Raw genomic sequence first — 69,513 nt, forward strand, 5'->3', positions numbered from 1 at the left:
GACATCAAACTTTATGGTTCATTAGTGAGGGGAGAAAAGGGAAAAGATGGAACAGAACAGCACTAACAGCATCTGGAAGGGTGGAGTGCACATAACCGCCATCATCACGGGTTTTTTTAGAAGGCATCTTTTGATTATGTGACTATTACAAACACAAATAGCTAAAGTGCAACAATTAAGTACCTAACATGAATTCTTCTTTCGTACATCTATGGCATCTTGGTGTCAGATATCAGATATGTTAGAATCATGACAAAAAAATACAAAGGCAGCAAAGACTGTATGTTCAACTAATGTTTCGATCAGACGCAATTATATTTCAGGTTAATCATAGAATGTATAAAACTCAAGACATAGATGCTTCATAGGAAAAAAAAAAACAGCATCTTGTGATCGGAAAAAGTACTTTTCAAGATTATGGATGACCAAAGAAGAATGATGGGTTCTTGCATCACAACCCTGTAATCCCGACTCATTAGTGGGCTCTGCGCATGCAAGATTCCTCACATTTCAAGCTTTCATACTTAGTAGCAAAATAAAGTGGACAACTAGTTGATCATTAGGTCTACAATATAGCGATTATCTAAGTTAACACTTGCCATTAAGCAAACGGTAAGCACAGAGGCATCAAATAAAGGGGCCCATAAAGCAAAAGACAAAAGAGTTCTGACGACAATTTGTGAACCACCGATCCAATGAATTTATTGAAGAATTGAGGGATGTTTTGAGTAGACGAATCACAAGAGGAATACATAAGGATTTTTAGATAGGTACAGAGCTCCCTGAGGATAATAACCTTACGTCATATTGTCTTATTGATCTAAGCATATTAGAGGGGGTGTAGTTAGCCTACATGTATCTAAAACTAGTCGGCGACTTCCTCCTTGGCTTTTGTTGGCTTCTCTCGACTTGTTTGGGCTTGTGTCTCTTTGGTTTCACCTCCTTCGTAGGCAGTGACGAATCTAGTGCCAGAGCGTTGGGTAGACCGATTAGCCTTTTCCTTTTTTTCGTTTTTCTTTGAACAAACCGTGGGCTAGGCCACATACTGAATCAAACTTGGGCCATGTCAGGACTCCGACCTCAGGTTCTCCTATGCCTCATGTATTAGTCCCTGGATCAAGTAGCTGATACGCATAGAATTCTCCAGAATGATATCAAATATATATTTCAAATAAAATAAAGTAAAATAATTACTTGAAAAGGATAAAAGATAGTCTTGTGGATAAGGATCCACAGTAGACCAGCCAGACAGAAGAGCCTACAGCAGAGCGGAGCGAAACAACGACACAACCCAATGCCACAGGCAACTTAGGTGCGGACGCGACCTTAGACTTTTTCTCTTTAACTTAATCTAGGTTAAGGTTAATCTCCATCTCAACGATCTGAAAATGGCTAGACTAAGTACGGAAGGTACTTAACAAGTCCTAATACTACTTCAAAGGGGTTGAATAGATGTATAAGGGAGGTAACCAAGGATAAAAGCTATAGGGCTATAGTTTAGATGCAAAGTCAGTTTTATATGCAATGTGAATTAAAATGTAACACTTAGTTTAAACCAGTTAAACAAAAACCAGGTTTGATTGATAAATATTGTTGGCCCTGGGGGAAAGCTATCCGTCCCCGCAGTTTCCATCTTTTAGCTGCTTGACAACTAGTCCAACCAGATTCAACGGCATACAACCGGCTTTTTCCAAAACACGGGCACAATGCTCATTCACACGAAGGGGTACGCACACCACAAAACTAACCATTGTGAGTTTGTAACTTCCGCATGTCAAAGACCGTGGACACGGCTATTCGAATAGGTTTACACTCTACAGAGGTTGTACAACTTTACCCATACGATATGCTCAGCCTCCAACTGTTGCAAACAGATGAACGAATCATAACGAGTTCTCGTACCCATCGAGTATGTTGCTACATGGTCACCACCCACGGGAATACACCGGCCAAGGGCCTAAAGCTCCAACACTCCTTGAAAATGGCTTGAATCCGACCATTACAATATCACCAGCCGACTTCGATTTCCGCAAGTCTTTTCTGTCTCCCGTTGCACTACAACATCCAAGGTGAATACTGAGCTCAGCTAATGGGGTGTGAGATCAAGTCCTGCCCATTCAGGACGTGTGGTTGCATATGGTGGCTAGGCACGATCACAATTGATTCGGTCCTTACATGGTCGGGGCAAGCATCTTCAACATTGGCACTGAGTATCACCTGAAGCCTCCAAGAGCATCCTTCCCAAAGGAATACCCGCATAAGATAGCCTCCAACTTTCAGAGGACTACCCCGCTCACCCCCGTCAAAGCGGTTTTCATGGTTTTCTTCTTAACACCAACGCCACTTTCCATTACTCACACCATCAAACACCTCAACACATTTCACTCATTTGCAAAGCACATGATCATAATAAAAAGTGATTAAGTACTTTCCGAAGAGAGATGAAACGTCTCCGAAGAGAGATGAAATGTCTCCAAAGAGAGCAGGGTATCCAGCCCTAAGCATACTAGTTAGCAAGGGTTCATCCAATATCATTATATCAGGTATTAGGAGCAATCTAGGGTTATCATTTGAGTATTGCGGGTAGTGGTTGTAGTATGACTCAGTAAATGGGTTATAGAGAAGACAGGTGGTAGGGATCTTTGAGACCAACAACAACTCAGTTTGCTACCACATTTCTCACCTTGCAAAGTTTGCACAAGCACAGAGATGCACTGAGATATCTGTTTACCTCTGATGATTGGACTAGTTGCAAACTAGCAAAGACAGAGGTCAGAAAAACAGTGTATGATATTGTGCTTTCTAGGGAGTTTTGGAACTCTGTTGAGGATTGCCTTAGAGCTTCTCTATCACTTATCATTGTGTTGAGGGTGGTTGACGGTGATAAGAGGTCTGCCATGCCAGAGGTTGCTTCTCTCATAAATTATGCAAAAGAGAGGATAAATGCTACCTTCAGTACTGAAAATAAGAGAAACTTGCTCAATAAGATCTTACAAATTATTGAGGGCTGTTGGGATAGGCAAATGGACACCCCACTCTATGGTGCTGCCCTCTTTTTTAACCCAGGAAAATTATATGCCATCCAAAAAGAGAATGATGAATATGTTAGGCACCTAAGGGGTTGTTTTAATGATATACTTGCACGAATGGTGGAAGATGAGACCCTTCGAAACAAAATTGAAGAACAATCCATGGTCTACGAAGATCAACATGGAGGCATCTTCAAGAATTGCATGGCCCTCCAAACTATAAAGTCAAAGAACCCCCGTAAGTGATTTAAAATTTTAATTGCAGCATGTTATTTAAGGCTTAACCCGTAATACATGCATGATTATTGTCAATTTAGTTGATTAGTGGCATGCGTATGGTGGCCGATCCATTGACTTACAAAGATTTGCTAAGCGTATTGTTAGTCTTTGTGCTTCATCATCTGGTTGTGAGCGTAATTGGAGCACTTTTGAATTTGTAAGTAAAGTACTCAAGTTTCACATTTCAATTAGCAAAATTAATAATATATTTTTGTTAACTTTGCTTGCTTTTATGGTTGCTTGTAGATTCATACAAAGAAGAGAAACCGGCTAGAGCATAAAAGATTGAATGATTTGGTTTATGTTGCCTACAATCGGAAAATGACTAATAGGTTCCGAAAACGCCGTGAGGAAGCGGGTAAAAGCTATGATCCTTTGGTTATGGAAGACTTTGATTGGGAAAATGAATGGGTTGACCTAACGCCCCAATCTCAAGGTTCTAATGCTTCGGACATCACATGGGACCAAGTTGATGAAGCAATTGGTGCATCACGTGAGCTTCGAGGTCGTAACCTTCCTAGGACCTATGCTCGTCGTGCAAGACATATATCAAGAGTGGTTGAAGAAGCAAGAGGGGTTGAAGATGATGAGGAGGGGGAGGAAGAAGACATCATTGTGGATGATGTTGATGATTTTGGTGACAAACCAATGGATGCTACTGAAGATGATGCGGAGAACGTAAATACTTCTAACGATTTCGATGAGTTTGCATTGGATGACTTTTGAGAGATGAGAGATTTGAAACTTTGAATGATGATGAGAGTTCTATGTCTTTTGTACTACATTAGCATTGCTTTTTTTTTTTGCTACATTTACATTTCTTAATATCCTAGACTATAACTGTTGAGCTACATTTACATTGCCATTTACTAATATCCTAGATTATAATGTGTGTATTCGCCACGTGTGTATGGCGTCGCCACGCCACGCGCCATGTCGCTGTAAAGTTGTGAAGGTGGTAGGTCGCCACGCCTCGTCATGCCGCTGTAACAACCATGGGCTCAACTCATGGGCCGATGGACCGGGGCGACTTGGGAGTGCGATCCACTGTGGACCGAAGCAGTGGACATGGGCCAGCATGAGAAAAGGGATAAGGCTGGCTGGTCTTTTGCGTGCTCGTGAGGCTCAGAGAGAGGGAGTGGGGGAGGCACCGAAGATGCGAGGCCGGCGGGGACAGCGCACGCGCGACGCAGCGCGCGCGGCCGAGCAGCTGCGGCGCAGGCCGGTCGGCTCTCTCTTCAGGTTAGGCTCACGGAGACAGAGAGGTAGAGGGAGGAGAAAGGAGTGGGTGAAGAGGGATGGCTGACTGGGGATAGGGCTCACCAGCGGCATGGCATAGCTCACTGACAACAGCGCACAGTGCAGAGGAGGTGGAGGCGGCGAGAAAAGCTGGGGTGGCGTGCGGCAAGGAAGGTTGGGCCGGTGAAGGAGGGATGGCTGGGAGCTCATTGGCAACAGCTCGAAGCCAGGCGGCACAAGAGGAGTGGCGCCGAGGGTATGATGTGTGGCTCGATGGTGCGTTACCGGGCGGTGACATGCGCGAGATGACGGCGTGAGCTGGCGGCGAATGGAAGGGCGCTCGATGCGACGACGCATGGGCACAACCAGAACGATGCGTTCGCAGGCGGCGGAGGGCGTGGTGGCGCGTGGGCAAGAGCGCAGCGAGGTTGCTGGTGTCTGAACGCGGCGGCGGCGGCCGTGTGCGGCAACAGCGCGGAAGAGCGCGCGGCTGAGCGCGTGGGCCGGCGCAGCGTAGGGAAGGCGGCTTGGCGCGACCTCGACTGGGTGGAGCTCAGGACGGTGCGCGCAAGTGGAGCAGCATGGTGCGATGGTGCAAACCGGCGGCAAGGCTGTAGTGTGGTGTGCTTGTACAGGGGAAGAAGGGAGATGAGCAGAACGACCAGTGATGTTGCCGTGGGAGGGTGCCTGCTCGTGTGTATGTATGGTGTATGCTGCTGTGTCCGTGAGGTTGCTTGCATGTGAAGGAAGAGAGGAGGAGAAGGAGAAGTTGCCTTTGGCTGCTCGATGAAAGATCAGAGGAGAGGTATGGCAGTGTGAACAGGAGAGGAAATGGCGGCGGTGAGATCTTTTGCTGCTACGGCTGGTGTGAACGCAATCAGCAGCTTGCGATTGTGTGGGTGAGAGTGAGAGATATTGAGATTTGAATAACAAATTCAAAAGAATGTAATTGAATTGAATTGAAATGAATTTGTAATAATTCAAATTGAATAATTTGAATTTGAATTGAGTTGGAAAAATTCAATAAACGTATTTGAATTAGAAATGAGATGTATGATGATTCAAATAAATAACTTGTATTTGAATTGGTTTGGTGGCAATTCAATTGGATTTGAATTGGAAATTGAAATGACTTTGGAATGAGAATTCGAATCATGAGATTCGAATTGAATTGAAATTACAAAACGATTAAATTGGATGTATTCGAATGTAACTCAAATGATTTGAATTGCATTCAGACACGAATTTGACGATGATTTGAATGAGATTGACTTTAAGATATTTGGGATTAAATTCAAAAAGAATATTTGAGTTGAATTGGAAGATCGATTCAAAAAGAATATTTGAGTTGGATTGGAAGATCGATTTTCACGGATTGATTTGGATTAGAAAATTACCGAAAGGAATTAAAACAGATTCGAATTTGAGAGACGGTCAAATTCAAATCGCCACACAAGAACCATAAAAGCAATAAATCAAAATGCATATGCTCAATTTATTGCAACGATTAATTTAGAAATTAATTTAGTGATCTTTAGAATACTTAGCCAAAATAATATATTTAAATATATACATACGAGTATATATATATCAAATATATATATTCTTGATTTTATACTAGTTTAATAATTAGAAAAATATTTAAATTTGGAGTGAATTTTGCTATTTTTCGAAAATGCTAAAATTCGAGGTGTTACAGGCCAGATCTCAGGGTAGCCCTAGGCCCACCTGGACTACCATCTGAGTCCACCACAGTTCGTAGGGCCACTCGACTTCGTATATATATGAGGGTGTCATACATCCTCTGAACTCCTCTTTTCTATTCGTGGAGATAAACCTTTCTAGTTACAAGACGTCTTGGGTATCTACGGGTGGTTTCCTTTCTTTTAGGGATCCCTTTCCTAAGATAAAGATATGCCTCAAAAATTACGGAGAACCCTGAGGTACCCGGATATGATAACTATCCATTATTCATCGTCAAATTACAAGTCTTAGCACAATGGTTATTAAAGTAAAAGGCCTATGTGAAATTCCAAAGCATATTGCAGATAGATCAGAGGATCAGGATTCGATGCGAACTGCACAATTAGGGGGCACTTAAACAAAGCAGGTAGTAAATAATCATGCCATGTTTCTAATTACCAAACTCATTGCCTCCTTTTGTATTACTTACATTTAATACAGTAAAAGATTCAGCAAGATAACTGCTAATCTAACATTAGCAGATTCCAATATTCCATAGATATTACTTTGCGCTGTCCCCAGTCATCTATCTACCTTCTGTTTGGTTGACGATGTACGGCCACTACTTTCATTCTTTATCCTGACCGACTTCAACACAACCAAACCAATCACTTTAAGATAGAAGATGTGCTTCATCCTCCTAGAAAGTTCATTGATAAAGAGAAGTTATCAAAATAATGTACCTTTCAAAGATGGAGTGCTATTAGACTTCTCAATAAACCCATTAACCCAGTGACAAAATTTGTCTGAGTATAACACATCTGCTTACACGTCCTACAGATGGAATGCATCACTGCAGCTTTTTATAAATAGACTTTCAGGAGAAAATATGATGTGCGAGTAGAAACAAAAATACATGGAAATGCACAAACAGATATCTACTGAGAGCTAATAATTATTCAACATGATTTCAGCACTGATGTTTCCATCCACAACTGCTGACAATTTTCTATGAATACCATGCCTTTCTGTTACATGTTTTACATCAGTACAATGAAATATCAATATTCAGAACAATGACATTATGCCCAGAAGGAATCTTACATACAAGGTTTTATCAGCATGCAGTCATACAGGAACTGCGGAATCGGAAAAATAAATAGCATCCTTCCATAAAGAAAATGATTTGCTGCTTTAATGTAAACAACAACATCAAGTTATCATTTGACTTAGTCAAGGACCTATAACTAAGGGCCAGGAACAAATAATGGCCACCTATTTACATGTATCATCACATGATTGTTTTACTCCTCCCATAGCATCTCATGGTAATCTAACCAACTGTATTTCAAATTGAGCACCATTTTCAGATAAATGTCAAAATCTACTGTTTGTCAGGTATAACAATCAGAAACTTCAGTTTTTTCCTAAAAGAGAAAGGAAAATAACTGAAGAAATTACAAACTCATTTCTAGCTGGTGAGGCGACATTGTTCATCAATTGTGAAGAAGCCGACAAATTAGAGAATTACCAACACATGGACATCAAATAAATCAAATATACCATGAAGCAATAAACACATAAAGTCTGTAGGACCTTCTGTGTTCAGTCAGAAGTAAACGTTTTTCATGTGTGATATTTCAATCATGCAGGGAATCCCTAATTTGCTGCAGGATTTCAATGTGTAGACACAAGAGAACTCGAAGAAACCTAGCTCAATTCAGATCAACTAGTTGATGGAAATCCTAGAAATAATTCTGGGTGACAATGATACAAAATATTCGATCACAAGTAGGACCAAAAGTATGCAATACAGTGTTGGTTATCTGATGTAGAGTTGTAGACAAATAGAGGAGAAACTGAAATACATTTGGGACAGAATTGAGGCACTCCTACCTTCTCTAAACTCTGAAATGCACAGAGCAAGGGATGGAAGTATGCAAATCTTATTTGCCAGTAGCATGCACCACACAAAAGCTAATACAAAATATAATCTAATCACTAAGATTTAGCTGAAGAGAAGCACGACTGCACGGCAAATATCACCACGCAGATCTTTAGAAGGACCCCAGCACAACAACAAGAAGCATGTAAATCGTGTGAAACAGACACACACTCACATAAATCAACATTTGTTTCTACAAAGATTGTGCACAAAAACTATGCTGCCGCAGTTGCAAGCGGTAACCATTAGGCACACTTGGTACATTATTGCAACGATTCTGTGAAGAAAAAGAAGCAGAACAGCAAATAGGCGTTTCATGATCTATCAAAAAGAGGCCATCTCCACGGTAGCGTTCACCTCGAAGCAGCGACTCACACGTCCTCCCCGGCGCCGCCGCCGCCGTCGAGGGCCTTGAGGCCCTCCGCGACCGCCCGCGCGCGGTTCTGCGCCTGCCTCTCCACCGCCACGAAGTAGAGGCCTGCACGGAGACACCAGCGAAACCAAGCCGCAGCAACAGATAAGCAATCAGTTGGAGAACGTGACAGAAATGAATTGGAAATGGAAGGAGCAGAGCAGTAGTGCCTAGGGTTCTAGGTACGGGCACTTACTCACGGCGCTGCCGAGGGCGCACATCCAGAGGATGCGCTGCGACCACCTCTCGCCCACAACGCCCCGGCCCCCGAGCCCCATCCTCCCGCCGCCGCCGACGACGACGAAGCTGCCGCGCCCGCTAGCTTCGACTTGGGCTGTGCCGTCTCCGTCGCCGACCGGCTCGCGTCGTGTGTGCACGCGTGACGGAATCTGAAGTGGACGGTGTGTTGGGCTGGGCTTCAGAGTTGATCTGACAAAGGAGGCCGGTGGGCTGTGGGCATGATTCCATTGGAGGGTAAGGTTTGTCCAGAGTCGATGGCCTATCACCAAGGATTTACTTGCATAAACAGAGGTTAAAACCAATCTTCTCTTATATTATATATCTCTACTATCTACTATATAAAACAGACAATTATGTTTGTACTCCTGTTTTAAAGTGCAACTGTAATTTTAATTTTATTTTTTACACTTTGTGATTTTGCTTCTCCTTTTTTAAATGAATAAGCCGTTTGCCCTGGTTTTAACTTCCGTTAGAGATAGCCTGACTAAAGCAATTAAAATAAAAAATATAATGATTGGAAAATGTTCAAATAGCTGCATTACCCTTTCACTCCTTTCTCTGTCCTATGACCCATCCATATCGAGGGTGGGTAGCACGGTGCGCAAGCAGGCGAGCTCGACACGTGGGCGACGCTCAAACGAGTGAGCTCGGCGCACGGGCCAACAGCACGAGAGGACATGCAAGAGTATACCTGTCTTTTTATAACTGAATCACAGTGTTAAGTGTTCCTAATGGAATAGGAGCAAGTGCACGTTTCAATCTTTTTTTAAAAATGGCAAAATCACAAAGTAAAAAAAAAAAGATGATAAAATCATAATTGCACTTCAAAACAAGGATACGAACACGATTATCCATATATAAAATACAAGTCGGTTTCTACATCATCTCTTTCCGTACTCTCATCTCATCTAATAAAACCTCATAAAATTTGAATACTTTACATATATTTGTCATTCATCCTCCTCCTCTAACCTCCCCGGCTCGTTACCGACTACATATATGTGATATGTTTTACTAATAAAACTAAATAAATAAATTAGGAGAAAAATTAGCAAATAATATCCTACTCTTTTTTAATCTCATCTAAAATCAAACTACGATATCGCTTCCTACGTATTCGTTCAACTGCGCTCCTATGATACATCCACATTTGTATACCTTGAGTTTTATACTTAATGTAACATTCAATATTTATATTTTCATTGTAACACACTATCACTTAGCTAGTCTCGGGTTAACAAAGAAGCATATGCAATGCAATTGGAGCTTTGCTAAAAAAAACAAAATGCATAATTCAGAACATATTCGTCTGGACATTCAGGAGTTTGATTTTTTTTCATTACTTTCAAAACCGAGAGAAGTCAGGAACAAGTTACATCTTTGCACATAACAACGGTAATAATATACTACTATTAGATATAATAGCTAATAAGAATGCTCCGAAAATAGGTAGAGGCCAAAAAAAAATCTACATAGCCGTATCAGAGGAGGTCTGGAAATGTTAAACGGTAGTGGACATACTTCAAGAAAGATAAAAGAGTGATCCTCAAGAAAGATAAAAGAGTGGTCCTATTTATCAGATGCCAGTTTTTTTCTTTTTCTTCAAGCGATCAATCTCAATCATCCGATGAAGATTCAACTGTTATTACGAGGAAGCATCCAAACAATATTCTAATTAATTATCAGAATGATCATTATCCATAATCACAACCTCAATGATTAACCAGAATATCACCCTAGTAGTTCCGACACGTGTTTTGTGTCTAAGGATCGGAACACATGCCTTTCAACATGTACATCACAACATAGCTTAATAAAGAGCGAGTAATAAACATTTATATTTCAAGTATTAAGCATGCAACTGATTTCAACAATTTACAACAAAAACGAGCTAAAAGGAGACAAAACCACTCAACTTCTAACCACAAAAGAACTACGCAGCGAAAAGTTAAACTTATGAACAACAAAAGAAAACGGCGCCACATGCCCTTAGACACCGTCTCAAGAAGTCACCTTCAGAGTAGGATGCACTACTCTTATCCGCCATCTTGATCGGCAGGCACGAAATAGCTAAAAATAGCCTCTTCTCCAGCAACAGTAGTACCTGAAAGCGCAGGCATGAGTACGAAGGTACTCGCAAGACTTAAACCATATAGAACATATATACATAGCTCGACTCCAAGGATTATGCATTGATCATTAGCAAGAATGAGCCACAGGTTAGGTAAAACATAAGCACTAAGTATTCTAAACATATGTGTGAGCGACTGAAATTTAACCAAAATATATGAAAATTACCCTGCAACTAACAACTGAACAAGTGTATCAACGAGTAACAAGAACTAACATCACCATCTCTCACATACTAAACCACAAACCATACTCGAAAACTCTAAGACCGATGCAGATGCACAAAAGCATGCTCATGATCGAGAGCGTAGCAGTTCGAACTAATTATACATCCTGCAGGGGATACTACTGGACCCACATGACACGAGGACCATACGGCTTGTGCCACCAGCCAAAGTGCACACAAGGGGGTACTCGTGATAACATTTTCCAATCAGCCCTAACCGTTTGGATCATGCATCGCTTGGTGCGACGGTACTAAAACTACTCCCGGAGCAAACTAGTACTGCTACAAGCTCGCTCGCTCACACCGTCGATGTCCAAGCCCAAAAAGCCACAACTGCGAAGGTATTCGGCTCGCCTTACCATTAGATCGGCATGTGTTGAGTAAGGTAAGTGCTAAAGCCAATAACACTGACGATCGGTGCTTAACCAGCGCAAAGCGGTCTACGGTGTCCGATTTTCCTCTATCGACCTACCCAGGGGAACTCCACATCCGGACAGGATAAAACACCATCCTAGCACCGCTCACACTTCGTCTCATACTCATCACTCATGCAACCATCTCAACCTCAACAAGTGTATATAATCATAAAAAGATCATATGCTCACGAACAACGGGATGCGCCGTCGTTCGACTTCTACTGAAAGACCTAAGCATGGCTAAGCATATAAGTCGAACTTGTACCTAAACATAACATCATCTCAAAGCTACAATGAACGTTGATGAACAAGTCATCAAGGTATAAGAATGCAATTGGCGTAGTGTCGGTGTATCAAGAACCGGGGGTCCCTGAGTCCCGAGGCCAGGCCAGCCGTCCGCCACATGGCGCCATCCCGCGAGGTCCCTCCCGCGGGGTAAGGAGAGTTCGAGTCCCGGGAGAAGGTGCTCGGGGCCACAGTCATTGGTCCCCGAGCACCCCAGTTCCCCGATGATCCGCGGAGTCTAAGTACCGGGAAGAAAAGTGCTCGGGCCGGTGCCAGGTCACCCCCGAGTATCCTAGTCCCCCGATGACCAGAAGAGCTAAAGTTCCGGAGAGAGTGCTCGGGGCTGCGAGCAGCAGCCCCCGAGCGCTCGGTTCCCTGAGGTTCCACGTAAAGAGTGATCGGGGCTGCACGTGGCGGCCCCCGAGCATTCGGGTCCCCGAAGGATCACACAAAGAGTGCTCGGGGCTGCACGTGGCGGCCCCCGAGCATTCGGGTCCCCGAAGGATCACACAAAGAGTGCTCGGGAGAGAGTGCTCGGGGCTGCACATGGCGGCCCTCGAGCATTCGGTTCCCCGAAGGATCATGCAAGAGTGCTCGGGAGAGAGTGCTCGGGGAGGTGAACAGTACCCCCGAGCACTCGGTTCCCCGACGACCCAGAAAGGCCCCCGAGGGGCCCACCGATGAGGTGTCCGCCAGTCAGAGGTCCGATGCCGCATTTAATTAGCGTGTGTGGCCTGACATATCCAACTGCTCCCGCCGCAGCGTCAGTTCCTGCCATGCTTTAGCAGAGGGGCGTGGGCCTATTAATTGCACGGGTCCCGTCCCGTGTCACCCGTATCATCGCAAGGATCGTGTTCCGTCTGCCGCCCTGCTGTGGCAGAGGAATAAGACAGGGCGGGCACGCCGGGTTGCTCTGCGGCTGCCCGGTGGGCCCTCTCCATGGTGCCCGTTGCCAGGGCGTTTACAGTGATAGGTGATCGGGCGGCGTTTTTCCTCCCTCCGGTCACTTCGCCCAGAAGAAATGATGACGCATTTCCCAGTGATGGCGTCTTGGAACTTGTGCACCCCTCCTTCCCGTTCGGGGCATGTCGCAGCCGGCGAGTGCTTAAAAGAGCCGGTGGCACAGAGGAACAGGAGAGAGAGACGAAGACACAGAAGGAAAAACAGAACAAGAACCCGAACAAAAGCATACAAGCATACAAGCATCAAGAACCGAACCATAGACGAACACAAAGCAGAAGACCAGAACGTAGTTCTAGAAAAGGAAGAGAGAGCCTCAAGCTCTTAGTTAGATCGTATTTCTTGTAACCAGCTACATCCTTGAGGGATTTTCCTCAGGACAGTTATTGCATCCATACATGAGTAGGGTATTACGCCCCCGTGCGGCCTGAACCTGTCTAAACTCCAGTGCATTTACTTCCTTTTGCACTAGGTCATCATCCCCCACCACCGGCCGTCGCGTTTACTCTCATTCATTTCTCCGACGAACTTATTCAGGATCATCCCCCGGCCGAATCTCTAAAAAGGGGTCTCTCGGGATCCCTGCGACAGGAGTTAATCCTCCGATACGTAGGTTCTACCTATTGGTACCCGACTCTGACTCACTAAACATGCATACATATATAATCATATTTCATAGATTTTAGACTTATCCAATTTCACAAGAGAGATCAATATGCTTAGTTACTTGCCTTGCTATTCAAGTGGCTGCCTAAAGTTTCCCTCGGTCTCCTGGATCACCGGCTCGATGTTCTCTAAAAAGAACAACGCGTGCAATGCCATGAGTATAAATAAATTGCAACAATGCATGCCACAATGCTTAACAACATGCCAGAAGTATAAGATATGCGAATCAATACTAAACGATCTAAACAAAAATCGAAAAATAACAGCCATCCGGAGTATCCGGACTCGTTCGGAGTATCCAGGCTCGGACCCTCCGGGAGAGGCACTCTGTTACTACTTTTTATTTGACTGGCCCGTAGTATCCGGGTGAATTCGAAGTATCCAGGTTTCGGAGTATCCGTGCCATCCTCCGGGAAAGACTTTCGGTTAGCATTATTTTAATTTGACTTGGAACCTCCGGGTTGGTTCAGACTATCCGGGATACCCTGGACACTTCGAGTGAGGTTCCGAGCGAAGCTCTCTGCTACACGATCACATAACTACACGGAGTCTCCGGGCTTGTCTGGATAATCTAGTCTATACAGACTTGGTTTCTTCATGATTTTTTCACTTGGGTGTTTTGACTCATTTTATAAATCTGTGCTACACAAACGTGTACATTCCCTATCCAAAGGATCTAAACCAAACTCGCACCCTAAACCCTAACCAATTTTGAACACAATTTATCGGACAAAATCTGCTGAACCCAGAGTATCCGGGTGTGTCCGGAGTATCCAAGTCAGCTAGAAAAGTTGTTCTCGAGTGGATTTTTGGTCGATTCGAGTTGCGATCTTTTCCAAGCTTAAAGGGAACATGTTAAGGATAGTCTAAGGGTACTAGAACTTGTTCATGAACTATCAACACGACTCTAAAGCTCAGATTCAAACAAAACTCTATTTTTGCTCCATAAAGCTCAAGAATACCAAGAACTTCAAAAACTACTCGATTCCTCCACGAAAACAAAAATGTATTGGATGGATAAGTAACTTATGAGCTAGAGAATGCAATGGCACCACATGCATACCTTGAATCCTCCACTTGAGCTCGAATTTTGGAGAAAAAGAGAGTGAGTGCTTGAGCTTAAGTGAGAGGGGGAGGAAGAGCTGCAGCTATGCTGCACTTGGTGAGGGCGTGGTGGAGTGAGGGAGGAGAGAGAGAGGACAGGTGGGCTGCTGCCCACTTGAGAGAGGGAGTGGGTGAGGAGTGGAGTCACATGTGGAGCCCACATGTTAGAGAATAGGTATTTCTAATATTTTTATTTTATTTTTTTCACCAACTTTCTCTCTTATCCTAATGATTATTAATAAAGTGCATTAACGCTTCGGATTACCATTACGCAAATTTTAAGCATAATACTTAAGAAGCATCATTTTGCTTAAATGCATGATTAAGAAATTGTAACGTGACAATTATCCTTCTTTCTTCCTCTTCTCAACGACTTCATCCCTTCCCACAACCCCGCCACCGCCGCTGCCTCGCCGCACCATCGTACCGCCCTACCGGTTCGGCTACCACCCTAGCCTTCCTCTAACCCTAGAGTCACTGATGAACTGAAAGCTCTGAACCCTAAACTCATCGGTATTCACATAGTCGTCTAAATCGAGCGTGCGATTTAAGGCACGATTAGGAAGTGTGAAAGAAAAAATGGCACCAACATTCGGCTTCTCCAGACAGATGATTCACATCCAGTGGTTAGTAATAATGGAAAAACATGCCCAATTCTAAAGCCTATTGAAGCAGCAACCATCATAACGGTTTTGAAGATTTCATCTAACCTGATAGCAAACTGTTCCAGCGACCAGACCAAGAATCAAATATCTTTCTGTGAACCAGCAGCCCAACCTACTCAGCAACCAAGAGAAGATTATGGTCCGTCCCTGCTGCAACTTGTAAGACTTCAACTCCTTCCAGGGTATCCACAAGACACGGTCCTGCCTCATCAATTGCGCTGCCCAAACCTAGCCTGCCATTCCGGCCAGATCCCCATGTCCAACTTCTCCTTTCGACGTGAGAGCAATCGAATGGACTCGGCCAGCGGAGGCTGATACTGGCCTCTCCCCACTAAGAGAATCGACCACTGCTGGGACGTCTTCTTGGCTAGGTCGTCCAAGCTGGGAGCTGCAGTTCCATCCCCATGAGAGGACAGCAGTTTCGACACCGTCATTGCCTTCAGTTGATACATGGCACAGTGCAAGAGATTGGCCTTCCTACTCAGCTGTCCGTAAGTGTTGTCACCACCACTCAGTACAACGCCATTTGTTGGGTAACAAAGAAACCACGTCAGAGGCATAAATACAGCAGGAACTTAAAACTGAGAAAACACTAAAAGGCTCTTTGAGATGGTAGATGATCAATGCTGTTGAAATTCCGTGGTGCGTTTGCTAAAATAACATAATTTTGATGCTCATGCATAAATAACCTTGGTATCCTAGCACATGCATGAGACTCTCTACACAACTGTCCAACTCTTAGCTTTCTATGTCAAATTCTCCATACAATAAAGTAAAACAGAACCAAATAAGAACTGTCAAAATGATTCAAGCTATTTCCAAAGTCCGAATACTAATATCATAGATGCGACAATCAGAAATGGTTTATTAACTCCAGTTAACTTGGAAAGGGGCCTGATTTGTTGTGGAAAGAAATACTCACAGCAGATAATCAGGGAATGATCAAGTCCACAAGACAAATCAGACACATCAAGATGACTCACTTTATGAACAAGACAAGGTTCCCAGATGATAGGCATATTGTCCTCACTCCTAATTTTCTCTTCAACCATCTTTTCAACAGCCTCCAGCATTGAGCTAGAATACTTGTCTACCGTTTTGCCTGTGTATTCTTCTACATAAGGTGCCCTAGTACTTTGGCCTATTTCTCCTAACCTTCCATTTTCTGAGTAGCCCGGACCAAATACTTTTCCATCCTTTGTCAATGCCATGGCATGCCCCCATCCAAATAATACCTAACATTATTCCTTGAATTAATGTCTTTGCCTATCCAATTACTTAATTTCTGGGAAAAAGTTAGCACCTTAACAACATTGTAGCTAGCAAGTGCTTCCACTCTAGAAGGCACTACAGCTTCTATGGTGTCCTTCCCAAGCCCAAGTTGGCCACGCTTTGATCTCCCACAAACCCATAAAGGGCCGTCGTAACCGGTTGCTGCTGAAACAACACCTAAAGCAAACACAGTTTCATTCATGTTATGAAGAGATTCTCACCTCTATTCCTGTTATGAAGGGATACCCTCTCATTTCCCTTCATGAATTTTCTCGAATAAATTCGGTTAAAAATAAGATGAAAATAAATAGAATGAAAATAAAAAAATGAATTAGAAAAGGAATAAAATAAAAAGAAAATGATTGAGGATGGTCTTATACATGCATGTGAAGAAAACAAGTCACTCTATATGCACACATATGAATTAAAAAAAAACTTTTTAGACGAGGATATTTTATACAAGCAACCCAGATGTGAAGAACACAAAACATTTAAATCCACAACTACGAACTACCCGTCCACACGATAGATTCCATGTACCACCATACAAGGTACCCTGCACCCGGCCTACACATACAGCGGGTAACCATCAAGGACACGGATTAAACACAACATAAAAAGAATTAAAAATTAAAAATCCCACGATTACCCCCGCTTGACCTCTTCACTAACGTCCTAATCATGTGGCAACCCCACGGCCATTGCTGATTGCTCCCTCCCTCCCTCCCTCCCTCGCTCTCGCTCCGCCTCCCCTCCCGGATCCGCGGCGACCGCCCCGGGCCCCGGTCGGCGAGGCAGGGGGACGCCTCGTGCAGATCCGTGGCGGCTCCGCCCGGGATTCCTCCGGTTTGCGCGGGTTCCAGCCGTTCCAGCGGCTGAGGCGGGGTGTAATTCTGGGAGGAGGACGGGCCAGGAGGCGCGCGGGTGGCGGATGAGCGCTGGGAGGCCCCGCCGCGGCGCCTCGTAGGAGCTTCGCGCCACCGGCGCTATGATCGAGCAGTTCGTTAATTTCGTCATCCGGCCGCCCAGGTACCCCCTACGCCCAAATGTAGAATTGTTTGTTTTTCATGTTGCCTGTGCAAATTCACCATGGTGCTGCATTGGATGTTGCCTTATTGTTTTTAATTGGAGCGGTGCGGGATCATTGCTCGCGTTAGGTAGTCATGCGACCGCAGGTCCACAGGCATTGCTGAAATGCTAGTGTTTTAGCTTCTTTTTTATGAGATAGGTAGAATGATATGAAGGAAATTTAGGCTGCAACGGTTGCCTAATGTTTAGCTTTTTTATGAGATAGGTATGATGTGAAGGAAATTTGACTGCAATGTTTAACTAAGAATGCATAACTTCGGAAGTTTCGATGGAGGATAAGGTCACAGGTCACGAGGAGATTGAGGATAGTTATTCACTTATTTCAGCTAGTTTGTACGATGGTACATTGGCACCTGGTTTTATGTTAATGCAAATCTGTACCATGGGCCATTCTAGCTAGGTTTAGGTACAATTGCAGTATTCATAGCAGTTGCCATGTTATGTTCAGCTGTGCTTGTACTACCATGTGTTGAGATGCATATAGCATTCCAGAGCAACTTTAACTTTCACGTTAATCTAAGCATATAGCACTCAAGAGTAATTTTAACTGTCATGTTAATCTTACATTCTGCTCAAATCACAAATTTGACATACTCACTGAGAGGAGGGATCATGTGTGAATTGTTCGCTGTTACACCTTAATGTTGCTTTATGTGTCTTTTTGGAATATAGTTTTAAGGTATAGCTTTGTTGAGGGTGGATGTGTATAGCTTTTTATGGAGTATTAATTGGAATGTGGCACGTTTCTTTGTTCCTCACATTTCCAAGTTGAGAAGCTCATGGAAATGTCTAAATAGGCAAGCAGTGCCATGTGTATTTTTTGGTTGCAAAGATAAATTTGTCGCAATAATAGTTAATTGATTGATAACTTTATTACATTGCATCAACCTTTCACATGCACATTGGTATGTTCTGTACCTTGTCTTTTAAAAATGCAATCATCATGGGACTTTATCAAAACATAGAATTCATTAAACAAGTTGGATTCATCCCTGTACCTGGTCTGGTGGGACTGAATGTTGCTAGTTCGCAGGTCAGAATATAATCCAGATCAGTATTTATGGGAGACAGAGTTCATCCTCGCAGGACGGAAGTACAAACGACTAGACTTGGAGGCAAGTACGGTGACCAATTATTGAGGTTTTTTCTGTCTTCCATTTCGCTGATGAGAATTTTGATGGGAACTATGAACATTCTTGTTTATAACCTTATTGTTGTACTTTAACCTGACAGCTTGCAAATCCGAGAGGCCATACCTTAAAATGCAGCCACTATATTCCTGCGTTCATCCCAGAAAACACTGCCCTTCCATGTGTGGTCTACTGTCACGGAAATAGGTACTTAACATGTGTGCTCCATGTTTTCATATGTTTGATCATTCATAGGGTGCTTTCGCTTAACATTCTAATTCTGTGTAACTCGCTTTATATTAATGTACATTTCTAAGCCTTTGGACCATCTATTAGGTTGGTAGCACAATATCTTTTGGAATATTTATCAGGCTTATGCTTTGACTCAATGCAGTGGATGCCGAGCAGATGCCAATGAAGCCGCTGTAATACTTCTCCCTTCAAATATCACTGTTTTCACACTTGACTTTTCTGGGTCAGGTCTATCGGGTGGAGATTATGTCAGCCTGGGTTGGCATGAGGTATATAATCAGTATCAGTGTTCTTCACTTCTTCTACATTCATATCTTGGGTGATCACACTATTCTGAAATTCACAACAATCTACTTCTAGAAAGAGGACCTCAAATGTGCAGTATCATGTCTGCGGACCAATAAGCAAGTTTCCTGTATAGGCCTTTGGGGGCGATCAATGGGTGCCGTTACAAGGTAATTTCTAGTTTGAATAAAGTGCATGCTCCTTTTACTTGGTGCAAGATCTCTCTACTTCACTTCATGCTATTCATCATTTTGAAGAGCAATGTGCCAATGTATATTGAAGTGACTCTTGGCTCTTCCATTGCGCTCTCCAATTGATATTCTTAAGAACGTTTTCAAGCTTTAATTTCATGTCATGGCTCAAATATTCTTCGTAATTCATTATGATATTTTGTATACAAATGTAATACAGCTTACTCTATGGAGCAGAAGATCCCTCTATTGCTGGCATGGTATTGGATAGTGCTTTCACTAAATTGTATGACTTGATGATGGAACTTGTTGATGTTTACAAAATCCGAGTTCCTAAATTCACGGTATGTGTATCTTCTGCAGAGTATATTACTTTTGTACCATTGAAAAACTATCATGGAAATTTTGGAATGGTGCATTACCATAATTCGTAGGGACTTATGGCTTAATATGATTCGCAGTCCCTAACTTTAAAGCACAAGCCAGTAGGACTTACCTTTCCTTTCCTTTATATTGAGCTTTCAAATGTTATTGAGTTAATAGATGAATCTGCATGCTCGCTGTTGGACTAAGTTGTGGAATGTGTATAAGGATGAGACAGTTGTTAGATGTAGTGCAGTTCCTTACCATCTTACATTCTTACTAACACAAGTACCTTTGAAATCCTAGGGAACATTGCTGTAATTGTACAGTTTTAATGAGTTGTTCTGAGATCTGTCCTTTCAGGTTAAGATGGCTGTGCAGTACATGCGGCGAATCATTCAGAAAAGAGCTAAGTTTGACATAATGGATCTTAATGTTTTAAAGGTGTGCTTTCTAAAACATTATCTTTTCATAACATAATTTGACACCCTGAAACCTTACTATATAACTATAGATATAGAAGAATTCAACTCATGATGGTCGTAAAAACTATTTTTTGCTTGTATGTTTATATTTTGCAATGTATTATCCACGACCCACTGCTGTAAAATATATATCAAATTAAATATAACAGACCTGATAAATGATAACAAAAAGTTATTTGTTTAGCTGCTCCTAAGATGGCAAGGTCACAAGGATTTTTTCTTCTTCTGTAGATTGTTTGTGCAGTTAGAACCACCTCTTCAGATTGTACAATTGGCAGTTTCCAGTTCCCACGTGGGATAGTTTGTAATTAACCATTTTCCAGAAAAACTCTGGAAAACTCATTTCTTTCTTTGTCTGAAAATCTCCTTAAATAGGTCTGAGTAGTGTTAGAATTAAACTTTTGCACTATCTTTTTTTTTTTTTTTTTTGCCTTTCCAAAAGCTGCTCGGTTCAAGAGTTTCCAGTTTCCCAACGGTGACCGTCTGGTTATTGCCAGGATTTACATTGATACATTTTCTGCCCCTTATTAATTATTATTCTGGATTATTTAGTATTGACATCTCGAATGTTGTAATTCCTGCTCAATTCCAGTAACTTTTAGATAACCTGTTTATACTTCAGATTGATCTAACTTTAGTGTTCTCTTGCTCTTAACCAGTTTGCTCCCAAGATATTTATTCCTGCATTATTTGGACATGCTTTGAATGACATGTTTATTCAGCCTCACCATTGTGATCGTATTCACCAGGCATATGGGGTAAATGTTTATGTTTATGTAACTTGCTTTCGATAAAGGTTTACTGGCAAATAGAAGATGCCTAAGTAATATGGAGATTGCTGATCGACTATTCCTGCCAAGGAGCATGCTAGTCACTTTGTTGATCATTGTGTGTTTCTGTACAGGGGGATAAAAATATAATAAAATTTGAGGGTGATCATAATTCCCCAAGACCTCAATCATATTATGATTCAGTTTCAATGTTCTTCTATAAAACTTTGCACCCTCCTCAGTTGCCTGCAGCACGCTTGAATAAGCTACATATGAGTGCTTTTAAAGTTGGTAACATAACCAACGAGGTAAAATTCATGAAATACCCATTACAAAACTTAATTTGAATCTGAAAATTATCTTATACGGTTTTGACATACTTCCAAGGAATCACCATTGTTTTTTGTTGCTCTTACAGAGTTTGTTCTTTGAAATCATCAATGGTTTACGGTCAGCTGACACTGCTGTCTGCAGTTCATCAACAGATGCACCTAACATTCCAAATGGTGTGGTACAGTTCCCTTTACTACTTCGTTGTATGTTATAACAAGTGGCTGTATACTAACTGCTTTGCCCTATTTTATTCCAGCTAGAACATCTGTAGTTGAATTGCTATCGGAAAGCGTGAATCAGCTGTCCATTAAGAATGAGGCTGACTTGGTAGGTTTCTTGATGTTTTGTTTGTGTCTGATATGAAGACATCTTTCCTTATATATTCCATTAAATGCAGGATTTTCTTTTAGATGAAAATCATAGCCTATCTGAGATGGATGGGGATAGTGTTGGATCACGATTGCAGGTAAAGTTCATTATATAATTACGAGTTGGTTTATTACCAACTTTTTTGAAGAGCGGTTTATCAGCAATTTTAGCCTTGTATATTTGCAGTCAAGTTTAGCATTATACTCATTTGCCTTCCACTGGGTTGCCCGTTGTCTTGGGTTAAGTTAGTTTATTGTAAGACATGGTGGTTAGGCATAGTACCAAGATGTCTAATCAGTGAAGTTCATCAGAAACACATTATAAGTGTTAGCAAGGAGCAAGATCTGAGGGTTGATCTAATTCCCTCTTGTAAGTTGTCTGATGATAAGTCTTCCTTTCTTATAGGATAAAACAAGTAGGCACAATAATGAGTCCTGTTCATACACAAGCTCTAACAGAGAAAGTTGGGGCAGATGTTCATCTTTAGGAGCGGCCAGTGATGGATCATTCTCAGGCGATAATAATGATAAGCAGGAGGTACATTGCTTCAGTTGCCTTTCAATTTAGTTATGCAGCTCTAAAATTACGAGGAAAGAAGACAGGGGAGGTGTTTTGTGAAATACATTTTTTTTTTTTTTTGCGATTCACCTGTTTCCCTCCAGATTGGCCCTGTTATATATTAATGAAAGCTATTGTCGTTACTAGTCACTTATTTGGGCTTCATTTAAACTGGTGGCATTTACACAACACTTTGAAATGATTAATGCAAAAAAAAAATCTCTGATCTTGTAATTTTCTCTGTGCATGTAGAATATGACCGTGAAGGCTTTGGCTACACCACTAAGACAAAAACAGAGGAAACCGGACCAGAAAACAAAGGAGAAGAAGATCCAAGCACTGTGGAAGAAGCTTAAGCGCGAGAAGGTGGAGATGGGGGATAGTCTATCTCAGCGTTTCAGGATGTGCCTCGGGCAGTCTCCTCGGCACAAGAGGACTAAATCGTCTGGAGTGATCATGACTTCATAACCCTGACAAGTCTGCTTGGACCAATGATCCACCAACACGGATTCGCCCCAATTCTGACCTAATGTCACTACCTCGTTGTAACCTGTAACCTTAGGTGAATGCATGTAACTTGACGTCACGTCGTGTCGCGTACCAGATTCTGAAGAGCCGAGCACGCCCTTGTATCATCTCCTGTAAAAAATTTGCCTGAAACAATTGTAACTGCCATCTCTGACTTGCTGTTACCTGTAACTTCCTTCCCCACTTGCACCTTGTAGATTGCAATGCTGCAATGCAACAACAGCTTGTTGGTGAAATGCAACGGATTTGGTGTTAAATTTTGTACCGTCATTTGTTCTTAGTTCGTTGGGCCTCTTGTTGTGTTCTTTTGTTCCGGGGTGGTTGCAGCAACCCAGCTCTTCTTGGTCCGGCCGAAGTTTCCGGAGGTGAGATCACTCACGAGTTTTTTTTTTATATATATATATTTTTTATTAAAAATTTAAATAAATGGATTTCTTGTGAATTTTTTTTGTAAAACTAGACGTCTGTAGCCTTGAGAGTGAGGTTAGACCTCCTTACCGCCTTCTAAGAGGGCGGGTGGCCTAATCACCCCCTCAAAGGGTAGCAAGGTTGCTAACCGCCCTCTCAGGGGGCAGGTAGGGCATGAGAGGGCGGTTAGCAATCTTGTTGCCATCTTAGGGGACGGTTATGGCATTTTTTTTCTAAATGTTGCAAAATTTAGTGTATTTTGTCAAAATTTAAAATAGAGATTGCAAAATTTGGAATTAAAAAGGTTGAAGAGTAGTGAAAACGGTATATTGAGGAAGCGAGAATTTGGAGTAGATTACGTAATTTTCAGAGGATAAAACATCAATATTTGTGAACAAATTGTATATGTGAAACACTCGTAGCATATTACGTAGGTATGAGTTTGCGAACGGCGACAAACATAAGATTAAATATATAGTGGAAAACATTACATGAGACTGTAACCACGACGACACGACGAGAAAAAGAAAGTGGCATGTACAGTTTGCACAAAGATCTACTTATTAGTACGCCGCTCCTAATCATAACATGTCTTAGGGAGTGGAAATATATTGGGTTACATTAGATACTCTTTACTGAGTGCATCTAGGATATTTTTCTTTTCGGAGGGCATCGGGACCTACCGCCTTAGCACGGCGGGCTCTCTCCCGTTTCCTTGCCCTCTCAGCCTCCCGAGCCTGAGCCACGGTATGGTCGTGCGCCTCCTTCCTCATGCGCTCTTCTTCCTGCCGTTTTAGGCGAAGTTCCTCTTGCTGTTGCTCGTACTCCTGACGTGTGTAAACTTCCCTTCTCCACCTCATGGTCATGTCGACCCACTGCTTCTGTTCCTCATTTTGCTCATTGTCGAGCCATTGAATAAAATCACAGAGCGGTGAAGGGGACTGAACAAATAGAACAAGATGAGCTGTTAGTAAAACAGGGTGCAAAATCGACAAAGATGTGGCTGATATTTGTTGCTATACCGGTGGATACTCATATGTTCCATGTTGAGGCTTGTCATATTGGTAGTTGGCACACATGAAGAAGCGCAGCCCATAGGTGTATGAGATGTCCTGCGACTCGCAAAGCCTGCAACGGTCACCACAGAAGCACATCAGTGGTTCAATACCTTGAGAGATGAAAATCCCATAACGTTTTTTTGGTGGGTTTAGTGGAGCTGAGGAAGATATTGCACTTGAGAGATCTGAGAAATGAGTGGTGCATCAATGTATAGATATTGGGCTATTTATGGTGGGGGAAGGCAGGAGCATTGGATTCCCTCTTGAAGAAAAGGAGTGAGTGGAAGGGTTTAGAGGGTGGCAGGAGCATTGGATTCTATCTTGAAGAATGAGAAAGTTGTGGCATTGATGATGGACAGAGATTCCATGTGTATTGGTACATGTGTTATCATTTATTTTGTGGTAAAAGTTGTCCGGTGTTGTCACTTCTTGTCTAAAGCCTGTGTAAGGAGACATGTGTTGTCATTTCATGGTTAAAGTTGAGGGTCATATTGTTTCTACGGATTACGCTAGGAAAGAGGTGATGCCGTTTAATGGTTGAAGTTCAGTAGTGTGGTCATTTCGTGGTTAAAGTTAGACTCTCGACAGAGTTATCGGGCGTTCATTTCGTGTATTAGTAGCTTTGTAAGATATATTTTTCTAGGTCTGTCTTGAATGGTTCGTACATGTGTGAGGACGATAGAAAGTAGCTTGTAGTCATATTGGATTAAGAAATGCAACTAACGTACCATCACATTGGAATAAGAAATACAGTTACGACATGCTAAGTGGACCATAAAGATTATATGCGTCTGAATACGTAAGAGTACATCGCGAATCGAATATGCATATGTAAGTTACAAAAACAAATGTAGAATCCTACTGTTGTCTCCCCCGCTGCCGTCAGTCGTTCCCCCCCATCGTGGTCCCGCTGCCACTGCCGCTGATTGACCCTCACGTGACCCCTGGAGTAGGTGAGGGGGTCGGGTGGACCGACCTACCTGGTAGGCCTAGTAGGGAGGCGCTCCAGCGACGTCTGTGGTGGACCGGCATGAGGTAAGCTTCAAGGTCCGTGCGGTCTTGTTAAAAACCCACTTGACGAACCCCACGACATCCGACGCACTGAGATGCACCCCTTGCCTGAGGCGGTCCATGGTACTAGCTACGTCCCTATGGATATCACAAATGATATCGCACTGTGGAAACAAACAAGAAATAACAATTTCAATTTACAGTCATTGTTACACGAATATGGAGTACTGAAATGACTTGTAAGTTACACATACCGTCAATGTAGTGTCCTCGTCCCAATGGACCGAGTACGCCTCCGTAGTCGACGCGACGTGGAGCCGGACACACTCTGGGGTGTAGGTGATCCGTGTGCGTGTACGTGGCACGTACCATCGTAGATAGTCGTCGAAGCTCCGCTCGTCGAAGGGACGCGCCTCCTCTATGACATCCTAAAGCGCTTGGGCCCATGCTGAGACGTACGGGGCCAAGCGATCTGCCCAGAGGTTGCCAGCCGGCTGGCCTTTGCATGTATACCTACAAGCGAACTATGTTAAATATAATTCACAGTAAGACGAATGTTACGAAATATTTAATTCTTCATATGTACCTGTAGACGTGCACGGGAACAATGCGAATGTGGACGAGAGGGAATGCCTGGTGGCGGCTAAACTGCCACATGATGCGGTGCGGTGAGTACTCCTCGACGTAGATGTCGAAGACAAGCGATATCTTCGTAAGCCAGTAGTCCTCGTCTCGGGTACACAACGACGACAGATCCAAACCCGCACGGCCTTGGACAGCCAAGAAGCTGTATGGCTGCCAGACCACGTTGTCCAGACGCAGCCGGTCGAACTGCGACCGAAAATGCTCATAAGCGATGCGAGGCTGCTCATGCGCCAAGTGTGGCTGTGTGACAAACATCGTTAGAATTCATTAGAAATAACATGTGACAATTGAAGTGTTAACAAAAAGTATGTGCCCGACGACGACACCAAAGCGAGGCCATAGTAGGCGCGTCCTCCTCAGGCTCGCTGTACCATTCCTCAGGGTACGAGGAGCGGTCCACTACTGGTCGACCTATGGCGAACCGCTCGTAGGACCACAACTGCAGAAGAAGTGGGCACCTAACAAAAATGGCAAGTGGCTCCTTCTTCGTGCACGTGTCGCACAGCGCCCGATACGTCGCAGCAAGGACAGCAGATGCCCAACTGAACTGCGGTATCTCCTCACCATCAGCATCCGCTATCAACCTGACGTACGGCACAAGGGTCCTCGCAACCAGGTGATCTTAGACGCTGGTGAACATAACCCAGCCAAACAGTCAAAAGCAGATAGGCCTCTAAATACCTAGACACCGAGTACACCCGCCCTCTCAGAGGACGATAAGAAGGCCTAACTGCCCTCTCAGAGAGCTGCAGCCCTCTCCGAGGACTACAGACGTCTAGTTTTACAATTTTTTTTTACGAGAAATCTATTTATTTAAATTTTTAATAAAAAAAATATAAAAATTAAAAAATTCGATCACTCACTACACCCGGCCCCAATTTGGATCCAAGGCCCACAAACTGATGCGCCACCTTGATTCAAGAACGAGGGCGATACATCACTTAGAAATCAAGAAAATTGCAAGCAGCAAATACTAATAGGATACCACGTGTTGGGGACTGGTGGCGGCCAAGCAGAACGCGAGTAGCGTACAAGCAGTGGGTACCTCCATTGGTTTCGTTTATCGTCACTACTCGTTTCGTTTGACTAGGTCTGTTTCGCATCACTTGAGCTCCAAAATTGATGGATCTAAAGTTTATATAATAAAATATGATAGTTTAAATTTTTATTTTTAAAATAAAAATTAGATAACTTAACTAAATATCATCGATCCAACTATAGCTCTAGATCTAATCTATTAAAAAAATTAGATCTAAAATTATACCAAACAAGATCTAAGAGGTCAGCCTTAATCCATTGCCAACAGCATAAATAACTACGATCTCAATTGACAACCTCTCTAATACATAACACGCTCTCAATTGATAACCTCTCTAATAGATCCACGTATGGGTGCTACACGCAGCAAACGTGTTGGGTCATGTGAAATAGTCTGACCTTTTATGCCTCTTTGCTTGTAGCTTGCTGATGTGGTCATATTAGAGATACCCTAAAGGTTCTTAGACCATTGGGCCTTGTGAATTACTTTAGCTCGGCCTGTTAACGGCAAGTACAATAGTACCATCTCATGCAGCGACACGAAATCTTAAGAAGATTTAAGAGACGATCTTTATAATAAGTTGTCTTTTAAGTTATCTCATAGTAATTTAATAATCTCTTGATTTATATATAGACCAAATAAAATATTGTGAGTTATATAGTAATGACAATTCATATAATAGTGTAAAAGTAGTCTCTTAATTCTAAATTGTAGCTTATACAACTATCTCTTTCTTTCACTCCAACTCTTATATTCATATTACCTAAATCTTAAGTAACACTATATAAGATAACCTATGAGACGGATAACATACAGACAGATCTACATAGGGTCATGGGTGTTCAGTTGAAACACCGATGATTTTTTTTGCAAAAGAACATTAATTGGAAGGTACATTACATGTATACATTAATAGCGAGGAGAAAACATGCATATGTGACGTAAAATTTGTTTTCTAGCTCATTATTCGATATGCATTTAGATCATTATGTTGTAGGCACTATTTGTTATTATAGACATTTAGTTTTTATATGAAATCATGTTTCAATGTTATCATTGATTACTCCAACCTCTGCCGTCTTGGCTCTACGCCGCCCCTTTCCGGCCTCGCCATTCGCAGCTCCACGTCGACCCCTCTAGCCTCACCCATTAGCACGTTTGCCCCCTTCGGCCTTGTCCGTCAACACCGCTCGCCGCTACTTGGACGTAAGACCCAACGTGTCTCTATAGGGTTCGGGTGCGGAGTTACATTTCAACCTGATTAGAAATTTAGGTGCGGATTAGGTTTTTAATTTCAAGTTTCGGCAGATGAGTTTTGAGTGAGTTGCACCGACCTGACCCGTTGTCTTCCCTACGTCTGCCAGCGGCAGGAGAAACGTTTGCTTGGAGGGCGCAAGCGCGACGCGGGCATTTCGCGCGCCGCGCGCATGCGTTGCACCGCGTGTCCCGCTCTCGTCGGCTCCCCATCGCCCTCGGCGCCGAACACGCCTGCTTCCATCCATCCGCCACCAGATCCCACCAACGCATCCTCTCCTCCCACCGCGACCCGGGCCTCTCTTCCTCCCTCCTCCCGCCTGTAGGCGCCGCGCCCCTCGTGGATCGCCCTTCTGCCCCGCCGCGGAGTGCTGGTGATCCATCCGGAGTTGGATTGGTCTCTATTTTTTGTTGGTAAAAAGGGAGCCCTAACCTGCCTTGGCCTTGATTGTGCGGATCCTTCGTTTTGTTATGCGGGATGGTTTCTTTGCTGCGAGCCCTCGAATTCCCACTCTTTCTTTGCTTCTTTCTCTTCGATCCGTCCGGTTTGTTGCGGATTTGATTGCTGCTTCCATTCCTTTTTTTCCCCCATTTTTTTCCGCTGCTAATGTCGTTGCTGCAGAGCAACAACGTGTTTTCTAAATTACATTTTTAGAGAACCTTTAATTCTAAATTATTATCTTTGAAATTGTACGTGTTTTGCGTTCGCCAGCATTTGAGTGTTTGTTTAGCCCATCTTTAACCTCTTCCACTGTTCGTGTGAATTTGTTTCGGAAGTTCCTGAGTCTGAACTCACTCGCACACCTTTGGTATTGCATATTAAATTTACTGCGTAAGTAACTTATTTTCATTCCTAGGATTCTTAGTTCCTAACGTCACTAGAGCTCTTCATTTCGCGTAATTTGGACATCTCAAAATGTTGGCTTAGTGTTTCCTAAATGTTGGCACATCCCAAAATTAGGTTGGTTGTGATGATCAATCTCTCATCCTTAATGTTATTTACATTTCCAGGTAAGAAACCTTTGCCGCCAAACAACATCACGGGATCTGCTGAAATGGGAGGTGTAATTGGACATGGTGACTCGCCAAGGAACAGTTCGCCTGCATCGAAGTTAGAGAAGAAAATGGTTGAAGCCATGCAGCAGAGGGCATTACTTGGAACTTCTGTGAAATCATTCAATAGTGTTATCATGAAGTTCCCTAAAATTGACGAGAGCTTGAGAAACTGCAGGTCTATCTTTCAACAATTTGGTGAGCTTTATTCCCTCTATCTTGACCAGTGCTATGATACCATGTCATTTAAATGTAAAAAATTTAAAGGAAAAATCAGATGTGCCTAGAAATTTTATTAGCTTATCGTAGTGTTTATTTTTCAGTAAGACTAGTTTAAATAGAGTGATAGACAAAGTGGGATATGTTGAGTTCATCGGAATGAGAACTATCGGACAAAACTAGCATGAACAAATTATCGTGCTCGATGAATACGAACAGTTACTTACAGTAGTTTTTCTCTCACCTGTTACACAACAACTTCATTACAAGTTCTGCTTCTTTGTATCTCATAGATCCATCCTCCTTTTAAATCCAATGAAAAGTGAAAACATTTTCTCTTTGTGCATCTTATTCTGAGTTGAGGTGAAATCCATCAGATGGACTTAGGGTCCTACCTGATTAAGGCTCTGTTTCACAGACTTTGGGGAAAATGCTTCGGCAAAAGTGAACCCGCTGAAATAATTGGACACAACCAATCTAAGGATTAGGAATAGACCTCTCAATTTTTTGTCCCAATATCCTTGCTTTAGCATGGGGTTTTCGAGCCTCGACACACTTTAACATCCACAGAAGGATTTTCAGACTGATCCAAACTCACCCTTCCCAAACGTACTATATGTAGTGACCATAATTTATCGTTTGAAATTTTGTCTTTGATTTTTTAGGCGTTTCCTCAAACTTATTTTTTTAATGTTCTGACAAATGTTTTCCTGTATTTGTGCAGATGAAGATTCCAATGGTGAAATAGATCAACAGGAACTGAAGCATTGTTTCCAAAAGTTGGATATCGCATCTACAGAAGAGGAGATAAAAGATCTTTTTGAGGCATGTGACATTTATGAACACATGGGCATGAAGTTCAATGAGTTTATTGTCTTCCTGTGCCTTGTTTATCTTCTCAATGATCCGGCGGTGTCAGAAGCAGTATCCTTTGTACAGTAAAAATATCTATTTTATCTCTTGTTTCTGAGTGCAGAAAAGTCACATTAATTTTCTCAATTCTTCTATGAAGTCTGATTCTTTGTATATATCATTGGCAAATAACATATAAATCTTCGGCCATGTGTTTATTGGAATTTGGAGCTTATCGTGCACACACCATGTATGTACGTGCATGAAGTAAATTGATAAATCTCTGTAGGGACTGAGGGTTTTTTTTTTCAGCATGGGAATTGCATCATATTAGGCCAATCTATGAAGACACAACAGTATATCCCATTAAGATTTCTTTGTCTGTGAGAACTTTCATAGCAAGTTTCAAAAGAAGTTTCAGAGATACAATTTCCTTCTTGAACTTTTTTCGGTCATTGTGCAATTTCTTTACATCACATAAGGGCTGTTAGGTGGATATATAAGATATTCCCGTGTTGAGATCCTATTTTACCTGTTTCTTTGTTCTGTTTTATTTGGATATCTTTTATGCCCTTGACATGATGCTTTAGAGAAAAAGAATGGGATTAGGTAGCCTTGAGCCAACATTTGAGACATTGGTTGAGTCATTTGTCTTCTTGGACAAGAACAAAGATGGGTATGTCAGTAAGAACGAGATGATACAAGCAATAAATGAGACCACTGCAGGAGAGCGCTCTTCTGGGCGCATAGGCATGAAAAGATTTGGTAAGTAATCTCCTCTGTGGCACTATCATCTCAGAATCTAATTTCCGAGGCATTGCACAAACTGCTCTGTAGGTTTCTCAATAAAAATTTAGATGGTTTTTTGATATAACCATACTATGTTGGTGCACCATTGCATTATCAGTTCTAATCTTTTCTAGTAATGGCATTGTTTTTTTTTTAAAAAAATTGCATGTTGTTGAAAACAACTATGATCAAGATTTTGCTCTGCAATCTGGTAAAAATATATTCGACAGATAGGCACTTTAATAATGATCAACTACGAACAAGTTTCTTGCTTTCTGAAATTTTAAATTCTTTTGGAATTTTGCCTCCAGGACTCCCAACTTTGAAGTTTGAAACTTATATTTAAAGATTTTCGTTCCCGTTGCCTATCAATTCAGCAACTCTGATGTTGGCAGTTAGGATCTAGTATTTATTGATAAAAAATGTTCATATTCCAATCCAATTAGATTGTTGACCTGTTTATGTTGGTCCTAATATTTACTCTTTTGTTGATTCCAGAGGAAATGGACTGGGACAAGAATGGAACAGTGACCTTCAAGGAATTTCTCTTTGCTTTTACTCGCTGGGTGGGCATTGATAATGATGACGACGATGACGAAGAATGAGTGCAACTGAAGATTAGCCATTCTGAATAGGCCAAGTCAGCCATCAGGAGGCCTCCAGCATTTCTCCTACTGCGAATTGGAGTATTAAATGACAATTAAAAGCACTTCATGTTCCTTGGTGTCTAGCTGATCATGGATGTTTATGTTCTTGTTAATATAATGAACCCAAATTGTTTCTAGTTGTGGCAGGAGTTTGCTGATAAAGAAGTTATATCGGTGAGATGGTGCTATCGTAGGTAACCAGTAACCCTGTTATTAAAATTTTTTGCACGCTGCTAAAAGATTGCAAAGTTGCAAAGGGAAGTGATGTCCTTCCCTTTGAAGCTGTATGTTTGTTTTCGCGTGTGCATTTTTCAGAAATTTAGGCCCATTGCTGTTAGAGGACGAGCAATGTTGCGTTGCATCCATACCAATATCTTTGTGATTTAATCACTCTTGATACGATTTTAGTTGCTAGATTAGCAAAGACATGCAAAGGGTAGGCCTTCGCTCCTTTCCAGATGCAATAGCGCTTGATGCAATAGCTTCAAAGGGCGAAGGAATCTGCGCGGGAAGATTCACCTTCGCTCCTTTCCCGATCCAGCTGAACCCGACGACGAGAAGGGAAAGAGCACTCGGCCAGCCATGCCAATTTCAGGCAAGAGCTTGGGGGGCACGCGATTCGTGGGTGTCGGCCATGACTAAATGGTTCTCTCCTTGTGCGTTCTTCACCTGTGACTTGTTCCACTTCTTCGTCTTCTTCTTGCTCCGATGGTGGCTTTCACCGACGCGGGTGTCGAGTTGAGCTCGAGCCTCGAGCTCTGGCTCCTGGAGTTCTTCCTCGTGGGCGTGCTGATCGGCGAGAGAAGCCTCGCCGACCCTGCCGCCGCCGCCGCCGCTGTAGTCGCGAAAGCCGCCGCCGCCGGTAGAGTGATCAAGTCGCTGTAGGTTGTCCCTGTGCCGGTCCGTTGAGACCTGAGTGTGTGTGTGTTTTTGTTGATCTCACTATCTGCGTGGCTGTAGGCCCAGCTGTCAACCTTGTGCTGTTGCGCGGGGCTGGCCGTCGGATTCGAGATCCTCTGACTTTACTTAATTGTGAAGTCAGTGACTTCAAACGTATCTGAGTTATTGATTAAAGATGAACAGTTTAGATCTTGTGTTACAGTATTTAATAAACAGTGAATCGTGCTATAACGCTATTAAACAGTACATGTGCTACTGTAACCGACTGCAAAATACTGTTCACCAAAACTTAGTTTAATGTAGACATCTGACTTCAATAAGTGAAGGTAGAGGATCTCAATCCTGCCCGTCGTGCCGGTGCTAGGGAAACTGCCGTGGGTGCGGCACCAGGGGATCGACATCCTGCACGCCATACGCCGCCTCCACACGCGCCATGGCCTGATGTTCGCGCTCCGTACGGGATCCCGCCTCGAGGTCACCATCTCCGACCGATGGCTCGCGCACGAGGTACTCGTCGAGCGCGGCGCCGCGCTGGCCGATCGTCCTGGGTTACGCCATGCGGGACCTACTGGGCTTCAACGCCGCCACCATCTCCACCTCCAGCTATGGCCCGCTCTGGCGGCTGTTCCAGCGCAACTTCGTGGCCAAGGTTGTGCACCCGGCGCACCTCACGCTGCTCGCCGAGCTCGCGGACAAGCTGTGACACCATGGGGGAGCTCACGGACAAGCTTCGGCGAGTAGCTAGACGAGCGCGCCGTGCATCAAATCGCCGCAGCTCAGCACGACCAGCTGCTCTACCCACCGAACCCCATGTCTCCTCTATCCCATACCGAGCCCCGCAGAACACCGCCGCCACCCTCTCTTTCTTCCCCGCCTCCGGCAACTGCCGCGACCTTTCCTCCCCGATGCTCTGTTGCCCAACCGAGCCCACCGTTGTGCTTCTGGCAACTCACCGGTCCTTCCCCGAGTGTTTTTGTTGTTAATTTTACACAAGTACGAATAACAGCTGTGGCAGTTCAGTGGTGGTACGAATAACAGTTAATTCGCTATTCCTCGCGTTTCCAAGCCACTCTTCTCAAATCTGCGTTGCTGCCAACAAAAAATTGCGTTCTTTGGACGGTGGCCGGGAAACCTGGACACTTCGCTAAATAAAGCAGGTAGTTCCACCCAAAAGAACTTTGGAATTGGTGCATTTCCTTACAAAATCATGCAAAAAAATCATAGTACAGTGTTACCAACAAGCTCTGCATCCAACTCGCTATCGTCAAAAATAAAGAGTTGATAAAAAAAACAGTTCAACCAGCTCTCTATCCGCCCGACCCGCCCGACCCTGATGGTCAAATCCAATCGGCTCCGCTCGCTATTTTCAGTTTGCTACTTCTAATAATTGTTAGTCTCAAATAAATTCCTAAACTATCAAAAAAATTATTAATATTCTTTTTATGCAATGAACTAATTTCTAAAAATATTTTAACTCTAGCTTATAAGATTAAAAAATGAATTCTTGAACAATATTTTATTTTATATGTATTTTTATAATTTCATACGATATTGTTCTTTTAATTCAATTTGAATTCAAACAAAATATAAACATATACAAAATTTAATCATTGAAAATATAACCATTGCATTTTTATTTATAAGATATATATAAAATATAAGGGAGTGAAATTTAAAGGGCAAAATTTAAAAAGTTAGTTAGAATATACTGACAAATAAAGAGTAGAATCCGGATAGAAGACTCTATATACTGTCCTGTTTAGCCTTTGCAATCGTTTTTTCTGCAAATAAAGAGTAAAATCTTTTTTCTGCAAAAATAGGTCTACAGTTGTCATTCATTAAAACCATTGATTAATAGAATAGGAGTTTTACATCAAAACGCCCAGACGTCACTAGAATTGTTTGGATTGTTACGTTTCAACATATTATCTGTGTGATGATCTCTTCACAGCACCGAACGGGGACCGACACAGGCTGAGATTTCAGCCGTCACCAAAACAAAAACTAAACTTTTTTCTCAACCGTAAAAAAATCAGAATTCTGAAATGCACGGATGCAAAATAATGGGTGACTTTGAAGCAAGGACGCAATGCTCAGTGGAAAGAGAAGTCGTTTTGTGGTTTGATGGCTCACGGCGACCAAAGAGGCCACCACTGCCTAAACCTGTAATCTACCTCATCATCACACTGCCCCCACAATTTTTGCCTAACTCTTTAGCCAACCAAAAAAATTATAATTGCAAAAAAGAAATAAACGAGAGAAAATACAACTCCTCACAAATCCAACCTATGCTCATGGCATTAAAGAAACAAGGAAAAGGAAAAATAAACTGTAAGCCGTTTCAAATCCATCAGCAAAACCAAATGATTCCACAGGCGTGTGTAAACAGAGGGGCTTCAGTGTGTGTAACAACATGAAAACGATCAACGGCGAATGAATCGCCTCACCGAAATCCGCTAAGATCCTCTCGGATCCAAATCATCATGAGCCCACACCATGATCGAATTCGTAGCGCGAAAGGGAGAAGAAATCGCGGAAGCGAACAACGAGCGAACAAGAAGAGAAAAGCGAGAAGAGATTAACGCGATGGATCAGGACGAACTCAAATCCGCGCGAAAAATAAGGGCTAGCTCCGGGCGAGCGGCGGCTGCTAGGGTTCGTGCCGTGGGTAATTGAGCGGCGCAAGGTTTCCACGAGGGAGGTCGGAATATATAGAGAACGACGCGCCGTTTGGATTCCAAATGCGATACCTGTGGGATCGTGTGTGCGCATGGGCCAAGGCCAAGGTGGGCCAAGCCAGCCCAAATGTTTATCTGATCTTTTTTACGTCTGGATAGCCGTCAGGTATCTCATATTAAAGTGGTGGACCAGAAGTATCATATCTAAATAAAAAATTATTTTATATGTTTATTATTTAATATATATATAATTATTGTTGAGTTAATCTCGTTTATCGCTTTAAGATCTATATTAAAAGTAGATGGTGGCTATCTAGATGATGATGTAGAAGAAGCCGAAGATTCTAGTGTATTCCGTACGGCGATGGTACGGAAAGAGAATATGTTAATAATAACGTATGAACATCTATCATACGATGATAGTTATGATTATTTACCCATGTGGTAATTACATGGAGTGTCCTATAAGACTAAGGTACGAGAAGTGAAACATCGCTTATGTGGCGAGTTACACAAGCACCATTCATGCGAAAATTTATTCTCTTCGTGCGAAATGTGATGCATGTGTTTGTGATCATTGTGTGGGGAGAGATACATTCAGGAAAGAAACTTGAAGATAAGGATCGAACATGCTTTCATATTTTGTTGTTCATTTCACATCATATTCTTGAGCATGTATTTTCCCTTGTAAAGATCTAACATGCATTTCACATCATATACAGGTACTTCGTACATTTTTGCGAACACTCCGTAAATTCTTGCGGACTCTCCAACGTGCACCACGATGTCCAATGGAAGAGGGGGGACATCGTGGTGCACACATAACCATATAGGAGTGATCCGCCTGAACGTTTAAGTTTCCTATCCCAACCTCAGCCTCGAGATGCGCTAGTTGTGTCGCCTTTGGTCACTCCGTCATCTATAGTTAAGCAACTTGAGGGCAGCCCAAAGAAGAAGAAGAAGAAGCATTTGCCCACTCTACCATCTACAGTTAAGCAATCTGAGGGTAGCACAGAGAAGAAGAAAAAGCCCAGGCCAGGATCTAAGAAGCAGCTGCCGAAGAAATCCAAGTCCTCTGGTAAGGACTCATTCGCCACGAAGTGACAGATAGGGGAAGCTTGGATTACAGCTAACCCAAAATTCAAGCCTGGGAAGCCCTTACTTCCGGCAGATCCACTTCAACGGGTAGGACAACTTTGTGTTGAGTTGCATAATTTCTACCTGCAAGGTTGTAGAGAGAATAAGATTTCAGTTGTCTTATATTACCAAAATTGTCACTTCTTGACTGGGGACGGCTACTTCCTCGTAGGCTTCAACGACTTATATGACCTATTCAACCTCGATGGCTTGGACGTGGGGTTATTGTAATGCTTTACATTGTAAACCCTTTCAAACTAGACGTTCGTTAATTATTACCACTAAATTTTCTAATCTAACTAATTTCTTATCTGTAGACACTTGATACAAGAAACGAGAAAGAATGAGCCCTTCGGATTCATTGACCCCCAAAATATGTCGATTTCTATGATGCAACAACAAAGGCAATTCGTTGTAGAATGTGGCTAGGACAATGAGCCACTTTTCGAAGAGGGACTACCTAATGGCCGCCCACAACACGGGTGGCTATTGGATCTTACTGGTCATTGCCCCCAAGTGAAACTTGATCTGGTACCTCGATTCATCAAGACCAGTGATATCTGGTACCTCGATTCATCAAGACCAGTGATGGGACCTAACGGTGAACTGGGACAACGTGACTATATTATCGTCAAACAAATCCTCGACGAGTGAGCTCTTCATGACTTAGGTTACATATTTAACTTTTCAAACTTACACCAAATGTTGACTATTGGATCCCTCTTCGCATGTAGGGCTTTCGACATGTATATGCGCTATGATCCAAAGTACGATTCGAAGGAGCCCCGCACACTGACACATAAGACCGCATTCACGGTAAGTGCCATCAGATATATTTGCAAATACTCTACTACTACATTTTTTTCTTTCGAACTGACAATTTTTTACCTCTCCAGTGCCACCAACAACCACCGGACAACTCCTGCAGATTATACGTTGCACGTCACATGCAGTTATTGATGGCAGCAAAGGATATGAAATCCCTAGATATAAGATAATTGTATAGTCTTTTCACTGTTGCTTTTATTCATTACAAATATCCAATGATAAAATGATGTTGCTCACGCTAATTGCATACTTTTTTCATAACTACTTTTATTAAGCAAGAATTCAGCATACCGGACGGCAACATCGAGGAGTCTGCACTCTCCAACATTCGAGCATGGATCGCCTCGTTCTTAATGACCGAAGTCGTCTATTCGAAAGACGAGTTATATTGTAGGGAGGTAGGACTCTGACTTATGTAATTTGTGGTTACACTTTCGACTTATGTAATTTGTAATTATCTTGATGTGGACTTGCACCGTTGTACGTTTCAAGGACTTTTGATTATGTAATTTGTGGTTGCATATCTCGTGACTTTGTCCCTACAATGTGGGTCATATCTGGATGTCCCTACAATGTGATTATGTAATTTGTGGTTACATTCGTATCTGGATGTGTCTTATTTGCAGGAGAAGACAGCTGTCAAATCCTGACATTGCTTCAGAATGCAGCTAGGAAACAAGTAAATCCTTTCGGGGGATGAGAACATTAGTAATGGGTGGTAAATTCACCCGTCACTGATGATCAAGTCCCAGTGACGGGTAGCTTTCTAACCCATCTTTGGAACTCTGTCATTAGTGACAGGTGGTAAATACACCCGTTACTAATGACTCATAACCAATGACGGGTGATAACATCCTGTCGCTAATGACTCGTTCACCAGTGACGGGTTGTAGCTACCCGTCACTGGTTCTAGATAATTAGTGACGAGTGGTAAATATACCCGTCACTAATGATTCGGTCACTAGTGACGGGTTGTTGTTAGCACCTGTCATTAATGATAGAGTTTCAGAGATGGGATGGAAATCTACCCGTCACTAATGGATTGGTCACCAGTGACGAGTTGTAGTTAGAACCTGTCACTAATTACTGAGTAACAGAAACGGGTTGGAAAGTTACCCGTCATAGTGATGGCAACAAGCCTAGCTTCTCAGGCTATAGGGGACGCATTTTAGTGACGGGTCTCAATTATGACCCGTCACTGGTGATTGTTATCAACCTGTCACTAAGCATTAGTGACGCAATAAGAGTGACGGGTGCGGTAACCGTCACTAATGACGGTTATCACCCGTCACTAATGTGTTGTTCTGGCGTAGTGCCCTCCCCTCACGCTCACCCTTGCCTGCAGCAGCTGCAGCATGTGGCCACCAACGAGAGCGACGAGCGCGGTCCACGACACGATGAATTGTTGATGGAGAGCAAGTCCGGTAGCGACAACAACCTGGAGGACGGCGACGGGTCGGGAGGCGAGGAGCTATAGGAGGAGGAGGGCCTCAGCCTGCAGCGGCCCTGCAAGAAGCGCTACCACCACCACACCTAACACCAGATCCAGGAGCTCGAAGCGTACCTCCATCTCCATAGCATAAACAAGTTTTTGATGATGATGATGGTTTTGCTTGATTAACTCCATTGTTTCGGTTCAGATATGCAGCAAAACAAGCTATGGTTAGCGGTGATCCATCATATATGAACAGCTTTTCCGTTTCCTTGTTACGTGCTATTTGTGATGCAGTTTCCTCTTTTGTCTTTGGCCATGTTGTAATTTGAATGCATGGATTGCAGTTTCTTCAAGGAATTCCCGCACCCTGATGACCAGCAGAGGAAGGAGCTGAGCTGGGAGCTGGGGCTGGAGCCTCTCCAGGTCAAGTTCTGGTTCCAAAACAAGCGCACCCAGATGAAGGTAGTGATCGAGATTGATGCATGCATGCATGCTGTGATGCATTTTTTTTTAACGGAGGAGAGCTGCTGATTATATTGAATAAGAAGAAGGTTCAGACTGGACAAAATAACAGCCCAAAAGGGGTTAAACAACCAAAGAATGACAACTATAACAAAACTAACAATAGAGAACAACAACAGACAACAAACTACGGCCGGTTGGACAAAAGCCCGAACACGCGCTGCACAACTCCGACGCGTTGCCGAACCACCGTGCCATCGCACGCCGCACCGAAACGCCATGCCACCTCTGTCGCATCTTGTTGCCCATGGACGAGTACTTCAACCGCCGACCTTCGCACCACAAACACGGCCGCCCACAACCCACACCACACCTCTGCACCGCTGCACCTGCCGCCGGCCGCCACAACATTGAGCATCATTGAGCACGGCTGCCCTTCGCCGAACCAGCCACCGCTAAGCACCTTGCAAAAATTTCATTCTTGTAGATCCTTACTGAAAATTTTGATAAACACTAGCATTGTCAATTTATATGGACTTCGGTTTTTCTAAAGTTGGACCAGGCTTAGGTCTTTAGATGTTATCCTTCAAACTTGTAAACGGCTCTGTGCGCACATGTGCGGATCATAGTGTCATAATAATCACTATTGTTCCAATCTGGTATAAAGAGAAAGAAAAAAAAACAGCTACACGTGATAGGTTAAAAATGATATTATTTTTTTAGCACCGGATCTCGTTATCTTAGAGTCTTCGGACCGATGAAGACTCACCCTTGCATCTTATCGGTAAAACACGCGCATGTTTGCAAAAGCACTATAGTATTAGGTCATGTTTGTTTCAGCTTAGAATTATAATAAGCTAACTTGTTTGTTCTGAGTTGAAACAAATAGCTAACTTATTTATCCAAATTATTATAAGCTGAAGCTCAGATTATAATAATCCCATAAGCTGTAAAAATGAGTTTATTTCAGCTTATTTTGACTTTCTACTATATTACTCATCAAATTTAAGAAAAATTACCCGCCAATGTTACTCCTCCCACTCTACACCCGAATCTTCCACCCCCTATTAAGGGTATTACAGACTTTTATCAATAATTCAGACTCCAATAATCTAGGTTGCTAAATAGCTCACAGTTTATTTCCCTCCAAATTATCATAATCTAATATATTATAATTCATCATCTATAAGATGTTTATTATAATTCTGAGTTGAAATAAACAGGCACTTATGCTAAGTAGGCGCAGACTGGTGGCAGCAGCCTGCGATGGAGCAACACGTGATGGCGTGATGCTACCAGACTCGACACTGTCTCACCATCAGGTGGTTCCTTCTGTTCTTCATGATGTTTGTTCTCTTCAACGTGTCGGTCCTAATTTTAAATTCCAACCTAGATTTATCTCTTCTTTGATGAAGATGCAATAATATCTATGTTGACTATTTAGCCAATAAAAAGCAAATATTTTGGGCCCTCGGCTGGTGGAGATGAAGCAGTCCATAACGTACATGAATTGCAGATTCTTGATTGACGATCCGTTCGGCTAAGGGAATATTTAACGTGGGCTGATTCGTATTTCATGCACTAATTGTTCTTTAGATATTCATTCCGTCTTAATTAATGGTGTCACAATAGTACAGATTCTCTTTAATATTTGACAATCGTTACAACGCACACCATTGTACTAGTGGCTGTTTACGTGTTAAGCTCTGGTTTTCTTACCGATTAGCATGTCTGACCAGTGTTACCTAGATATTGGTGTCAAAATATAATTTGAATTGGAATATTCAATTCGGTAAAGATAATTTAAACATATAAAATATAACTCAGATTCATAAACAGAGGTTAGAATCCGATTCAGATTTGAGACGTTTGATTTGGCGAAAAAAATTGAACACCGATGCCATGCTGTGCCTGACAGAATAGCAGATTGGACGTCCTTGTCTCTGTGATCCACTCATCCACACTTGCAATCTTCAATTCCTTGCATGCATCCACCTAATAATTCATCCATGCCGATATTGTTCTGTTCCATCAGACTCAAAACTAAACCCAAATCCATGAGCCGGAGAATTGACAGCAGTAAGCAATTGGGCATGGGAGGAGGATAAGATAGTTACAGAAAGAGTGTTCCATCTCCTTAGACAATCAAGTACAATATTCACAACATGCTGATTTGCATAGTAAAGAAGAAGTAACACTAGTACCAAAGGAGATATAGATTACTTCTAAGAAAAAGAAGAAGAGGGAAGAGAGGAGCAGAGCAGCCATGGATGTGCAGGCCACAGCTAGTGAAGCAAAGCTCCCAGCTCCTTATTACAAGTGTGCCATGCGTGTATATGCACGGGGAGGGCGGGTGGGCGGGCGGGCAGCCTGCGCGCGAGCGAATCCACCGATCGCCGGCGGCTGGTCTGCTCGATCAGGAGAGGTAGGTGCCGCAGACGCCGGTGCCCGCGCGGCATCCGCCGCAGCCGCAGCCCCTGCCGCCCACGAACACCGGCCCCTTCGCGCGCCCGCGCCGCCGCTTCCCTTCGCTGCCGTCGGGTGAGGCTGCGGCCGCGAAGATGATCATGGACAGGACGGACAGGCACAGGATGGCGGCGCAGAACACGACGTCGCCGCCCGCGATCGCCGCGGCGCCGTCGTGGGGCTCGAACACCGTGCTGCCGCCGGCCATAGCGCTGCCTCTCCTGCAGTTCTTGCTTGGCCTTGGTGCCGTGCGCACAAGGCGCGGCGCGGCCCGTCTTATAAAGGGATCGAAACAGTAAGTTGTCATATGATTAACAATACGATAGCTTCAAGTGCTGCAGAAAAAGCACCGTAGCACGGGTAGTAATTCCGTCGGTTACTGTACTGATTTTATTGTTGATGATACCTTGTGGCATATCATATGTTTCATCAATCTATCACTCAATGGTACACAGTATTTTGAAGTCACTAGATTTTACCAACCGTTAGAGGATCCTGATCGCTTATAAAGGCGAATTGATCGCTAAATTTAATGCGTTTGCCGCTGTCGACGGTGATCGGTGATGTACGGGAAACTTTCACGCATTGATTTTTTTTCGAGTGGTTTCAGTTATTTATCATTTTGACCCATAATTATTGATTCATATTTTATTCATATAAGTGGCATCATAATTAAATGGTCAATCTTTTCAACAATAAATCATCAATTTATTCTGCAAAACCCAGTGCTTCGTGAGTACCGTGTTTTTTTTTGTGAGGAACAATAAAACCCATGTTAATTTGCGAAATCATAACCTAATGATGTTTTTTTGTTTTTTATTTTATTAGTTGAAAAGATTTGTTAGAATATGCACTTATGCAGTCTGCTAATTGGAGTATTTTGGCGTTGTTCTTTTGCAAGTACATTTATGGCATGGGCCTCGAATAATGGAGAGAGACAAATTCCAATTTGTTGAATGATGACTATTGTTTTTTTGACGCTTAACTACCTATTGATTTTAACTTTACGATCGCGCTGGAGCAAATTAAAGAGAAATGGTAGAGATTGGGAAGTAAATTATATAGGATTTTATCTTATAAAAGATACTTTTCACTATGATGACACATATTCGTTTCTCTCTCGTTTTTAACTCAGCTATTGGATCATGGGATGGATGTAATCTTATAAGTATCTTTCTAAACAGTTTCGCATAGAATTTGCTTCCCAGATATTGACCCTGATCTCTTATTGCCATTTTTCACGTGTTTTTTTCCTCCTCTCCAAGCCAGACCACATAAACTTGACATCCGTGGTAGCGCTCTGCGATTCCGACTCTTGCACGCCCGACCGATCAAGAATTGAAGAGGAACGCTTCGTTGAGCGGCGGAGATCGACCGACATACGGCACTGCATGGGCGGGCGGACGGAACACGTCGCCAGACGGCCGTTGGCACGGATGCGTTGGCTGATGTGAGGATGACTTCGGGAGCCTCGGACCAAATATGTGCAGCACCCGACAAATATCCGCGCTCCTTTAGTTGACTAAGGATCTGTTTGGTTGATAACTGTATTTTATCTCTAAAACTAGTCTATCACAAATAGATCCCGTTGGAAAGAAAGTTATCACATCATAATTATAACATCTAAGTAAAATACTTATCTCAACTGATAAAATTTAGCTCTCTAAGATGTAACCAACTGCAACAACTAACTAAACAACCCCTTAAATAAAGTGTATAGCAGTCCAATATGCCTTGTGATGGATTGGGCAGGTTCAGGTGGTCAGGCCATGGGTTTTTTGGGTGATGTAGGCTGTGAGATTGGTCCCACTGGTCAGCCTATGCATTTTAGGATGAAGTTGACTGATATTCTCATTTGGAGCTTTTTTGGGACACGGAAAAATGAAGCACGTGAACATGAACATACTAAGTCTTGCAATGGATCCAAGCTCTGTTATGTTTGGGGGTATGTTCGGTGAAAATAGGTCAAGGGTTGGAAACTTGAAAATTTTCTTAAAAATAATCTCTAGAAGTTTCCAAACATAATGAAAAATTTGTCATCTATAGGTGTGGCTATGTTATGTTATGATTCTATATAAATTTTAGAAAAATGACAAATTTCGAACACATGAATTCTCACCTTCATTCGGAGTTTGTCATGTCATTTCATGATTTCTTTGGTTCGGAACAAAACAACGAGAAAATATTATTTTCAATAGAGCCCCTTAGTTTGGTTTAAAAATCCTCCATTCCACGGATGCACCTACAACCTAAAGAGCCATTTTCCTCTTATTGCTTGTCTACCAAGTTTGTGTCTACTTTCGCTTCGAGATTCATTGGTTTTTAGGCTGAGCAGAAAATATATAAGACGGCACAAAAATTATATGGTCTGTTTTTTCTACCCTAGATGCGTTAAACTTTTGATATAACATATTATTAAAAAAAGTATAATAGTGATTAAACATGTGCATTAAAGGCCATATATTGATACTCAAAAGATATGTAAATCCGTCAAGTAGTCAAACGGATAGATTAGTTTTGAGATTACAGTTTTCTTTCTTGGCGAGGTATTCCTATCCGTATTTTATTTATACCGAATGGATATAGGGATTAAAATTGTATTAAAATTTTGGTAAAATTTTATTAACTTTGGAGAGGAACGAAATATCTAATTTTAGAATTTTTTTACCGACACGAGGGATTCACAGAGCAGAGAATGAAAAATGGCCAAAATTTTAGTGAAATTTCACGAATTTTGATCTTTTTACCTGTGAAAAAAATTGAAATCCCTAAAATGGATCCACACTTGGATCGGAGAAGAGAATCGAACTGGGGTTGGAATCGGATAATGTGAATTCGGTTTTATACTCCGGATTCTTGCCCAACTCTCGCAGCAAAACAAGGCGGCCCCGATTTGACGCCTCTCTCTCTCTCTCTCTCTCTCTCTCTCTATTCACCAGCAAGTTTTCAACCAGCGGCGGCGAGATGAAGGTAACGGTGATGACGGCCGACGAGCAGATTCTCACCCTCGACGTCGACCCCGATGAATCTGTAAGTCCGCTCCCCTCCCCCCGTCTCGATCTGTAGGGGTTACGGTGCGTCCTTCTCGACGAATTTGGTGATGAATCCACGAGGGAAGTTGGGAATTTGGGCAGGAGGAGCGCGCATTCGAACCGGGGCGACGCGCGATTCGGTTCTCGTACGGTACTTTCTCGTAGCTAGGCGCAAAGATCGATGGGATCTTTTCTTGCTAAGTGTGATGGTTCGTCCTGCATCGAGATGTCCGTCTCTCCGGTTCTCTTACGCGTTTAGAGTTCGGCTTGGGCTTCGTAGAGCTATGCCGAGCTGCTATTGCGATTCTCCGTGTGCGAAAGCTGCAACTTTTGAGTAAATTGCTTGTCCTACGTGCTTGCAGGTGGAGAATTTGAAGGCACTTCTCGAGGTGGAGGTGAGCCGGGGCTGCGACCTTGCTTGAGTTTCCTGTTCGAGGCTTTGCTCTCGCTGGTTTGTTCTCACATTGTTGGTTTTCGGTGTGTGTGTGTGGCCAGACTAGCGTGCCGCTGCGGCGGCAGCAGCTTCACTTCAATGGAAAGGAGATGCAAAACTCGGAGAGGCTCAGCGCCGTCGGGGTCCGGGATGGCGATCTTGTCATGATGGCTCCCTCCAGTGATAGGTGTGCTTGCTGGCCTTCCTAGTGTGTAAATTGAGTGATTTACTTGTAACGCGTATGGTTGTCGGTTTTCAAAGGGAGATTCTTAAGAGGTTGGAAAGAGAAAGGTTTCTTGACATTTAACTTATCAGTGATGTAATGCTCTCTGGTCTTACTTTGAGGCTAGAACTGCATTGCATAGAGTTATCCATTGCTTTCTTAGCGCAAGGAAAGTGTTTTTAGGCTGTTACAGGTTATTTGCTTTTTTGGAGTTGTTAGTTTGCCTTGTGGTACATTGTGAACAAAACTCCGAATTGGCATCATATGTAATAGAAATGCAATATCTTTTCTTAGTTTAGCTAATATCAAGAATCATGATGACACCAAAGTACCAATGCTTTCTCTTTATTAATTGTCTGAGCTGAAAATTTCAGGGCATCTCAGGATGTTATAAGGGTAAATCCTGATGGATCCGCTGTGAATCCTCAAGCATTTCAACAACATATTCGACGTGATTCACAACTTATGGCACAACTCCTTCAGGTAAAGCCTCATTTATTTATCAGTGTATGTTACTTTAAAGAATATGTTTTTTAGGACAATGTTTTCTTGATTTGCAGAATGACCCATCATTAGCACAAGCTATTCTTGGAGATGACATAAATGAGCTGCAAAATACCTTGCGGTCCCGCCACCAACAGAGAATGGAACTAAAGCGTAAACAAGAAGAAGAGCTTGTGAGAATCTCTTTGTTGAATTTTATTTGTTTGATAAGAGGTATCATGTCTTATTGAAATGAAATCTGAAACTGTGGGTTGTTCCTGCATTATCTCCATACACAGAGTGGTATAAATCATTCAAGATTTTTATGTTGACTGTTTATTGAATCACTCCTTGCATTTAAAAGAAATATATATCCATGGTGCTTCACATACACTGATGTTCCATGAAAACATATTTGCAAGTTCAGTCAGATAGATATATTTAACCACTAGGCGGCTTGGTTGTTCATGTTCATGTTCCTATGATAACTTGTTGAATGATTGCAGGTCAAATAATTAATACATTTGATTTTTGTAGGCTTTAATGTATGCTGATCCTTTTGATGTCGAAGCTCAGAAGAAAATTGAAGCTGCAATTCGGCAGGTAGGCATTACTTTTCTCATGATGACACATGTTGCTTATGGCAATGTTTCTTTCATATATAACTGGAAAAATATATCATATGATGAACATTATTACATGAACAGATAGTGTTTAAGGAGGCTTAAAGAATATGTAATACAAAAAATAAGAAAAAACATAATACAATGTAGGAGCAGGATGGTGCATAGAGGAAAAGCAGACTTTCTATCTTCGTACATTTAACTTCTGCTAGATTCATGATTAGATAATTGAATTGCAACCACGGTATTTTGTTTTATATACTGTGATGAGCATGTCAAAAGTTTTGTTCTGTCTGGAGTCTCCACTGTAATTTATACGTTCGTCCTCATTCACCTGTTGAGAATTTATTTAGTTACATATTTGATATTGATGTTACTTGTCAATTTCCATATTTCAGAAAGGCATTGATGAAAATTGGGAGGCTGCGTTAGAGCACAATCCTGAAGCATTTGCTCGAGTGGTGCGTTTTACTCTCAGTTTGCTCTTCCTCTTCTTTTGTCATTTTTCTGGATAGAAGAGTATCTCCTACTCGATGTTCCATGCTTTGTAGTACTTATTAATCAATCGGCATTTTTTGATACCAGGTTATGCTGTATGTGGATATGGAGGTCAATGGAGTACCTTTGAAGGTATTAGATTTATATTTAATATATCTCTTCCTATATAATCAATTGAGCACTGACTGTTCTTAGAACAGTGTTTTCATATGAGCTTCTAAATATCAGATAACTAGTATATACTTCGCTGCTATACTTGGTAATATACTATCTAACACAATGATCTTTTCATGATTTTAGCTTTTCCTTGCTATGTATTCTCTTTGTGAACTTGCATTTCTAGGACAGTAGCAATAATTGGTTGCATTAATAGGATAATAGCAATAATGGGGATTTACACAATATTTGATTCCTTCCTCCTTACTGTTTTGGATATGTGTTCTTAACTTTTCTTTCATCTGCAGGCCTTTGTTGACAGTGGAGCACAGTCAACTATCATATCAAAAAGCTGTGCTGAACGTTGCGGGTATGATTATAAATTTAGTTGGTTGAACTGTTTAGATTTTACATGTTGTAATACCATAGTTTTTGTGATATTTTGGCATGAAAAAACAGAAATAATAGATAGCAACCTTAGTTTATCAAGTAAGATGGAAGTTTACGATGTTAACAGAAGAAATAAATCATTATCTTTTGAGTTTTGACAGTAAACTGAAATGTACAGTCTGCACTTTGCAGTATGTTGCAGTTCATAGATACATCATATCTTGTAATGCACTGTGCAGGTTGCTGAGGCTTCTTGATCAGCGGTACCGAGGGGTTGCTGTTGGAGTCGGTCAATCAGAGATACTGGGAAGAATACATGTAGCCCCAATAAAGGTATGTTTGATTGCTATACCAATTTCACTGACTTTGCAGATTTCATTTGAGAATGCTCACAGCATGATTTCGGGCATGCAGCAATATTATTTGAGTCATTTGATACACGCAATTTGAAAGAGAAGAAAAGGCAGAGAAACTGTTTGTTTTCACTACTTTGGTTCTTCCGTGAGATGGGTGAACAAAAGCTGAACCCCCATATTTCATGGAAGCCATGTGGAAACTCCTAATTAGAATAAGAGACTTTTAGTGCCTTCTGACTATGTATACATGCTTCAATGGTTATGGAATTCATGATACAAAGATCATACCATTTAGTTTAAAATGCATTAACTAACAGCTATTGTTTTACAGATTGGGCATCTCTTCTATCCTTGTTCTTTCACCGTATTGGATGCCCCGAATATGGAATTCCTATTCGGGCTTGATATGCTGCGAAAACATCAGGTAATCGCAAGAGTAATTTTTGGACCAGGTTATTGCATCCGACTATGATTATGCCTCATACTCATGCTTTTCATTGTCCTATGCAGTGCATGATTGACCTAAAGGACAATGTTCTTAGAGTGGGAGGTGGTGAGGTTTCAGTGCCCTTCTTACAAGGTTAGTGGGTTATTATCAGTCACCTGTTTTACAGTTAGTTCTAGCTGCAGTTCTCGATGATGTTCTACTGAAATGAGCTACTAAAGAAGTTAGAATGTTACATATTCTTAGTTGTTTACCAGCATTAAAGTTTCATTTTTTTCATCTAGTTATTTACATATTTAATCTATAAGTTTCAATTCACCAATCAGTCTACTGTTGTATTCAGAGAAAGACATCCCTGCACATATACGTGATGAAGAGAAATTATCTAAGCTAGCATCTCTCGGCCAAGCAACTGGAGTAAGCAAAATCACATCCTTTGCATGATGTAGCTTTGATTTTTCTTCAACTATGATAATGTATCATAGGCATATCCTTATTTACTTCATTTGATCCAGGAATCATCAAAGGCACGTGAGGGGACTCCTGATGTGCCACAGCGAACGCCTACTACAGGTTACTATGCTTTTCTGTAGTACTTCTATGGTCCGAAGGACTTGTATCTTCAGATAACTTTGAACTAATTAAAAACCACTATCTTTCATTTTACTCGCAGGAGCTCCAGTTGCGAATCCTCCACAGGTGAAGTCAAAATCCACCTTTTGTATCCTTTTATGTTTGATGCTCACTTTGGTGCCTTATTGAATTCTATTGATCCTAATCGTTTCCGAAACTCTTCTTAGCAGGGAGGAGATTTTGAAGCAAAAGTCACGAAACTTGTTGAACTCGGATTTGACCGAGCATCAGTATTACAAGCACTCAAGCTGTTTAACGGGAACGAGGAGCAAGCTGCTGCCTTCTTGTTTGGTGGTTAGAAGCTTGAGAGCAGCCATTTCCGCCTCTCTGTTTGCTCAACCCTTTCGTTGTGGGGTTGAATATTGATACGAAAGTGATTGCGATGTCTTCCCTTTGAGAAACCAGGCCATTGTTCGGCCAATGCAAGGCTTGCTTTTAGAGATGCTTCATATTCATTTTCCTTGAGAACAAACGTTCTTTCATTCTGTACCTGATACATAGACTGATAGTCTTTTAGACACCTGAATGCAGACAAAATTGTGAAGATTGCTGTTGCATTTTGATATTATATATCTACCTATTCTGGGGGTTCACGTGAGAACAAACAAAAATGGTAGCCAAATCAATCTACTGTAAACCAGACAATTTGTAAAAAAAAAATGTGCTATTTGAAATATCTTTGCGCAAATGTTATAATTGTCAAATCTCTGTGCAAATCAATCTGAAGCACACAAGGGATTGAGTATCTCTACAGATTTAGGCATTTGCTAAAACATTCACTAGTATTGCTGACTATAAAGTTTCACTAATCAAGACGTTTAATTGCTGATTGGAAAGTTCAACATTTGAGTTGAATTTCAGTTTTCCGAAACCGAAAGTTTGACCCTTCATTTGAAAAATTAAGTTGATCTTTTTGAGTCAGAAAGCTCTGGTAGTTAGGAACCAAGAAGTTTTACTAGTTAGTTTTACAGTGAAAGTTCATTAGATAGAAAATCCCGATATTAGTAAAATTTTCTACAGAGTCGAGCTTTTCCAGAACAATTGAACACCTGTAGCTAGAACCTAGTAGATGATTTTCAATGGCCGTAAAATACTGCTCTGATCACCCCAGTTGTATTTGGGTCAGTCAGAAAGCTTGCTTCCCTTCAAAGTTGCTTGTTGCATCCTCTGAACATAACGAGCAAAAGAAGAAAAAGATGCAAAACTTTCTGAAACAGCTAGCTAATCACTTAAATTTGCTTAATTTATTATGGAATCAGAGGCAAAGTTCACAGCCTCTCTCCCTATCAAATCAAACCAACGTTAAACCCTACGTGATGAGTCAAGCCAACGCCTTTATCACAAGAGGGCTCCTCACAAACTGCTTCCCGTTCGTCCAGACCAGGGAGCCAAACGAATAGTCCTTGGCGAGCGTGGCGTTCTTGATTTGGAACTTCACCTCGAACCCCTTCTCCTCCCCCTTGGCACCGAAATCGAGCAAGCTGGGGGTCACCGTCACGGCGACGCCGGCCGGCTCGGTGACGAAGGCCTTGTACGTGCCGGGCCAGCCGACGTTCTTGACCCTGCGCCGCGCCGTCGCGCCCGCGGCGGTGACGTTGACGACGGTGATGGACGGGTAGTTGAGGTCCGTGATGGAGCGGGGCGCCTCGCCGGGGCACGTGTACGGCGCGCCGTTGAACATGGCCATCATGGAGGCGTTGTACCGGAGCACGCAGAGGAAGTCGAGGTAGTCGGCGTCGCCGAGGTCGTAGACGAGGCCTGGGTTCATGGCGCGAGCAGGGGAGACGTGGCCCGCGCCGTAGCCAAAGGGGCTTGCCGGCACGAAGGACGAGTTCAGGATGAGCTCGCCCTTGTTGTCCATCTCCACCGCTGCATTAGTGCATGGCGAGTGCATGTCAGTCAGAATCGCAGGAACGTCCATCTCAATGGCAATGACGCTGAGGCGGTCGGCGGCTTACCGGTGGTCATGATGGCCGACCTGATCGCGGCGGGGCTCCATTCCGGGTGGAGTGTGCGGAGGAGGCCGACGATGCCGGAGACGTGCGGGCACGACATGGACGTCCCGGACTGCGAGTTGTAGGCCACGCGCCGCAAGTCGAAGGCGAGGCCCGTCGGCGAGTTGGCGCGGGTCCACGCCGCGATCACGCTCACACCGGGCGCCGTGATGTCCGGCTGCAACACGCAAATCATTACAAATTAATATCTCGTCGTCGATCGCAGAGAGCTTTCGTCAAGGATGGATCATCGGTCAGGCAGAAAGCTTGCAAGAACCTTGAGGATCTCGGGGGTGACGGTGTTGGGTCCCTGTGACGAGAAGGCGGCCATGAACGGCGCCGGCTTCGTGCCGAGGACCGTCGCCGGCTTCGTGATGAACCCGGTCGGAGTCCTTACAAGTGACAGGTGCAACAATGTCAATGTCCCATGCCTCACAAGAACACTAGATAATACTAGAGCGCGCGGCAGCAATGGCGCCGAGATGACTTGGCTCCTTACTTGGTGGACTTGAGGTAGGAGTAGAGGAGCAGGCCGTCGAGGTACTTGATGTGCGTGGCCGGGAGGACGTGCGCGTCGGCGATGATGTTGTTGCCGGTGCTCTCGTCGTTGGCGAGCACCATCCCGACGCCGCCGGCTTGCCGGACCGCCTCGCCCTTCGCCACCCGGGGATTGATCCCACGGAGGCACACCACGATCTTTCCCTTCACCTTCGCCGGATCCAGCGACCCTATCTTGCACAGCTGCCTGCACGACATTAATCATTCATGGTTCACCACTAATCAGTAACAAATTAACCATCACTAACAAGGTAACAACTAGAAATGATCATTTGGAGACTGCCACATACGCGTCCTTTTCCGTTGCGTTGGCAGCTGCAGCCTGCACCGAGTCGATCAATGGGTAAGAGCTCTTCTCCGGGAGATCCGTCGCCGACAGGCTCTGCCCCTGCATGGATCGATCAACAAGCACGCCTCAGGAGCTGCTAATTACTTGGAAGAAATGATTTTGATGAGTTGATCGTGCGTGAAAAAATAAGCAGGGGTGATGCGTGCATGCCTTAATCTTTGTGAGGTGTTTGTGCGGTTGTATCGCAAAAGGGGAGTATTCTGAGGAGAGGCGTGCCTTGGCCTTTGTGTGGTCGAAGACGATGTAGGACGGGAACTCGCGGTCCATGGTGCTAGCGCCGGCGGTGAAGATCCACGGCGCGACGTTGGAGACGGTGCCCAGGCTGGGTCCAGAGTTGCCGGCGGAGCAGACAACGGCGATGCCGCGGCGGACGGCGTGGAAGGACCCGATGGCGATGCCGTCGTTGAAGTAGTCGGAGGGGGCGCCGCCGATGGAGAGGGAGAGCACGTGCACGCCGTCGTGGATGGCGGTGTCGAACGCGGCCAGGATGTCCGCGTCGAAGCACACGCTGCTGGTCAAGTACGGGTAGCACACGCGGTAGGCCGCCACGCGCGCGCGCGGGGAGCCCCCGTAGGCCGTGCCGTTGCCAAACCCGAACACGGCCGCGCCGGGCGCCGGCGAGCCGCCGGCCGTGGACAGCGTGTGCGTGCCGTGGCCGTCGATGTCGCGCGGCGTGTTGTACATGGACGCGTTGAACGCGCCGATCGCCGAGGCGTAGCCCTTGTTGAAGTAGCGCGCGCCGATCAGCTTCCTGCACGCGCGCCGAAGGGAGGAGATCACGAGGGAATAAAAAAAAGACTGCATCTTTATTTCATCGTGTTCGTGACTGAATGCATTTGTAAAAGGTTCGTAATTTGGTATTTGAATTCATCACTATGGAAGTATGGACATTGAAAAATCTGTAACATTTGGAGTGATAAAACGCATGATATTGCAGAGTTACCGAATTATAACAAGGTGCATCACTTTGTTTCTACTACTGAATGATTTTACTATGAATTTCTGATACAAATCAGAGTATTGCATTTTGTTGAATCCATTTGGAAACGATGCGAGCACCAGTTAGATGTTGACTTGCTACTGCTTTGCAGCAATGTTCTGCTAAAGATGCACCCGCAAGAGTCGACAAATAAATAAATGATGACATGACATTGCTGGAATGCATGTCCACTATGGAAGTGACATCTCACCCACTATTTATGTAAAATGGCATTACAACTTGACATTGGAATTTCAGATGAACCTAAACTTCCGAGAATCTAGTAAAATTACAAGATGAGAATAAGTGGGAAAAAAGCTTGATTATCTGAAATTAACACAACGGACAGTGATCCATCAGCTGAATAAGTAAACCAATGTCCATACAGGAAAAGAGAATCCAACTTAACATTCTATAAGTTCATTATTCGAGGGGCCTCCCAGATCAGTTGGCTAGTATCACAGGTGGTGAGCTAACCAACCTGGTTTCAATTCCTCCCTTCTACAAAATTGTTAGAGGGGTTGTCTCTCCCTTCCTGTCATATTTTTTAAGTTCATTAGTCTTCAGATATTGTTGAAGGACAAGTGGTCTAAAAACGGAGTAGGATTCTCCTTCTCTCTCTAGATGCTGCCATTGCCTACCTAAAGTGGCTTTCAGGCCCCAAAAAATAAAAAGAAGAAGAAGGCCAAGAATGCAGCTTGTCCCGCTCAGAATATGCAGAATGTTGACGTTAGTTTCACATCATTCAGTAATGTTTTTTACCTTTGCGAAAGCTAACGAATAACATTTACGTAGGACAAGGCTAGAATCTACTCTATTTATTTCAGAGGGGAATGCTAATTCTCCTATCCTTCTACTATTTATGTTTCTCCCTCCCTGTCGTATTTTTTAAGTTCATTAGTCTTCAGATATTGTTGAAGGACAAGTGGTTTAAAAACGGACTAGGATTCTCCTTTTCTCTCTAGATGCTGACATTGCCTACCTAAAGTGGCCTCCAGGCCCCAAAAAATAAAAAGAAGAAGAAGAAGGCCAAGAATGCAGTTTGTCCTGCTCAGAATACGCAGAATATTGAGGTTGGCTTCACGTCATTCAGAAAATTCTTTACCTTTGCGAAAGCTAATGAATAACACTTTCACATGACAAGGCTAGAACATACTCCATTTATTTCAGAGGGAAGTGCTAATTCTCCTATCCTTCTACTATTTATGTTTATCCTTGATACAAGCACATCGCCCTTTACGGTACTCTAGCCTTCAGATAAGGGTTTGTTTCAACAAAAATTCTCGCTTTCTAAACGGGGGCTAAAGATTTGCAAGTTTTCTCCTCTGATTGAGAATTTCAGAAACTACAGTTGAGACACAACATCAATCGATGTATGCCACTGTTCAGTGGGATCAAGCTGAATCATAGTGCATGGATCATTGCGGCTTGATCCAAGGCATCTACTGGTGGTGGTTTCAGAGTCACAGCCATTGTGCATTGTCGTGGTCTCAACTTTCTCAACAACATCAAAATTGGTAGTGCTACACTATACCAAACCAAGCAACTCAAATTTTGCCATCACATGCATGCATTGCATATGCTCCCAACATGGGTCTAAAATTACAATTTTTTTTGAAAAAAAAACATTGCCTCAACTGAAATTATTGCATATTAGATTGGAGTTCAGGAGGCCAAGTTGGGGTTTCAGACTTTCAGTTTAACCAGAAATGTGAGGTCAACTTAGAGCGCAATGCATTCATCATAGAAAAAGTAATTCAAACATATAAAATACATAGTATACCACTAATGCTGTTTCAGTATAACTCTAATTACCTGTTGCAAGAGAACTTATCATCTTGACCTGTGTCGCATGTTCCTTTCCACTGGGTTGGAACTGGTCCCAGGCCATCATCCCTAAAGCTATCTGATTCTGGCCACACGCCTATGCATCCACAAGGCACACAGGGAGACAAATAAAGGCATGTCAAACTCCACTAAAGAATACAAATGCAAATACATCATCCATTTAATCCAAGTCACTCACACACACACACACACACACACACACACACACACACACACACACACACACACACACAGAGAGAGAGAGAGAGAGAGAGAGAGAGAGAGAGAGAGAGAGAGAGAGAAGAAAATTCAGGTACAGTGAACACTGAAGCAATCTCTAGATGACCAATCATTTGGCTGCACATCTGATGTGTTTACCAGCTATTACATAAGGTCCCCAGAGCAAAGAGCATGCATAAAAAGTTAGGAGGGATGCACGCATCACCATGCCGAACCATTGGATGGTTCTACGCCCATCTGATAACTAACTGGACCGGTTGATTTGTCATGGGCAGAGACAACAGCATTGTGGCTTGCTCCATAGTTCTTACTCAGATGGGGCATGTGCATCTCAGTTTGCATTATCAAAGGAACAAAAAGATTAGGTGCTAAACCATATAGATAAGATGCTAACCATTCATTGGTAGAAACATCACTGACAGGAGTCGTATCGAATGTTCTGACAGGTAAGCGCCCGTTTTTTAGATGTCCACTACCACTAGCCTGAACATGTTGATGAAAATACCGGGTAGGTGGAATTTTTGTGCAATTGCGTATTTGATGTTTCGGCTCCAATTGTATGCAATGAAAATCGGTTTTTGTTCAATTTCTCAACCACTATCTTTTAATATGGAACTTTGGAATAAGTTGCGTGCAACCACCTATACCAACTATGTTACTTTCAAAATTTGTGCAATTTAGTTTTCGAAAGAAGATAATGCCATTCCTACCCTACAAAATAACCTACAACGTATATATTGTAACCGTCCGATTACCGCCAGGATACTTTCTCATATCTACACAAATAACTTGATTCTCTTTTTGGCAGTACTAAAGTGCTAATGATACATATCTGCACCCCAATTGAGTCAAAATTAAGTCAAGCAGTTCATGATTGAACATGAAAGAAGTGCCATGATTAGCTTCAGAAAGGTTTTAAAAAAGAGTGATTTTTTTGGAGGATTATGGAAATTGTTTGATGGATTAAAGAAAGAGCGTTTGGCGCGAAGGCGAGGGGAGATTCGAAGCATCGGCTGAAGCAGACCAGCTGGTACGGCATCGTCTTATCACCAACCGCGGCCTCGAAAACGATGGCTGCGACGAGGAGGAACACCGGAACGACCGGGCGACGGCGAAGAGGAGGACAAGTCAAAGGATTGGATCCGCTAGCTTACCGGTGTCGAAGTTGCCGATGATGGTGTCCTCGCCGAACCTCGCCTTCTGCCACGCCCCGCCGCGGGGGACGCCGCCGGGACCCGCGAGCCCGAGGAATTGCCACGACCGCGTGGTGTGCAGCTTGCGTCCTCGGTTGGGGAACACCGACACCACCCCGGGTTGCCCTGGTCAAAGAATTGGCGCACACGGAATTAGTCAGCCGATGATTAATTCTCGAAGGGAAAGGATATCAAGAAACGATCGTCGGCGGCGAGTCTCACTGGCGATCTCGGCGGCGGTGGCGGCGTCGAGGTTGGCGGCGAAGCCGTTGATGTGCTTGGTGTACGAGTAAAAGATTGCCTCCCGCGCCTTCTCCTTGCTGCATTGCGGTTCCCGCCATTGGCATTTCAATCTCAATTAGTGCATGTTAGATTGGTTAGTCAAGAAAGGTTAACGACCGCGTCCATACTCCCCGACGACGGCGGCGAGGAGGTCGTAGTGCGCGTTGGCGGCGTCCCTCTCGAGACCCGCCAGCTCCTCGGCGCCGTGCGTGCCAAGCTGAGCGCCGTGCGCGTGGTCGCCGAGGTACACGATGTACGAGGACCGCTTGCCGGCGGCCGCGGCGAGCGCGGGGAGGGGAGCCAACAAGAACAGCGCGCAGAGGTGGAGGATGGCGAGTGCCATGGCTCTTGCGGCGGCCATGGCCGCGGTCGCGACGGAGATTCGGAGGGGGCGAAGGGCACGAGCGCGCGCAGGAGTGTATATAGACGCGCGCGGCGCGGAGGCGGAGCTTGTTTGGCGACTTGAGCTCGTGGACTCAAGCGTCGTGAATGGCGCGGAGACGATTCCACCAATTGGATCTGCTGCCGTTGGTTACAGGGAGAAGATATCGTGGGGTTTAAATGTTCCCTTTTCTTGATGCAAATTGCTAGCCGCAGGTAGGAATAAAAACGAATGGAAACAGTAGTAATGAAAAGATCATAACCACCTTTATTTTCATATTTTTCTCCTTGAAATCAAAGTTGAAAACAAAAAATTTGGAAACAAAAATAAAATCGAAACTGTCAGACATAGAGCCAGCCAAACGTAAAATTATTGGTATCGATCGAAAATAGATAATTCACATTGAAAACATCGACACTTAGCACAATCGTTCAACTACGTATAACTACATAAGAAAACATACAAATCGGCCTGCCATTCCTTAAATGAGATGGCTTCGAAGTCACATTAAAGAAAAAATAGAAACAAAACTAGTAAAAGGAAAAAACTCGCACGACCAGGGTTAAAAATGCGTCGGTTACCGCTCGAAATGTATGATAACCGATCGTCTTGGTCCGGCTCAGTTTCATAATGCGATTGGTAACCGAATTTGAATTAAAAAAATACAAATCGATTTTGAAAAAACTCAAAAAATCCAGAAAAAATTCCATAAAAACTAGAGGTAATTCTAAGACTATCTGTGAAAAGAATTTTTTTTTAAAAAATATCGTTTGTATCACCAAATAGCTGCTCAAACATTGGTAGTTGGTAAAAAGGCCGAAAAGGTTAAAAGACCGAAACATGCTGAATGCACAGTGAAATCGGCCTGTTTCAGCCTAGCTGAAATGGATAAGGGCAGCCGACGTTCTGCTCGCGTTAGTGCACATCACACTTTCCTCTCGTGTTTCTCCACAGTAAAAAGCGAAGAAACGTCGTCCGGCCAGCCAAATCTGCGGCAGTTCGGCGAAAATCCGGCATTGAAGTTTCGGTTATCGAGCGATTAGCGTCGGTAACCGACCACATCTGAGCAGTTACCATCCGCCTTCGAGGAGTAGCACGGAGCGCCTGGTGCCGAGCGATTTTCGAAGATCCCTGTTCGGTAACCGTCTATTTACTAGCGATTTTTCATTTAATTCGTTCGGTAATCGTGCTAAGGTGGTCGGTAGTTTATTGTGTGGTCGATTAGGATGATTTAGTGCTTGATTCGCTCTGTTATCAACCATTTACTAGCGATTTAGCAACATGACAGCACATGTTTATCAATTTAACATGTATGGACATAATTATTAGTAGGTTAACCATTGAGCTTTCTTCGTCTAACAGAGAATACAAACTAATAGATGACGGATAGAGATGTAGTGTGGCAGCACGGGGACAATTTAGCCCCAGGGTTTAGGTGCAATTACTGCAATAAGGAAAAGAAAGACGGTGGTGCTACAAGGTTGAAAGAACATTTAGCAGGGCACGGATCAAATGTTATACATTGTGATAGGGTGCCTCCAGATGTGCATGATTATTTCAGACGTGAGCTGGATAGGATAAGAGATAAGAGGAAGGGAAAGGCTGAGGAGAGGTTTCGGAGACAAGAGTCAGTAAGAGTTCAGGTAGATTTGACCAGCGATAATGAAGACACAGAAGAGGAATAGGTGCAGCGTGTCATGGCTCAGTCTAGGGATGAGGAGGAGTTTAGGAGGAGGGCAGGTGAGTCGTACGAGCATGGAGATGGCAGTGGAAATGACAGAGGAGGCACTGTGTTAAAGAGGATGCTTAAGAGAGCATCTTCAACCAGAGAGCTATCACCGAGTATCAGAGATTACAATGTTGCTGTAGCAAAAGCCCCTGTGCAGCCAAGGATTGACACTGGGTCATGGCATGTGAAGGGAAAGAAAGCGAAGGAAGCTATTGGTTTGGCATGGTCCAAATTTTTCTATACTTCAGGTATTCCTGGTAGAAGGGTGGACGATGTATTCTTTGTTGCTGCAGTGAAAGAAACATAGAAATGGGGTAAGTTTGTAATGAGAGTTAGTTTTCGTATGCCACACAGGACCAGGACCACGATGCCCCATCCTCACAAAGGCATATCATACAGAGTGGCCATAATGAACCACAAGATAGTGGGAGCTATTCCAGCAACTATGACATGGAGAATAGTTCTGGATTGTATCCGTATCACTATCGTATCCCCGATGCTCAGTTAGAGCCTCCTATTCAGTGGGTCTATGAGTCGCAAGGCCTTGAGTTTTATGCCATATTGTAAGTATAATGGTCAACCACTTCTGCATAGACGGAGCAAACTTGGGCAGAGTTTAAGGCATACTTGCTATCTACACGACAGATAATACTCATATCCATCGAGGAGTACAATACACAATACAGTCGAATTTAATCGCCCCCAAGCTGGTGGTTCTGAAGTTGATGATAATTTACTTTCTGCAACTACTTTATTTTCATACCAAAGTATTATACTAATTTTTTTTCCATCCCATAGGTTGCACGTGGCATGGATACTATGCAAACTAAATTTTAAGCATCGATCGTCACTTTGGTAAGTACTGATGGATAGTATATGATTGTGCTTTTAGCTTTTGGATAGATAATTTGACATATTTATTAATTTAAGATACAACATATGTAATGTATGCATATATTTGATGAAACAATTATATGGTCATGCTCGTATTGCTATTAGTATCTATTTGTTTCTTTAAAAATATCCAAAATATAGTAAAGGTCATACGAATTTTTTTTCTGATTAAACAAAACATAGCAAATCTCATGTCATATTTATTATTATTATTTCTGATTTTTTGGTGATTTTTTGTGTTTTTATTTTCCTATAAATTCATATATTAGGAGTTAATCCGGTTGGTTACTACTTCAAATATCTCAATTTTTTTTATTAAATTCGTTCGGTTAATGAGCGTTCGGTTTTCTTAAAAACCGTTCAGTTTATCGTAAAAATCGCTCGGTTACCGAACGACGAATCTGGTATTTTTTTAATCCAAATTTCAAATTTTGTCGAATAAATTTTGAGCGAATTTTAATCAAATTTCAAGTAGTTATCGTAATAACCGTAATTTTTCGGTAACCACCAGGATCCGGTAACCATTTGCAAAACGGTAACGAAAACCTTGCGCACCACAGCTACATTGGCAAGTTGCCTCCCGTTTGTCACTCGGACAGGATTTTCCTGTACGGTTTTCGCTCCTGGCTGTGGAAATTGACAACAAATCGGCTATCGGAGGGGATCGTAGCGACGTCCAGAATTATATTTGAACGGGGCGAGCAGTTGTAATCCATGTTGCAAGGCAAGGTTACATGTGTTCTATTATATGGATTCACATATACAAGTGGTTGTGAAAACCGGAGGGTCACTTACAGATATATATTTCAAAAAATGATTTTTTTATTATGTAAGATGCCTCATCCCGCAATGTTATCTACATTCAAAGCCCACATCGATAGTTGTATCACTGCCATTTTATAAGAAAATTATTATCACTGTCAATTTTACAAAACAACTAGCAGTACTAATAGATTATCACTGTCAGTTTGTATTAAAAACCAGAAGTGATAAAGGGGTCGAACCAAAAATTTCTATTTAATTGGCCTTTTCCCCACAACCCTCGGGTCAAAGTGGATTTTTTCTAAGTCCCGATGTAAGAGATAATGTCTTCTCCTCCTCTCTCTCTCTCAATCTCCTCATCCTCTCTCTCTTCTTCTCCACCCTCTCGGTCCTAACCCCACCACCCACCGTCGGCCGCCATGTTCACGAGATCCTCCTCCTACTTAGTCTCCTCAACAGCCTTGTCCTTGGCAACCTCCTCACGACTACCGCCCTCCTCATGTCAGTCACCCTCTCTTTCTCTATGATGGCGGCGTGTGGAGGTCGAGGAGCGCGGCGATCCAGCGAGGCTTCCATGGGAGTCCGGATCTAGCGATGAGTCCTCCATAGGAGGGAGGATCTGACGCCTCCACTGGTCGTCATGTCCTCCACGAGGCTTCCCCGCCGTCTTCACCGGTGTAGCATCTAGGACCCTAGGTAAGTGATAAGTATTTTGGTGATTAATAAAAACCTTATCATTGTGATTAACAAGTTTGTTTTGAAGGGTATCAAAAATTTAGTTCACAATATTGATTGGGTATTCTTGGTCCCTAATTCTATGGACAATCAAAGGATATGAGCATCAAGATTAAGAATCTTCTAGTTCTAAGTGTCACAAAAAGATGAAAGACACTTAGAGTAGTATGTGTCTCTTTTGATAGTCTTTTGATCGTACTATAAAGAGAGACTAAGAGTAGTAGTTTGATCTAGTTGAATCTATACTTGTTTAGATGCACACTTATGAAGTTCTAGTACTAGGTAGCTCAGAGAAGACAATGGTTAAGATGTCGAGAAGTTAGAGCTCAAGAAAGTTCGAATTCGATGAGTTTAGAAATATTTGTTTTCACCTAATGGTCTAGCGATTTAGAAGTTGAACTCACTGAAGCATTCTTGGTTCAAGTCAAAAATCTATTGAGTTCACCGGATGGTCCGGTGATCTTTTAGTTGTTCTCACTGGAGTATTTTTGGCTGGTAAAAAAAAAATCACAAGTCAACATCGGATGGTCCGGTGTTAGAGTGAAGAGAACGCCAGAGCATTTTACAGGACTTATGCAAATTCATAGAAGATGAAGTTGAACACGCCGGATGGTCCGGCCTTGAGGTTGCAATACGCCAGAGCATTCTTACATAATTCAAATCTCTGCAGAAGAAGTGGTTGTACACGTTGGATGGTCCGGTGTACCCATGGTGACTTCAGCAGAGTAATTTTTTCAGAGAGGATGTAATCACCTGGTCTGACGTGGTTGTGCATACCGGATGGTCCGACATATGAACAGAAGTCTTCGCCAGAGTATTTCAAGGCTATAACAGCTAGTGACATCTGTTATTGGCTAGTCTTTGGAAAAGGTACATGCCGGATGGTCCGGCGTATATGAGCAGGTGCATGCCGAATCATCCGACGTTCACAAGAAACGTGGGTGGTTAGGCAACAGTTAGATTTGGACCTCTAGCCTATAAATACCCCTTCATTTCGTCTCACTTCGATCTCTTGTGAACTCAGATGAGTCTATACACTATGTGTGTCATCAAGGAGCAAGAGAGAGTACTTGAGTGAATTTCAAAGTTCTTAATTAAAGATTAAGACATCATTAGTACTTAGAGAGTAGCAAGTATGCATCTAGCTATAGTCTAGCATTGATCTTGGTCAAGTGACGCTATTGGCTTGTTACTCTTAATGGTTGGCAACACCTAGTCGGTCTTTGGTGATTGAAGGTGTCTTGGTGAGCTTTTATGGGAGCTCCGAGAAGAACTATGTACTTGGTTTGATGTCCGCTAATCTGAAGATAGAGAAGTGATAATTATAAGGAAGCACTTGAGTCTAGGTGGCTCAATAGGGAGCTATATCTTTGGTAGATGTTCCAACGAGGACTAACAGGAAGTGCCAACTCCTCGACATCTAAAAAAAATCGGTGTCTTCTTATCCATCTCTTTACTTTCCCGCAATTTAGTTGGATCATTTATTTTCTTGCCAGCTTTCAATTTCGCATTTACTTTGTGTTCTTGATTACTTATCTTTTGCTTCCATCTAGCTTTCGTGTAGTCACATTACTTTTATCTAGGCTAAGGTTGCTATTTGTTTTAGAATTTGATAGAAGTAATTTTTAAATTAGAGCCCAATTCACCTTCCTCTTGGGCCTTTCGATCCTTTCAACCGGCCGCCATGTCCTCGCGAGATCCTCCTCCGCCTCGGCCTCCCCACCAACCTCATCCTAGGCGCCTGCCTCGACACCGTGGCCGGCACCTCCTTGCGCCCGCGATTCATCTTGATCCTCCTGCTCCCAGATCTCGACATCGTCGCCCGCCGTGCCAGCTCCTTCTTCGATGCCTTCAAGGGCTCCTCTGCATCTGCAATAGCCACATCCTCCTCAGTAGCAGCAGTAGTCATGGCGTTGTCCTCGACGACAGCGGTGTGTGTTGTGGTGGCAGCCTTCGTGCCGCCACATTTTTCTATCCAGGGTGGCCAAGTGTGTAGCGGTGGAGCAGAGCGCGCGCGGTGGTTGAGCGTGTGACAGTGGATTGGCAAGCGAGGGGCTCCGGTGAGCTTGAGCAGTAATGGGTGCTAGCGAGAGAGCGACCGTGGAGCTGGCACGGGGCCGAGCTGCATCCGGGATTTTTTTTGTGTTTCCTAAAAATACCAATACTGCTAATAGACAATAACTGATAGTGAGAGTAATCCGACTATCACTGCCCGTTACGTACTACCTGTTTTAAAACCAGCAATGAAAATTAATTTGGAACCGGCAATGAAAGTTTATTCTGCAGTAGTACATGACGCTAGATAGGAAAAGTTGATCATGGTCTAATATATCGATATCATTAATCGTTTTGTGGAAATGCATTGCGGAAAATTTCTAAAATAGTCTAATGGCTCACGTTACAAGTGATTGTAATCCATCACGTAAAGGTTCCTTAAACTTCCAAAGTTTGGGAAATACAATGCCAACTAAAACAAAAGGGCAATCAAATTTGTTTGACACTGCGCTTGCGGTTGCACAGAATTAAGGGCTCTTTCCACTCCTTTTTATCTCAATGGGTTAACAACTTTTTATAATTTTCTTCCTCTCCTGGTGTCTTCCTGAGATTAGCCTATTATTAGGCTTTGTACAGTTGAGTTTGTAGCCGCTCCGATCTCTTTAATAAAGCTTTCACCTACGGTAGGAGATTCCCTTACTCGATTTCTTAAAAAACAAAAGGGTAAAAACATTGCTGTTGTAACTAACATGAAAGCTGACAAAAGTCGTTGCAGAGTGCAGACAACGCCTGTCGTATAGGCACAATGTGGACCTGCAAACAAATACACAAGATTTACACCAATAAAAACGATGCACATGATATATACCTTTTTTTTAATCAAGATAAGCTATAACAGTGAAGTGTCTGTGTGAGAGAGAGGCTGCACGAGCATTACTCTTGTGATATTGAAGAATTGAAGGTCCTAATTAACTACATTAATTGTTATGTGCCATACAAACATACATATTTAGTTTCTGTTTGACATCGCGACCGCTTTTTAAAAACACCATATTTTTCTAGCTAAAAGCCTATAACAACAAAATGTTGCTGAAATCCTGTAAGAACATAGATTCCATAACGTAGCACAGCGAAACCACAAACTCCCTTGGGGAGCATTTTAACTCGATTAAAAGGTTCAGCTTAAAGATTTTAGTTTCAGCATTCAGCTAAAAAATTCAAACTCTCAACCGTTCCAAAAAATATCAATATTACTAATGAACAACAACCGACAGTGATAGTAATCTGACTATCACTACTTATTGCGTACTATTGATTCTAGGACCGGCAGTAAAAGTCAATTTGGAACCGGCAGTGAACACATATTCTATAGTAGTGCATGACGCTAGATAGGAAAAGCTATGATCATGGTCTAATATATCGATAGCATCAATCGTTTTCTGGAAATGCATTGCGGAAAATTTCTAAAATAGTCTAATGGGTCACGTTACAAGTGATTGTAATCCATCATGTAAAGGTTCCTCAAACTTCCAAGTTTGGGAAATACAATGCCAACTAAGACAAAAGGGCAATCGAATGGCAATCAAATTTGTTTGATACCGTGCGCTTGCGGCTGCACAGAATTAAGGGCTCTTTCCACTCCTCTTTATCTCAATGGGTTGACGACTTTGTATAGTTTTCTTCCCTCCTGGTGTCTTCTTGAGACTAGCCTATTATTAGGCTTTGTACAGTTGAGTTTGTAGCCGCTCAATAAATCTTTCACCTACGGTAGGAGATTATTCCCTTACTCGAGTTCTTAAAAAACAAAAGGGCAAAAACATTGCTGTTGTAACTAACATGAAAGCTGACAAAAGTCGTTGCAGAGTGCAGACAACGCCTCTCGTATAAGCACAATGTGGACCTGCAAACAAATACACAAGATTTGCACCGATAAAAACGATGCACGTGATATATACCTTTTTTTAATCAAGATAAGCTATAACAGTGAAGTGTCTGTGTGAGAGAGAGGCTGCACGAGCATTACTCTTGTGATATTGAAGGTCCTAATTAACTACATTAATTGTTATGTGCCATACAAACATACATATTTAGTTTCTGTTTGACATCGCGACCGACTTTTTAAAAACACCATATTTTTCTAGCTAAAAGCCTATAACAACAAAATGTTGCTGAAATCCTGTAAGAACATAGATTCCATAACGTAGCACAACGCAACCACAAACTCCCTTGGGGAGCATTTTAACTCAATTAAAAGGTTCAGCTTAAAGATTAATTTCAGCATTCAGCTAAAAAAAATCAAACTCTCAACCGTTCCAAAATACGAACCGCTAACCATTCAAATTAGTAGTGTCGCAGTTGGTATTAGTATCTCTCATATCGTATTTTAATACGTAGCTGTAATAATGTTTTTTTTTCTGGAGCCTATTCCGTAGCCTTATCCATGCAACATGTTAGTCGGACAGAATCTTCAATCACCATGACACCCTATGAAAGCAATCGATCTCATCCTCGTGTTTACGATTATTGAAAGGCGCCGATATAGTATTGTACACGAGATAAAAGCAATATCCATCTTTCTCAAAAAAATAAAAAAATAAAGGGATGATCTATATTACAAGCGACTGAAAATAAACAAAATCACAATTGACACCTGTGTACCATCAGATGACGATTCAACAATCTGAACTTCGTCATCCACCACTACAAAATAATTAACAATCCCCGAGCGTTTTAGTTCTAAATGGCCGACAGTATATTACGTTTTCTATACACTTTGTTGAATACCAAAAGTCTTGTTTGGGAATTCTTGGTGGGTTAATTATTTCTGCTAATTTTATTTCACTCTTAGAAAATATCCTAATTATACTAGAAATACCTTCAGCCATTTGAGAAAAATCTAAAAAAGAAAAGAAAATTCATCAACCACGTAACACTCGGGAAATGTGGGAGATCTTGCAGTGACCTTCTGCTCCCTTTTTCTCTCTTTGGAGCGCTCTTAACGTTGCCTCCGCATTGTTCCTCCTCCAACGCTCGCCCCCACTCCCCGCCCCCCTCCTCTCCTCTCCTCTCCAGCGGCGGGGTTTGTGTCCGCCACGCTAACCTAGTTTCGTCGGACGATCGCCATGCCTCCCCTGTCCTAGCACCGCCCAATCGATGATCCTCGTCCCCTCCGTCTTGCCTACGCGTCCACCTCCACCGCTAGTCTACCTTGCTGTCACAGACCTTACCTATAAGCCCAGATCCACCTAGATCTTGAACCCACCCCGAATCCCCCCTCCTGTGACCCTGAACCTCGCCAACAACATGCAGAGCTCTATCGACTTTGGAAGGAGTGCAATTTCAATCTGCTATTTTTTTTTGCGAGGATAGTCGGCTGAAATGTAGGAGATGCGAAAAAGAAAACACAGGTTGATCTAGGATACAAACTGTTGTAATTGCCATGCATCGCATGGCCATATCCAGCTGGGTGAGTTACATCTCCTCCATTTGCAACGCGAGAATATCTATTCCTTAGAACATCTCCAAAAGCTTCTCTAAAACTCATCCTCTATATCCTCATATAGGGAGTCTTCCTAATAATATTTTCTCCCTAAATATCCTTTCTCTCCAACATACTCTAGATACCTCATATATTTCCTATTATATGTCATCGACAGATGGACCCAACATACTCTAGATACCTCATATATTTCCTATTATATGTCATCGACAGATGGACCCCATCCGTCATCTCTACCTTTTCTCTTTCTCTCTCCCCCTTTCCTCTTCACGAGCAAACAAAGGGCGTGTTTGGATCCTTTGTTGGGCTTGCCTCGCCTTGCCTCCCTCACCTCGCCTCGCTTGGCAAAGCAAGCGAGTTTTCGCTCGTCTATTTGGTTGGCCTGCCCTTCTCTTTCCTCCCCTTCTTCTTCCAACCCGTGAGGGGAGTCCATGGAGAGCCCAATATGGCAGAAAAGAGCACGATTTAGGCTAGTAGGAGCTCGATTCGAGGAGTAGAGGTCGATTTGCGCGAGCAAAGATCAATTTGGCGCTGGTTCGAGGTCACTGGTCCTGTGCGGGAGCTATGAGGTCTGGGCGTGCAGCAATGGCGAAGCAGAATGGCACTGAACAAACATATGTTACTTCAGTTGATCGATTTGGGGCATGTGATCTCATTTTTGGTTGTGTGTGGGTTCAATTCATAGTGTGGGAGCTCGATTTTGATGGTGAGCAGCTCGATTTGGAGGCATGTGGCTCGATTGGCAACCCGGACGCTCGATTTGGTGCTGATAGGATAAAACAAGAGCAGCATTGCAGCAGGAGGCAGTAGGAGAAGAGAGAGCAAGCAGACGTGGGGTGGCAAGAAGGACGGCAGTGGCAAGCGGTCCCTCTCGCGTAGCGAGACGCGATTTAGGGCTTGGTAAAGATAGGGAGCTATATTAGGAAGTGGTTGGAGAGGTTTTTTAGTTAAATTATCAAAATATAGCTATTAAAAGTTGGATAGGGCTTCTCTTAGAAATGCTCTTAGAAAGTTAGACCGTCATCTGGGATTCTTGCATTTTCCAAACAGGCCATGAATAGCGACAATAGCGGTGCGTAGTTGGGTTTAAGAGCAGTTGCAAAATTCGTCCACAAGGGAGACAATTTGGTAATGATGCCTCTAACCACAAACTTATCGGGTAATGCACACTTTAGGAGTTCAAGTTCCTTTACAATGCACTAAATCTCATGAGCCTACTTGATTACCAATCAATTACTAGTCATGATACTGCTCCATAACATACAGTTCACTGCCTATATCTGACGCAGTAAATTATGCATTCAATGTATCCCACATCTCCTTTGTGTCCTTTATATGTATGTACACATCACAGAGATGATCAGCAAGAGTGCTACGAACACATCCTACAAAGAGCGTGTTGGCTTTCTCGAACTTCTTCTGCTCCTTAGAGGAAAGAGTTCCTATAGGTCTGCCAGATGCAACCCAGTAGCAGTTTATAGCTGCAAGCTATATAGTGGCTTTAACCTGCTATCTCTTAAAGTGCACATCGATAAATTTATCTGGTCTCAGTGCAACATTATCATTGACCAAATATATGCATTTATAGGTTGCTTCATCATTGCTTTCAGCCTAGCTCGCTTGATGATGATGGCCTACGTCTGAATGGTCATATATGGACTGCATGTTGTGAACAATGCAGGTTTCCCCAATTGACCACGTTAGGAACAGCCAACGGGAAACAAGCACTGGCGTTCATCTGTTAGGAAGCGATCGCATTTCTTGACGGTATCAGTCAGGAAATTATCTTTCTTGACAATTTCCAGCTGTCGGGAAAAAACTTGTTTCTGGTAGTGTAGGCACAGTGAATTCACCGGGAGTGGTTGGGGGCTATAAGCAGTGTTTGATTCCTTGTATGAAGTGATATATGTATGAGTTGATATATGATTTGAGCACGTCTAAGTGTTTGGTTCGTTGAATTGTATCGTTTTGTCTAGAATGAGATGGTTCAGATTCTTAAAATATACTAAGAAGATGTTGTACCGAACCGTGTGACAAAATCGTCCGAACGACTTGCACATGATGAAACCATCCCTACCTGAGCAGTTCCTGTCACCTTCGTGTCGCTCTTGTCTCTCACGCCACTGCCCTCACCCCTTGGCTGCCGCTGCCTCCACTCGTAAACCCTCACCTGAGGCGAGTCATCAACCGCTGCTCGACTACCCGTTGCTTGCCTTTGCCCTTGCTCTGCTCGGGAGGAAGCCTACGTCGCCTGTTCTTCACCAACATAAGGCTACTAGCAGTGGCTCTTTACCACGCCAGATTGATCCGTTATGCCATCATCGGACCACGTCAGATCGACTGTCTCCATGCCACCTCTGCTCCACGCATCCCTCACTACTCCGAGAAGGTGAGCCGCCCATACGCTCGCCCATCTTCTCCTCCGAATCTCCCACAAAATTGAGTGTTGGCTGATGAGAAGATCTGAGCCCCCTTGTCTTGGTTACTATTCTAGTTGCGCCAAAGGAATTCGATTTGGTTCAGTCCTGCAAAGCTACTGTTTGAATGTGAAGATATGACCCTATATAGTTCAGTCCTGGGATCAATCAAATATTGCTCAGGAGAATTAGACTAGGGAATTTCTATATACACCAGATAATTTGTATGTACTGATGCTATTCACATTGTGCTTGTTGTTGTTCTGGCGCCAACCAAAACATAAGGCTAGTTTGTGCTGTCAGTTTGTTTTGATGCTACTTGTTGTTGTTGCTTCTTTCTGAGCAGACCAAGTATGGTTGCTCAGGGAGGATTAGATGAGTATCTATCTTGCAGTGGTAAGTGATGAGGCCAAGTATGTTGTAGGTGTATTTCAGTTGTTAATATGTGATGCTATCCTATAGAACCGTCAACGGCGACTAGAGGAAGGTGAATAGACGTCTCACCTAATTTCTTTCAAAATAGATGATCTTTTTCTATTTTTCACCCAACGCACCTCAAAACAAAGAGCGAAAGCAAAAACTCAAGAAAAAAATGTTGCAAAAAAAAAAAATCATCTAAGA

At 43.0% G+C, this 69,513-nt stretch overlaps 6 protein-coding genes, 2 non-coding genes and 1 pseudogene across 11 annotated transcripts; 3 read left to right on the plus strand and 6 right to left on the minus strand.

The window, feature by feature from the left end:
- Positions 1 to 8,325: 8,325 nt before the first annotated feature.
- On the minus strand, positions 8,326 to 8,982 carry LOC133918568 (uncharacterized). The gene is made up of 2 exons (XM_062362499.1): positions 8,784 to 8,982; positions 8,326 to 8,653 (listed from the first exon to the last, which is right to left on the minus strand). Exons 1-2 carry the CDS (start codon positions 8,863 to 8,865, stop codon positions 8,547 to 8,549), a joined length of 189 nt encoding a protein of 62 aa, XP_062218483.1. The 5' UTR covers positions 8,866 to 8,982; the 3' UTR covers positions 8,326 to 8,546.
- Positions 8,983 to 15,391: 6,409 nt separating this feature from the next.
- On the minus strand, positions 15,392 to 16,753 carry LOC133917475 (ultraviolet-B receptor UVR8-like; annotated as a pseudogene).
- A 485-nt stretch (positions 16,754 to 17,238) lies between these two features.
- LOC133918570 (uncharacterized) lies at positions 17,239 to 23,168 on the plus strand. Of its 2 annotated transcripts, XM_062362500.1 has the most exons (14): positions 17,240 to 17,580; positions 18,674 to 18,755; positions 18,874 to 18,977; positions 19,165 to 19,291; positions 19,383 to 19,477; positions 19,719 to 19,842; positions 20,225 to 20,305; positions 21,006 to 21,104; positions 21,251 to 21,424; positions 21,535 to 21,622; positions 21,706 to 21,776; positions 21,847 to 21,915; positions 22,224 to 22,355; positions 22,629 to 23,168. In XM_062362500.1, exons 1-14 carry the CDS (start codon positions 17,540 to 17,542, stop codon positions 22,842 to 22,844), a joined length of 1,503 nt encoding a protein of 500 aa, XP_062218484.1. In that variant the 5' UTR covers positions 17,240 to 17,539; the 3' UTR covers positions 22,845 to 23,168. The 2 variants fall into 2 exon arrangements, with proteins under 2 accessions (XP_062218485.1, XP_062218484.1); XM_062362501.1 differs by lacking the exon at positions 21,006 to 21,104 and having other exon boundaries at positions 17,239 to 17,580.
- Positions 23,169 to 28,435: 5,267 nt separating this feature from the next.
- LOC133918571 (probable calcium-binding protein CML21) lies at positions 28,436 to 32,132 on the plus strand. 2 transcript variants are annotated; one of them, XM_062362502.1, is made up of 5 exons: positions 28,436 to 28,733; positions 29,331 to 29,570; positions 30,316 to 30,515; positions 31,034 to 31,208; positions 31,731 to 32,130. In XM_062362502.1, exons 2-5 carry the CDS (start codon positions 29,375 to 29,377, stop codon positions 31,835 to 31,837), a joined length of 678 nt encoding a protein of 225 aa, XP_062218486.1. In that variant the 5' UTR covers positions 28,436 to 28,733; positions 29,331 to 29,374; the 3' UTR covers positions 31,838 to 32,130. The 2 variants fall into 2 exon arrangements, with proteins under 2 accessions (XP_062218486.1, XP_062218488.1); XM_062362504.1 differs by lacking the exon at positions 28,436 to 28,733 and having other exon boundaries at positions 29,336 to 29,570; positions 31,731 to 32,132.
- Positions 32,133 to 34,867: 2,735 nt separating this feature from the next.
- Positions 34,868 to 34,967, minus strand: LOC133920215 (small nucleolar RNA Z152/R70/R12). Its single transcript, XR_009910032.1, has one exon. It is a non-coding gene; the product is annotated as a small nucleolar RNA Z152/R70/R12 (small nucleolar RNA).
- Positions 34,968 to 35,170: 203 nt separating this feature from the next.
- Positions 35,171 to 35,270, minus strand: LOC133920214 (small nucleolar RNA R11/Z151). Its single transcript, XR_009910031.1, has one exon. It is a non-coding gene; the product is annotated as a small nucleolar RNA R11/Z151 (small nucleolar RNA).
- Positions 35,271 to 41,517: 6,247 nt separating this feature from the next.
- On the minus strand, positions 41,518 to 42,081 carry LOC133917403 (uncharacterized). Its single transcript, XM_062361304.1, has one exon. The coding sequence runs from the start codon at positions 41,991 to 41,993 to the stop codon at positions 41,736 to 41,738; it is 258 nt and encodes an 85-aa protein (XP_062217288.1). The 5' UTR covers positions 41,994 to 42,081; the 3' UTR covers positions 41,518 to 41,735.
- A 2,504-nt stretch (positions 42,082 to 44,585) lies between these two features.
- LOC133918572 (protein DNA-DAMAGE INDUCIBLE 1-like) lies at positions 44,586 to 49,601 on the plus strand. The gene is made up of 16 exons (XM_062362505.1): positions 44,586 to 44,815; positions 45,180 to 45,212; positions 45,313 to 45,437; positions 45,848 to 45,956; positions 46,034 to 46,150; positions 46,494 to 46,559; positions 46,978 to 47,040; positions 47,165 to 47,209; positions 47,542 to 47,603; positions 47,863 to 47,956; positions 48,311 to 48,403; positions 48,490 to 48,559; positions 48,768 to 48,841; positions 48,940 to 48,997; positions 49,098 to 49,123; positions 49,228 to 49,601. The coding sequence occupies exons 1-16, from the start codon at positions 44,750 to 44,752 to the stop codon at positions 49,354 to 49,356; spliced, it is 1,230 nt and encodes a 409-aa protein (XP_062218489.1). The 5' UTR covers positions 44,586 to 44,749; the 3' UTR covers positions 49,357 to 49,601.
- Positions 49,602 to 50,279: 678 nt separating this feature from the next.
- On the minus strand, positions 50,280 to 57,062 carry LOC133918573 (subtilisin-like protease SBT5.3). 2 transcript variants are annotated; one of them, XM_062362506.1, is made up of 10 exons: positions 56,608 to 57,062; positions 56,420 to 56,517; positions 56,159 to 56,323; positions 54,753 to 54,861; positions 52,109 to 52,709; positions 51,900 to 51,997; positions 51,551 to 51,796; positions 51,329 to 51,443; positions 51,016 to 51,229; positions 50,280 to 50,926 (listed from the first exon to the last, which is right to left on the minus strand). In XM_062362506.1, the coding sequence occupies exons 1-10, from the start codon at positions 56,838 to 56,840 to the stop codon at positions 50,379 to 50,381; spliced, it is 2,427 nt and encodes an 808-aa protein (XP_062218490.1). In that variant the 5' UTR covers positions 56,841 to 57,062; the 3' UTR covers positions 50,280 to 50,378. The 2 variants fall into 2 exon arrangements, with proteins under 2 accessions (XP_062218490.1, XP_062218491.1); XM_062362507.1 differs by having other exon boundaries at positions 52,175 to 52,709; positions 56,608 to 57,061.
- Positions 57,063 to 69,513: the final 12,451 nt, after the last annotated feature.

This window comes from Phragmites australis, chromosome 5, assembly GCF_958298935.1.
Source record: "Phragmites australis chromosome 5, lpPhrAust1.1, whole genome shotgun sequence".
Taxonomy (NCBI): domain Eukaryota; kingdom Viridiplantae; phylum Streptophyta; class Magnoliopsida; order Poales; family Poaceae; genus Phragmites; species Phragmites australis.

What these genes read in the sequence shown, in the direction of transcription:
- LOC133918571 (XM_062362502.1), top strand. Translation starts at nt 29,375, where the DNA reads ATGGGAGGTGTAATTGGACATGGTGACTCGCCAAGGAACAGTTCGCCT. An exon ending in GTCTATCTTTCAACAATTTG is followed by an intron (nt 29,571 to 30,315) that starts GTGAGCTTTATT and finishes GTATTTGTGCAG; the next exon opens with ATGAAGATTCCAATGGTGAA. An exon ending in CATAGGCATGAAAAGATTTG is followed by an intron (nt 31,209 to 31,730) that starts GTAAGTAATCTC and finishes TGTTGATTCCAG; the next exon opens with AGGAAATGGACTGGGACAAG.
- LOC133917403 (XM_062361304.1), bottom strand. Translation starts at nt 41,993, where the DNA reads ATGGCCGGCGGCAGCACGGTGTTCGAGCCCCACGACGGCGCCGCGGCG.
- LOC133918570 (XM_062362500.1), top strand. Translation starts at nt 17,540, where the DNA reads ATGATCGAGCAGTTCGTTAATTTCGTCATCCGGCCGCCCAG. An exon ending in TTCGTCATCCGGCCGCCCAG is followed by an intron (nt 17,581 to 18,673) that starts GTACCCCCTACG and finishes GCTAGTTCGCAG; the next exon opens with GTCAGAATATAATCCAGATC. An exon ending in TCCGAGTTCCTAAATTCACG is followed by an intron (nt 19,843 to 20,224) that starts GTATGTGTATCT and finishes CTGTCCTTTCAG; the next exon opens with GTTAAGATGGCTGTGCAGTA.
- LOC133918573 (XM_062362506.1), bottom strand. Translation starts at nt 56,840, where the DNA reads ATGGCCGCCGCAAGAGCCATGGCACTCGCCATCCTCCACCTCTGCGCG. An exon ending in AACACCTCACAAAGATTAAG is followed by an intron (nt 51,998 to 52,108) that starts GCATGCACGCAT and finishes CGATCCATGCAG; the next exon opens with GGGCAGAGCCTGTCGGCGAC. An exon ending in AACGCAACGGAAAAGGACGC is followed by an intron (nt 51,797 to 51,899) that starts GTATGTGGCAGT and finishes AATGTCGTGCAG; the next exon opens with GCAGCTGTGCAAGATAGGGT.
- LOC133918572 (XM_062362505.1), top strand. Translation starts at nt 44,750, where the DNA reads ATGAAGGTAACGGTGATGACGGCCGACGAGCAGATTCTCACCCTCGAC. An exon ending in TTGAAGCTGCAATTCGGCAG is followed by an intron (nt 46,560 to 46,977) that starts GTAGGCATTACT and finishes TCCATATTTCAG; the next exon opens with AAAGGCATTGATGAAAATTG. An exon ending in ATATGCTGCGAAAACATCAG is followed by an intron (nt 48,404 to 48,489) that starts GTAATCGCAAGA and finishes TGTCCTATGCAG; the next exon opens with TGCATGATTGACCTAAAGGA.
- LOC133918568 (XM_062362499.1), bottom strand. Translation starts at nt 8,865, where the DNA reads ATGGGGCTCGGGGGCCGGGGCGTTGTGGGCGAGAGGTGGTCGCAGCGC. An exon ending in CGCCCTCGGCAGCGCCGTGA is followed by an intron (nt 8,654 to 8,783) that starts GTAAGTGCCCGT and finishes GTCTCCGTGCAG; the next exon opens with GCCTCTACTTCGTGGCGGTG.